This window comes from Antechinus flavipes, chromosome 1 (genome assembly GCF_016432865.1).
Source record: "Antechinus flavipes isolate AdamAnt ecotype Samford, QLD, Australia chromosome 1, AdamAnt_v2, whole genome shotgun sequence".
Classification (NCBI taxonomy): Eukaryota; Metazoa; Chordata; class Mammalia; order Dasyuromorphia; family Dasyuridae; genus Antechinus; species Antechinus flavipes.
This window is the reverse complement of record NC_067398.1, coordinates 55,160,698-55,232,786: the sequence shown is the minus strand read 5'-3', so window position 1 is coordinate 55,232,786 and position 72,089 is coordinate 55,160,698. Positions and strand designations below refer to the sequence as shown.

At 40.8% G+C, this 72,089-nt stretch overlaps 1 protein-coding gene across 1 annotated transcript; it reads right to left on the bottom strand.

Moving 5' to 3' along the window:
* Window positions 1-42,215: 42,215 nt before the first annotated feature.
* KLF15 (KLF transcription factor 15) lies at window positions 42,216-69,093 on the bottom strand. The gene is made up of 3 exons (XM_051983046.1): window positions 68,615-69,093; window positions 59,381-60,471; window positions 42,216-43,603 (listed from the first exon to the last, which is right to left on the bottom strand). The coding sequence occupies exons 2-3, from the start codon at window positions 60,403-60,405 to the stop codon at window positions 43,432-43,434; spliced, it is 1,197 nt and encodes a 398-aa protein (XP_051839006.1). The 5' UTR covers window positions 60,406-60,471; window positions 68,615-69,093; the 3' UTR covers window positions 42,216-43,431.
* Between the last annotated feature and the right edge of the window lie 2,996 nt (window positions 69,094-72,089).

Genomic DNA, 72,089 nt, shown 5'->3' with positions numbered 1-72,089 from the left:
CCTAACAGAACTAGTAGAAGAGATGCTAATGAGCCAACTGGGTATGCCATCTAAATAAATGAGGCAACTAGAGTAATTGTAAGAGTACATTGTCATGCAGGAGTAGGCACAAAAGGCTAGACTGGGAACAAGAAGATCTGAGTTCAAATCTGACCTCAAGAACTTGCTTACTGTGTAACTCTGGGCAAATCACCTAATCTCTGCTTTCCTCATGAGTTTTCCTCATCTATAAAATGAAGATAATAATAGCACCCACATCCCAAGATTATTGGAAGAATCAAATGAGTTAAAAGATGTCAAGAGCAAACATTAAATAGTTGGTGATAGTAGTAGTAGTAATAGCAATAATAATAATAGTACTACTACTACTACCAATAATTATAGCAGTATTAGTATTACTACTAGCTAACTACTATTAGTAGTAGTAAAATAGTAGTAATGATTAGTAGTAATAATAATAGTGATGGTAATAATACTACTAGTAGTAGTAGTAGTAGTACTAGCTAACTGGTAGTGGTAGTAGTAGTAATAGTTATCATAGTAGTAATACTACTACTACTAATAATAATAGTACTACTAATAGCAGTAATTGTAGTAGTATTAGTACTACTACTGGTATCACTATTAGTAGTGATAGTAATAGTAGTAATAATACTAATTGTAGTACCACTAGCAGTAATTATAGTAGTACTACTAGTAGTAGTAATAGTAGTAAACTCAACTAGACCCTCACAGTGGGGAAAAAAGTCTTTTACTCTTTCCTAATTTGGTCTCTATCCTACTCCTTCTATCCAGAGACTGTTCCAAACCTCTTTTCTTCTCAGTCTTCTCATACAATCCCCTTCACTCAATGTGTCCAGTATAGAACTCATCTTTTCCCCCATTTACCCACTCTTCTTTCAAACTTCTCTGTTCTTTTGAGAGTTCCTCACCCCACATATCCAAATCTTGTCAAATCATGTCAAGTCTACTTCCACAACATCTCTTGCACCCATTCTCTTTCACTCCTTATGTGGTGAAGATCCTTGTCAAAGGCTTTAGCACTTCATGTCTGACAACTGGAAATAATGAAAGCATGTACCTTCCAAGGTTGTTGTAAGAATCAAATGAGATTATAGATGTCAAGAGCAAACACTGTTAGCTAATAGTAATAGTGGAAACTATTTCAACAGTCTCCTAGTAGGTCATTCTTTGCCCTACTCTAATGCATCCACCACAAAATTGATAAAGGGGTTCGCCTCAAGAGCAGTTCTAATTATGTCTCTTTCCTTCTCAATAAACTCTAGTTGCCCTCCATTGATTTTGGAATTAAATAAAAACTTTGACTTTTAAAGTACTTCACAACCTGGTCCCAATCTATCTTTCCATATTCATCATACATTGCTCCCCTTCCCACATTGTGTGGTCTAGCCATATTAATCCCCATTCTGTTCATTACACTTGACATGGCTAATCCCAACTCGATGCTTTCATACTGTCTGTCCCTCATGTCTTATGTTAACTTCTCACTTCTACCTTCAAACTAATCAATCCATCAACATTTATTAATTAACCCTCTAAGAATCTTTAGTTAGAATCTTTTGTTCCTTTTAAGATGTAGCTTAGATTCCATTTTCTATACGAATCCTTTTACCCCCACTAGAAGGAATTTAGAGACAACTAGCTGGGTTGTCTCTCAGGAAGCCCTGTGTTCAAATATAATCTCAGGCATTTATTAGCTGTGTGATCCTGGCAAGTCTTGTAATTGCTTTCTGCCTCAGTTTCCTCATTAGTAAAGTGGAGATAATAATAGCATTTAGTTCCTAATGTTGTGAAGAGAAAATGAGTAAATGTAAGTAAAGTGCTTTGCAAACCTTAACATACTATACAAATACTAGCTATTATTTCCATTAGGTTATTATGATGTTTTATCATGAAGGTACTACCAGTAGCTCAGTTTGGATTATATCCTTTCAAGCACCGATATTAAGATGAGCCTAGAAAAGCATTGCATCCATCTCATGCTAGTGGTGAATATAATCACCAGGACCATCCACTTATAGGAGGCCTGGATCTTCATTAAAAAGCTGTTGATTTGGAGAATGTCAATAGACTGTGAGGAGGAGGAGGATACTGAAAGGACTTTATGCCACTATTGATTTATTGCAGCAATGTGAGCAACTGGGAAAAGTATTCAAGAAAGAAGATTGAGAGAGTCTCATTCCATGAATCTTCTCCAGTCTGATGGACAGAACTAGACATGCAGACCAGGGTATTCAAAGCTAAGTCTACAAGCATTTATTAAGGACCCACTATGTGCCAGGCATTGTACTAAGTTCTGGGAATACAAAGAAAGGCAAAAGTTAGTATGCTCTCAAGGAGTTCACAGTCTAATGAAGAAGACCATGGAAGGAAGAAAGGAAGGAAAGAAGGAAGGAAGGAAAAGAAGGAAGGAAGGAAGGAAGGAAGGAAGGAAGGAAGGAAGGAAGGAAGGAAGGAAGGAAGGAAGGAAGGAAGGAAGGAAGAATTTATGTATGTTCCAGGCATTATGATAAGTGCTCTGCAAATGTTATCCTATTTAATTTTCACAACCCTGGGAGGCAGGTGCTATTATGATCTGCATACAGTAGAAGAAACAGCCAGAAAAAGTTTAAGTAACTTATTCAAGATTGTGCAGCTTTAAGTGGCTGAGGTCAGTTTTGAACTCAGGTCTTTCCTGACTGCAGGCCAAGTGATCTATCTGCTTCACCAACTGAAAATAATTTTTATGGAAAAGAGTCCTCTGCTAGACCACCATCCATATCATATCCTCTAATTTAGGTAATCCCTACTCACTTTCTCTCTGTCTGTCTCTCTGTGTGTGTGTCTAGCTCTTTCTCTTGTCTGTCTGTCTCTGTGTTTCTATTTCTGTTTCTCTTTATCTTTCTCTTTGTGTCTCTCTGTCTCTCTCATCTCTGTCTCTGTCTCTTTCTCGCTCTGTCTGTCTTTGTGTCTCTCTCTCTTTTCTCTCCATCTTACTAATTCACTCCAGAGTGATATTTCTAAATGCATAAAATTACCAAGGGAAGTAATTATTTTGAAATAATTTATCAAAATTTATTTTTACATTCACAGCCCCACATTTCAGAGATAAGGAAATGAGACGTAGAGACAAGATCATTGGTCTTCACACCCAGGGACCTTTTTCTTCCACCCTTCAGTGGCGGCCAGGTGAGAGCCATCTGTCCCTGGGCTCTGGACACCTGTCACCTGTGGTCACCTGTTGTCTGGCCCTGGCTGCTCAGCCACCAGGGTTCTGCAGGCACTATTCTGTGCCACTTTCCCAGGCCTCAAAGAGTTAGCCAGAGCTGGGAGGGCAAGGGAGGCCCTGGGAAGCCTAGGCAGTCAGGCCTTTCTCTCCTTCTCTGTGTTTCCCCGTGGGCCTCTCTGAATGTGGCTCTGTTCTCAATTACTTTTATCAATGTCTTCAAAGGCCTGGCGGGCCCCCTTCCCTCCACCCCTGATGATTCCCGGGAGACACACACCAGATTTGAGATGGGGACAGACAGCAGGAGGGAGTGGGGCCCTAGGCTGGCTATAAAGTAGTAGAATAAACAGAAACAAAATGTACCAGAAGATGCTGAATGCCGAGGCCTGAGGCTGAGCTTCAGAGAGGAAACGGAGGAGGCTGCAGTCAGCCAGCCGGAGGATGGATGCCCTGTTTGGGATGAGGATGGGGGCGGGGATGGACGGCAAGAATAAAACCTTGTTAGAAATACTAGTAGCTCTGACTCTCTGCTCCCTCTTCTTCTTCCTCCTGTTTCTGCTTTCTCGTTTTCTCTACTACCCATGAAGGAAGAATTATAAAAGTCCAATTTTATTTATCTATTCATGTTTCACAGGGATGCCAGGTATTATGTTCTCTGTTTCACAAATGAGAAAACTGACACTCTGAGAGGAAAATCCCCTTGCTTCAGTTCATAAAGGTAATAAGCATCAGCTAAGAAAAAAAATCTGAAATCCATGAGAGTCAGAATGAGAAGGACTTTAAAATTAATCAGAGAATCATCTATTTATAACCTTAGAGATCCTTTGGGCCAGCCCAACCTCTTCTTCTCATTTCTATTCTTAAAAATAAGTTTTATTGATGCCTTTGATTTTTTCATGTCACAGTCATTTCCAGATTTCTTCCTTCCCACTCCTAAACCTGACCCTCCTTTATAATGAACAACAACAATTAACAACAACAAAAAATGATGATGGATGAACATCCTGCTCATTAGCCCCCTGCCTTTCTGCCAAGAAAAGTGAGGTCTGTGTCCATATCTATTCTCTAACAATTTCTTAATTGATCAATGAGGATAGTGAAGGACAGAGAAGTTAAGTCCTCAGAGGTCACACAATCAGCAAATAGCCAAGCCGGGATTCCAAGCCAGTACTTGGGACCTCCAAGTCTACTCTCTAACCAAAGTCCCACAGAGATTTTGAACTTCAGTTGCTAGATCCAGAGTCCAAAAGATATAATCAATTAACCATTGAAAGATGACCAGACTCTTCAGACTCAAAGCCTAGGGCTGTTTCAACTGTACTAACCACTATCCGATTCTTACTTCAATTTCCCATTTGAAAGAGGCAATAAAACTCCATGTGATTTTTGTTTCACTGTTGTCTGGTATGAACTTGGACAAGTCCTCCCAAGGACTGTTTCCTCATCTGCTGGGTTCAATTAGATTCAATACAATACAATGTAAAGGCAGTGAGGTATCATGGATTAGACATAGAATCAAGAAGAACCAGAATTCTGCCTCCAGCCGGGAGACCCTGAATGAGGCTCTCTGAGTCTCAGTTTCCTTGTCTTTACAACAAAAAAGTTGGTAATGATATCCTCTCAGGTCATTTCTAGCACTAAATCTATGATCTTAATAATTCAAATCATTTAATAAGCATTTATTAAATGCCAACTGTGTATTAAGTCTATTCCATGTTTTAAAGTTCCTTCTAGCTCTGACTTTCCTTGTCCTAAGGTCCTTTTTATCTCTCTCTTATAGTCTTATGCTTTTCTAGAATTCCATTATATTTAATTTACTCTAGCTTACTAGATTCAATGGCAAAAGAAACCATTCCTGTCCTCAAGAAGATTACTTTCTAGAAAGAGGGCACAAAATGGTAATAGGCAGCTAGGAATACCGCAACTCCATTCAAGAAAGAAAAGAAGGTGAAATGGGAAAATGTAGGATTTCTTCAGGAGTAGAAGTACCAGAAATAAGTTGTGGAAGGAGCCTGAGAGACAGAAATGAGGAGAGAATCCACGCCGATTTGGGAACAGGCTGTATAAATAGGACAGTCTACACAATCCATAGGGTATGAGCGGGGGAAATGTGAAAAGTTTAGGGAGGTCCAGAATTACTGAGGATCTTGGATTGTAGGGGACACAGAGAGGATTGATACTCCAGACTGCAAGAAGTAGGAAGTCACAGAACTGGCAAAAGCATCCCTGCTTGGGCCAAGGAGGCCATTCCCCAGGTCCACTGGTCAGGCTCAGATGAGACAGGGTAGTTACATCTGCTGGCAGGGACAAGAGGCTTGCACAAGTGTGCAAGTTAAAACTATCCTCTCTGGAAAGTTTGTGAAATAGTTAAGTGAGGCTTTTCCTTCCCTGTTTGCACACCCAGCCTATGCCAGAAATGTGGCCCAGGATGGGAAGAGGAGGAGAGTTGGCTCTGAGTTAGCAGTGAAGTCAGCAGAGGTTGTCTGAGGTTTCTTCTCTCCCCTTTCTTTTGCTCCCCCACTTTAAGCTTCTGGAACCCCTCTCCCCAAGAAGGGGCCTTGCTGGCCCAGGCCCTTCTATCAGTCTTGGATCCCCATCTCACATTCCACTCGCAGAGGGAGGTCTTTTTTCTGCTCCCTTTGGGAATGCCCAATCTCAAATAATCACATATATATTTATCTGTTTGTACATATGCATCTGTATATAGAACATAAATGATGTATATCTTCAATAACAGCTAGCATTTATAGATCCTGGTAAGGCTTACAAAGCACTTTGCAAATGGCTCATTTAGTCAGCAACACAAACCGGGGAGGTAGCTGCCATTATTATCCCTACTTTACAGATGAAGAAACAGCATAGAAATGGTGAAGTGACTTGGCTAGATCCAAATTCAGGCCTTCCTGAAGCCAGGTCCAGTCCTCTGTCTGCCCCACAACTATTACTCTATTACTTTGGGGAATGGGTTTGGGGTGATTGTAGATTTATGATATTAAATTCATGAGAAATATACAAATATCTTATTTGTCACCTGCACCTGCTTCTGCTAAACCAGGATAGATTTAAAAAAAAAAAAAACTCACACAACTCGGGCCATCTTTTATTAAGCAGAGAATGGTTCCTTGTAACCTAGCCTAAATGTAATGGAGTTCTAGAGAAGCATAAGACTATAAGACTAGACAAAAAGGGACCTTAGAACAAAGAAAACCAGAGCTAGAAGGAACCTTAGAACAAAAAATGTCAGAGCAGGAAAGGACCTTAGAACACAGAAAGTAAGTGCTGGAAGAAACCTTAGAACATTGAAAGCAAGAGCTAGAAGGGCCAGATGAATTCATAAGTGAATTTTACCAAACATTTAAAGAACAATACTATGTAAACTATTTAGAAAAAATAAGTAAAGAAGGAGTCCTGCTAAATTCTTTCCATAACACAAATATGGTACTGATACCTCAACCAGGAAGAGTCAAAACAGAGAAAGAAAATTACAAACAAGTCTCCCTAATGGATATTGAGGCAAAAATTTTAAATAAAATATTAGCAAAGAGATTAGAGGAATTTATCAAAGGGATAATATTCTATAACCAAATGGGATTTATATCAGGAGTTCAGGGCTGGTTCAATATCAAGAAAACTATTACAATAATCAACCATATCAATTACAAAACCAACAGAAATCATATGATAATAGATGAAGAAAAAACTTTTGGCAAAATACAGCACCCATTCCTATTTAAAAAACACTAGAGAGCATAGGGATAAATGGAGATTTTCTTAAAATAATAAGCAGTGTCTATTTTAAACCAACAGCAAGCATTATTTGTAATGGAGAGAAGCTGGACTCATTCCTAATAAGATCAGGGGTAAAACAAGAAAGCCCATTATCACCACTATTATACAACATTGTACTATAATTGTTGGCTTCTACAATAAGAAAAGAAAAAGAAATTAAAGGAATTAGAATAGGCAACGAGGAAGTAAAATTATCACTCTTTGTAGATGATATGATGATATACTTAGAGAATCCTAGAAAATCATCCAAAAACCTACTAGAAGCAATAGCTTTAGCAAAATTGCAGGATATAAAATAGACCCACACAAATTTCTATATATTTCTATATATTACTGACAAAAGCCACCAGCAAGAGATAGAAAGAGAAATTCCATTTAAAATAACTATAGACAAAATAAAATATTTGAATATCTACCTGCCAAGACAAACCTAAGAACTATATAAACACAATAACAAAACACTTCTTACAAAAATAAAGTTAGATCTAAACAATTGGAAAAATATCAATTTCTCATGGGTAGACCGAGCTAATATAATAAAAATGACAATTCTGCCTAAATTGATCTACTTGTTCAGTGCCATACCAATCAAACTGCCAAAAATTATTTTAGAGAACTAGAAAAAATAATAACAAAATTCATCTGGAAGAACAAAAGGTCAGGAATATCAAGAGAATTAATGAACAAAAATACAAAAGATGGTGGCTTATCAGTACCGAACCTAAAACTATTTTATAAAGCAGCAGGTTCTGATGACTGTGACTCTTTCCAACAATGAGATGACAGAGGCCAGTTCCAATGATCTTGTGATGAAGAGAGCCATCTACACCCAGAGAGAGGACTGTATGTGGATTACAATATAATATTCTCACTCTTCTTGTTGTTCACTCGCATTTTGTTTTCTTATTCATTTACTTTCTTTTTTTTTTGACCTGATTTCCCTTGTGTAGCAAAAAAATTGTATAAATATGTTTATGCATATTGGATTTACCATATATTTTAACATATTTAACACATATTCAATGGCTTGCCATCTAGGGAAGGGAGTGGGAAGAAGTAGGGGAAAATCTGAAACACAAAGCTATGCAAGGATCAATGTTATCAAATTATCTGAGCATATGTTTTGAAAATAAAAAGCTTTAAAAAATTTTTTTTGCACAAACAAACCAACAGAAACAAGATTAAAAGGGAAATACAAAACTGGGGGGAAATCTTTACAGCCAATGTTTCTAATAAAAATCTCATTTCTAAAATATATAAAAAAAATTTATAAGAACACAAATCATTCCCCAATTGATAAATGGTCAAAAGATATGAACAATTTTCAAATGACGAAATTGAAGCCATCTATAGTCATATGAAAAAATGTTCCAAATCACTATTGATTAGAGAGATTAGCAAATTAAAACATCTTATAGGAAATCATAAAAAAAACTGCCCTGATATTTTAGAATCAGAAGGTAAAATAGCCATCGAAAGAATTCACTGATCACCTCCTGAAAAAGACCCCAAAATTAAATCCCCAAGGAATATCATGGCTAAATTTCAGAACTATCGAACCAAGGAAAAGATATTGCAAGCAGCCAGAAAGAAACAATTTAAATACCAAGGAGCCACAATTAGGATTACCCAAGACCTTGCAGCTTCTACCTTAAAAGATCGAAGATATTCCAAAGGGCAAAGGAAATTGAATTACACCTAAGAATAAGCTATCCAGCTAAAATGAGCATTATCTTTCAGGGAAGAAGATAGGCATTCAATGATATAGGTGAATTTCACCTATTTCTAATGAAATGACCAGAACTGAATAAAAAATTTGATCTCTAAACACTGATCTCAAGAAAAGCATAAAAAGGTAAAAAGGAAAGAACTCTTGAGAATTAAATTCTGTTATGGGCATATTTAGAGAATGTAGATATAATCTGATTTTATTATAATAATATGAAAAGGAAACTCGAGGTGGAAAGGGACTGGAAATATTTTGAGATTTTGGGGGAAGGGGGGAGATGTTAATCAGTCTGGCTATTTATTAGGATAATTCAATTTCATCTTACTTGGATCAGATTTCTTTTTGTGACCATAATAGCCATATTGTTTTATTCAAAGTGCATCTAGGAAGGATTTATTGACTTGGCATAGAATTGCAGGTTTGGAACTGTGGTGTTTTTTGGTTTTTTATTGTTTTTATTTATTTTGTAAGGATTGGTGGTGTATTTGATTGAATTACTTAGGAATATACTGATTCTTCCTCCATTTGAGGAAAGAAACTAGAGGTGGAAACTACTGGGAAAAGGAGGCAAAATAAGGGAAATTATATGTCAAAAAGAGGCAAACAAAACCTATTATAATTGAGGGAAAGAAGAGAGGGGTATGAGCTTTGTGTGAATCTTATTCTCATCAGATTTGGCTCTCAAGAGAGAATATCAGACATATTTGGTTGCACAGAGAAACTTGTTTTACTTTATAGGGAAGTGGGAGGGAATGGGGGGAAAGAAAGGGAAAAACGAATAGAAGGGGAAACAGAAGTATTAGGGGAAAGGTATAAAAAAGGGGGAGGCATTCTAAAGGGGGAGGATAGTTTGAGGGAGGTGATCTTCAAAAGCAAAATACTGGGGAGGAGGGAAGGGAGAAAGGAAAAAGAAAAACATAATTTAGGGTAAATAAGATGGCAGAAATACAGATAGTAATTTTAACTGTGAATGTGAATTGGATGAACTTTCCTATAAATGGAAGCGGATAGCAGACTGGATTAAAAGCCAGAATCTTACAATATGCTATTTACAAGAAACACATTTAAGGCATAGTGATAGGTAAAGGGCTAGAGAAGAATCTATTATGCTTCAGGTGAAGTAAAAAAAAAAAAAAAAAAAAAAAGCAGGGGTAGCCATCCTGATCTCAGATCAAGTAAAAGCAAAGATAGATTTAATTAAAATAGATAAGGAAGGAAATGATATTTTACTAAAGGGTACTATAGATCTATAGATAATGAAGCAATATCAATACTAAAGATATATGCTAAAGATATAAGTGGTATAGCATCCAAATTCCTAGAGGAGAAGTTGAGAGATTCAAGAAGAAATAGACAGGAAAACTATACTAATGGGCGATCTCAACCTTGTTCTCTCAGAACTAGAGAAATCCAACCACCAAATAAATAAGAAAGAAGTTACGAAGTTAAACAGAATGTTAGAAAAGTTAGGTATGATAGATCTTTGGAGAAAATTAAATGGAGACAGAAAGGAATTTACTTTTTCCTCAGCAGTTCATGGAGCTTATATAAAAATTGACCATGTGTTAGAGCATAAAAACCTCAAAATCAAATGCAGAAAGGCAGAAATAGTAAATGTATTTTTTTCCCAATCATGATGCAATAAAAATCACATGTAATATAAGGTCAGGAGAAAATAGACCAAAAGGTAATTGGAAATTAAATAATCTAATCCTAAAGAATGAATGGATGAAACAGCAAATCATAGACACAATCAATAATTTCATCCAAGAAAATAACAATAATGAGACAACATACCAAAATTTGTGGGATGCAGCCAAAGCAGTTATAAAGGGAAATATCTCTAAATGCTTACTTGCATAAAATAGAGAAAGAAAAGTCAATGAATTGGACTTACAACTAAAAAAGCCAGAAAAAGAACAAATTAAAACCCCCCATTAAATGCCAAATTTGAAATTCTGAAAATAAAAGGGGACATTACTAAAATTGAAAATAAGAAAACTATTGAATTAATAAATAAAACTAAGAGTTGGTTTTATGAAAAAAATCAACAAAATAGATAAGTTAATTTGATTAAAAAAAGGAAAGAAGAAATCAAATTGTTAGTCTCAAAAATAAAAAGGGAGAACTTTCCACCTGAAGAGGAAATTAGAGCAATAATTAGGAGTTACTTTGCCCAACTATATGCCAAAAATTTTGATAATCTAAATGAAATAGAGGAATATCTACAAAAATATAGATTGCCCAGGTTAACAGAAAAGGAAATAAATTATTTAAATAGTCCCATTTTAGAAAAAGAAATAGAACAAGCTATTAATCAACTCCCTAAGAAAAAATCTCCAGGGCCAGATGGATTTACATGTGAATTCTACCAAACAGTCAAAGAACAATTAATTCCATTACTATATAAATTATTTGAAAAAATAGGGCAAAAAGGGGTCCTACCAAATTCCTTTTATGATACAGATATGCTCCTGATAGCTAAATCAGGTAGGGTGAAAACAGAGAAAGAAAGTTATAGACCAATTTCCCTAATGAATATTGATGCAAAAATCGCAAATAAAATATTATCTCAGGAATGCAGGGCTGGTTCAACATTAGAAAAACTATCAGTAATCAACTATATCAATAACCAAGCTAACAAAAATCGTATGATTATCTCAATAGATGCAGAAAAGGCATTTGATAAAATCCAACACTCATTCCTATTAAAAACACTAGAGAGTACAGGAATAAAAATTTTAGGAATTTGCCTTAAAATGATCAGAAGTATCTATTTAATACCATCAGCAAGCATCAAATGAGAAATTTCGAGGGAAAGTCAAGAACTATATGAGCAAAACTACAAAACACTTTTCACACAAATAAAGTCAGATCTAAACAATTGGAAAAATATCAAGTGCTCTTGGATAGGTCAAGCGAATATAATAAAGATGACAATACTACCTAAACTAATCTATTTATTTAGTGCTATACCAATCAAACTCCCAAGATATTATTTTACTGACCTAGAAAAAATAACAACAAAATTCTCCTGGAAAAACAAAAGGTCAAGAATTTCAAGAGAATTGGAGAAAAAAAGCAAATGAAGGTCGCCTAACTGTGCCAGATCTAAAACTATATTATAAAGCAACGGTCATCAAAAGCATTTGGTACTAGCTAAGAAATAGACTAGTTGCTCAATGGAAAAGGTTAGGCTCATAGGACAAAATATCAAAGATTATAGTAATCTGGTGTTTGACAAACGCAAAGACCCCAACTTTTGGGATAAGAATTCACTATTTGACAAAAACTGCTGGGAAAACTGGAAATTAGTATAGCAGAAATTAGGCATGAACCTACACTTAACACTATCTACCAAAATAAGGTGGAAATGGGTTCATGATCTAGACATAAAAAATGTTGTTATAAACAAATTAGAAGAACATAGCATAGTTTACCTCTCAGATCTATGGAGAAAGAAGGAATTTGTGACCAAAAAAGAACTAGAGATCATTATTGATCACAAAATAGATAATTTTGATTATATTAAGTTAAAAAGTTTTTGTACAAACAAAACAAATGAAGACAAGATTAGAAGGGAAGCAATAAACTGGGAAAACATTTTTACATTCAAAGATTCAGATAAAGGCATCATTTCTAAAATATATAGAGAATTGATTCAAAGTTATAAGAATTCAAACCATTCTCCAATTGATAAATGGTTAAAGGATATGAACGGACAATTTTTCAAATGATGAAATTGAAACTATCATATGAAAAGGTGTTCCAAATCACTATTGATCAAAAAAATGCAAATTAAGACAACTCTGAGATACCACTACATACCGGTCAAACAGGAAAAGATAATGATGACTGTTGGAGGGGATGTGGGAAAACTGGAACACTGATACATTGTTGGTGAAATGGTGTGAACGGATCCAACCATTCTGGAGAGCAATTTGGAACTATGTTCAAAAAGTTATCAAACTGTGCAAACCCTTTGATCCAGCAGTGTCTCTACCGGGCTTATACCCCAAAGAGATCTTAAAGGAGGGAAAGGGACTCACATGTGCAAAAATTTTTGAGGTAGCTCTTTTTGTAGTGGCAAGAAACTGGAAACTGAATAGATGTCCATCAATTGGAGAATGGTTGAGTAAATTGTGGCATATGAATGTTATGGAATATTATTTTTCTGTAATAAACGACCAACAGAGTGATTTCAGAGAGGCCTGAAGAGACTTACATGAACTGATGCTAAGTGAAATGAGCAGGACCAGGAGATCATTATATACAGCAACAACAATAGTATACGATGATTAATTCTGATGGACATGATTCTCTTCAACAATGAGATCATTCAAACCAGTTCCAATTGTTCAATAATGAAGAGAGCCATATACACTCAGAAAGAGAACTGTGGGAATTGAGTGTGAACCACAACATAGCATCTTCATTTTTTCTGTTGATGTTTGCTTGCATTTTGTTTTCTTTCTCAGGTTTTTTTTTTCCCTTCTTTATCCAATTTTCTTGTGCAGCAAGATAATTGTATAAATATGTACATATAGATATTGGGTTTAACGTACATTTAACATATTTAACATGTATTAGACTACCTACTATCGAGGGGAGGGAATGGGGAGAAGGAGGGAAAAATTTGGAACAGAAAGTTTTGCAAGGGTCAGTGCTGAAAAATTACCCATGCATATGTTTTGTAAATAAAAAGCCTTAATAAAATTTAAAACACACACACACACGCAAGAATTTGTGATGATCAGCTATGAAAGACTTGGTTTTTCACAGTGGTTCAGTGATACAAAGCAATCCCAATAGACTTTGGACAGAAAATGCCATCTGAATCCAAAAAAAGAACTATGCAGATTGAATGTAAATCAACACATGCTATGTTCCCTTCTGTTTTCTGTTTTTTTTTTTTTTCTTCTCCTATGGTTTTTCCTTTTTGTTCTGATTTTTCTCTCCCAACATGATTCATAAAGCAATGTATACTGAAATAAATTAATTAATTTTAAAAACAAGAATATAGACTATCAGAGCAGGAAGTAACCTTAGAACATTGAATGGATGTCATGTAGAAAGGGACTTAAAAACAAAGAAAGTCAGAGCAGAAAGTGACTTAGAACATAGAAATGTTCAAAGGGACTCAAAAAGGGATCTTAGAACACAGAAAGTGAGAACTGGAAGGGACCTAAGAATATAAAAAATCAGAATATTACTTGGGGTCTGATTATTTTTGTTTAATCTTCTTTAAAGCTATTATTCCTTCAGGTTTTCTTTCCTGCCTTCCCCTTCCCACCATCCTTCCTATACTCCCAGCCCCAACCGCCTTGTCATCTCTTTTCTTGGTTTTGGATTTTTTTACTTTTTAACTTAATTCATTTCTTTTTCTTTCTTCCTTTAATCTAATTATCATTTTCTTCCTCCCTTTCCCCCTGCCCCCTTTTAGTTAAGTAGTTAAATAAAATCTTTCTTTCTCTCATCTCCCTTCAAATATTTTTTCTTCGAGGTTTTTTTTTTCATTTTGTGCATCTTTTTTCTAAAAAAAGATTTCTTTCTCCTGTTCTCTTCATTAAATTTCTTCCTTTTTCTATATATATTCTAAAGGTTTTTTTGGATTCATTATCTTTATACTAATTGATTCCTTCATTAGTTTCTACATTCCTTATGAAATTAAAGCTTCTAAAATACCATTTTGGGTTCTGTTTTCTAAACAATTTTCATGTTATTGCCTTCTATATTTTCCCTTCTCATCTTTTTTTCCCTATAATCCTTCACTCTTAGAAATATCAATTCCTGCAGTAAACTGGGAAGATAGTCCCATGGTAGAAATTTTCTTATGTTCCTGATTAAGCAATTCATTACATTCTTTTGCCCTCCTCATGAACATTTTTCCCATTTTCTATTAAATCCCCTCCCTGGTCTATGACTTCTCACTCTTTTAGATGTCAGTTGCCCCTAGGAATTCTGTGCTTGTCCACAGAAGCCTAACACTCTTTGAGAGGTCTTTTAAACACCAAATCTATGCAGAATAAAGTCATTGTAAGGTTCCTCTGCTCCATTATGAAATCTATCCCCCAATCCTATGGGAGTATTTTTTGATCATATTCTTCCCATCACAAAATCAAAATTTCTCCCTTCCTTCTCCTCTGTTTCAATTGCTCTCTTTTGCTACTTTACCCATTTATACTCCCTCTTCTTGAGAGACTACATGAGGTATTTTCCCTTTGCCATTGATTTGATTGGGGTTTATCACAAATTCCCTTATATCTTCATATTCCCCTCTCCCATTTTATGTATCTTCCAATTCTTCAGTTTAGTTAACAAAAACCACTGATCCACTTGTAGGTGAGCTTTATCCAGGGTGTTTCGGTCCTGTTTCTCCACAGCCATTTCTAATTGTAATTCTATTTTATCTTAATTAATAAAATTAAATTATAGTTCCATTTTAACCTCTTGCTAGTTTTTGTTAATCTTTCCAGCTGTCTTTTTTTTTTACTCTTTTATTATGGGGAAATTTATTTTGTTACTTGTGCTTTCTTTGGTTATTGATCTGTTTGCTTTTCTTTATTTTTGTTGCATGAGATGTTTGCTAAGCAAATAATCTGCTCATGCCACTTTTTATAAGAATGTTTCTTATGGCTCTATTTTGTTGAATATTTATCTTTTCTTGTTGATGAGTGGGCTAAGGTTTATAGGGTATACCCCCTTTGGATTGTATCTTGAGCTCCTTTACTTTTCGAAACACATTGTTCCACTTCCTGTTCCTGGGAGGTACAGATTAACCTTGTGTTATTAGAATTCCATTTCCTTTATATTTTAAGGTTCCCTTCTCAGGTTACCTAAAGAATTTGCTGTTTGTCATTAGAATTTAAATTTTAGCATTATGTACCTTGAAGTTTGTAGCATAAGTTTTTGTTTTTCTTCTTGTGGCTTTTTATGGATTCTTTTAATTGATACTTTGTTTTCTGAGGTTAAAAGTTCTACACAATACTTGTGTTTTATTTCTTATAGTCAGATTTTTTGACTTGTCATGTTCTCCTTGTCCATGTTCTTGTCTCTATGTATGATCAATCTGTTTTTCTTAAATAGAGATCACATGTTCTTTTCACGTTACTGCTTTTTGCTTCTCTTCTTCAAGACTCTTCTGGTTTTTTTTGAAGGTAAAATTTGCCATAGTAAATTAAAATTTTTTCTATTGTGTGGATTATTTTTGCTGTGAAAATCATAAATTCCACTTTCATTATTTTTATTTCTTTCTTGAACCATTTAGGAATATCATAATGTGGTTTCATGATCTCTTGGGAACACATAGGATCCTCTGCTTAATCAATTGTTGATTTCTTTTCCATTATTTTATAATATTTATTTAGAGCTGTCAAAACTCATTTAGATGTCCTGGAGTCCACCTTCCCTTGTGTTATTAATATCATTCCTATTGATTTAACTGCATGTGTTCAAGTTGCTTTTTAAAAAACTATTTTCTTCCTTCTCATGAGATCTTTAATCCTCTGAGTCTTTTTTCCCTCACATTTCCCTATTGCTCACTCTCTGATCCCTTCCTCTTTGATGTTAGGTCCCCTAAGAAGTGGTCCTAAAAACTGTCTCAATCTCATTCCATATTAGAGAATTCACTTTTATAAGGCTTTGATGCTTACCCTAAGTGAGTTCTAAGAGGATAGGATTAGCTTCAGTTGTATTCCAGTCCCTTTCTCTAGACTTGGTACAACTCCATGAATGCACTGATATCATAAAATCTTAGCCACGGAAGCAATCTTAAAGGTCCTCTAATCTATAATTGAATTTAATAGTGTTGCTGAGGTCCTTTAGCAAGTTACAACGAAAAGAATAAGCTGACCTAGATCCGAATCTTGGCCCTGCCTCTCATTAATAGTGTGACCTTAAGTAGTGTCTTATATCTTTTCTTTTGTTTCCTCACCTTAAAATTAGGAGAGAAGATGTGATGAACTTTTAAGTCCCTGCTAGCTCCAATAGCCTAGACTATAGTGACAGAGCCAGGAATAAGTCCTAGACTTCCTTCTTCTGGTTCCACACTTGGCTCTCACTTAGGAGGTTCTCTTCTGAGAAGAAGAAAATTGCTCGGTGGAGATCAAAGCATCATAGATTTGGGACTGGAAGGGAACTTGGACATCATTTAATACAATTTCCTCTTTTACAGGAGAGGGAACGGAGACCCTTACAAGTTATTTGTACAGTCACACATAGCAAGTGGCAGAACCAAGACTAAAATTGAGGCCATCTGGAAATACTCCCCCTCAATAATAGCAGGTAGCATATTTATACAATACTTAAAGGTTTCCTAAAGCAATTTATAAATATTAACTCTTAATCTCATAGCAACCCAGGGATGTGATTGCTATTATTATCCCTAGTTGACAAATGAAGAAACTGAGGTAGCCAGAGATTAAATGACTTGCTAAGGATCACCCAGTTAAGTTAGATTCAGATTCTTATCTTCCTGACTTCAGAACCAGTAATCTATCCAACTCCAGGGGTCCTCAAACTACAGCCTGTGGGCCAGATGTGGCAGCTAAGGACATTTATCCCCATCACCCAGAGTTATGAAGTTTCTTTATTTAAAGGCCCACAAAACAAAGTTTTTGTTTTTACTATAGTCCGGCCCTCCAACAGTCTGAGGGACAGTGAACTGGCCCCCTATTTAAAAAGTTTGAGGACCCTATATACCTTCTTCTGGAGAAACAATCATTCATAGGAAAGGCTCCTTTTTCTTTCCTTCATTTCTACCAACAATACCCTAGACCAGAATTCAGCTTGAATCTCACTCCTACATTTAAAAACACAGAAACTTTCAATTACTTTGAACTTATATAAAAAAAAAAAAGACTGGCATTGATCAGCAAAGACTTGAACGAATTCCAGGGCATATCTTGTAGTTTGTTTTTGTTTTTGTTTTTTTCTTGTATCTCATTCTTCTTCTTTTTTTTTTTGTTTCTTTTTGTCTTTTCCCCCCAGTTTGTTGTTTTTTTCTGCTGACTGAACATCAAGGTCTTTTAACCTCTCCCCCTTCCCTGTTGCTATAGCTACAGAAAGGTACATGTTAACATTTAAAAGGCCAAAGAGATCAGAGTTGAACTGCCCAAAGGTTAATATTTAACCTTCAATCCGTTATTTGCCTTGAAAGTTCCAGGTGAAGTCCTGCTGGCTACCTATGAGAGGTAGCAAAGGCACCTACAGGAATACTGTGGATGCTAAAGATGACACACTCTGTCTCTGATTACCTCTATGAACTCAGGTGTCAATTCCTTATATTGCAGCCTCTGTTTCCTCACTTGCAAAATGAGCAAATTAGTATGGTGGATTTTAAAGTCCTTGTTAAAGAAGTCCCTTCTCCAAAGGAATGGGAATGGAAAGGTCCACCTTCCTTTGGCTGTCCATCTCCATCAGCTTGTGAAGGAACAGAATAAAATGGAATAGCAGTGTGGGGACAGATGGAAGAAGGCCATAAAACAAAGTCTGCAGTAAATGGAGTATAAGCTGGGTGTTGAAGGAGTAGTAAATACAAAGACTAAAACTGAGGGTGGGAGGGGGCATAAGGTTTTAAATCCAGAACGTAAGTTCTTAATTTGTGATATGGGACCTTTAAAAAAATCTTGATCACTGTGTTTCCTTTGTATTCTTGTATTTTATTTTATATGTTTTAAAAATATTATTCTAAGTAGATCATGGGCTTCCCCAGATTACCAAAGGGGTGCATGACAAACAAAAAAAAGTTAAAACCTCTAATCTACAGCTAGAAAGGATCTTTTGGTCTCTAATCCAAACCTTGCCTTTTTTTCTATGGAAGCTGAGGCCCAGGAGATCACACAAGAAATAAGAAGAGCTGATAGTTGAGTGTGGATCCTAAAATTTCAAATCTTTTCTTTCTACTGCACCATAGAGGAAAAGTCATCCTGCGTGTATCTCCAAAAGAAGGGCAGAAAGGGGGAAGGGCTGGGCTGGGTAGCTGCTGTCAACACCTAAAAAGATGTCTTTTTACCTCTTCTATTATGACTCCAGGACTCGTCGCTTTGTTGGTCCCTCTCCCATAGCTTTCCTTTTCATATAGGCAGATGACTGCAAATGCTCTACCAAGAAAATCATTTAGGGGGCAGCCAGGTGGCACAGTGGATAGAGCATCAGCCCTAGAGTCAGGAGGACCGAGTTCAAACCTGGCCTCAGACACTTAGCACTTCCTAGCTCTGTGACCCTGGGCAAGTCTCTTAACTCCAATTGCCTCAGCAAAAAAACAAAAAACAAACAAACAAAAACAAACCAAAAAAAAAAAAAAACATTTAGTTACTATATATATGCTGGGACCTGATTAACCATAACAACAACATTTGTATAATGTTTTCTATGTACTTCAATTATTATCTCATTTAATTTTATTAATAATAGGTTTAAATAAATAATTTCAATAAATAAATAATAAAATCTAATTTAATAATATTATCTTATATCATTTTCAATTATTATCTCATTTGATCTTCACAATAACTCTGGGAGGGTCATCCCCATTTCACAGATGAGGTAGCTGAAATAAATAGCAGTTAAGTGACCAGCTCAAGATCACACAGCTAGTTGGTGTTTGAACTCAGAACTTCCTAACTCCAGACAGTGGGCTGGGATGAAAATCCTTAAAGTTCCATGCTTCCTCTATTCCATATCTGACTTCATCTCCAGTTTGTGTCCTTCCAAACTCCTCTTCTTCCCAAATTTCCAAATTCTCTCTGCCATCCAGAAACTAGCAACTTCAGCATGACGCAGAACAGAGGGAGAGAAAGTGAGTTCTGTGGTCTAGTGGTTTTTACAGAAGGTTTGAGACCAGAGTTGAGAAACTCTCAAAATTGTGCCAAAATTCTCATTCTCCTTTCTTTCTTTTTGGTTTCTGGGTAATAGGAGGAGGTATGAATTTGAGCAGGAGAAATGCTAGGTAATGGGCGAGGGGCAAGGATTGACTCTTATGAAGGCACAACAGTATATTTTGTCATTTGTAACAGAATGTAAGCTCTCTGAGGAAATGGCACACCTGGAGCAGGATGCACACAAAAAGTGCTTACTAAATGCTAATGAATGAATTCCAATTGAATTGGAAAATATGTGAAGAGCCAGATTGAAAACAGATATTATTTTATTTTTATTTTTATTTCTGAACTGTCTTAAGATAATGTCACCTGGCAGTTAGAAGATGTTTTATAAATACAGATCAATTGATCTTTTGATCAATAACATCTAGTTCATTTTGGGGGAAGATTACTGAGTACATTTCCTCCAGGCTGGTAGCTCCTGGTGAAGAACCCAACTTATCAATTCAGATCTACGCCTTACTCTGCAATTTATAGCCTTGAAGTTGCCTGGAGCCCAGGATCACTCACTCTCTGAATGAGTCAGCAGCTGGAATTGAATCCAGCTCTTCCTGACAATGAGATCTGCTCTTTATCAGAAACAAGAATATTGTAAAATGCTTAGCCCCAGAGCTGGAGTATAGCAGGTGCTACATAAATGCTCCTTCTTTATCGACTGCACCAAGCTGCCTGGCACCCTGTAGGTGTTTAATAATTGCCCATTGATTAATTGATTAATTCAACTCAGGATTGCACAAGGCCTTCTGGGTAAGTGATACTTAATAAATAAATATCTGTTATTATTGGCTCTTGAGAACAAGTGCTGGGGGAGGGGGGAGGGGGTGCTATTTCCCTGACGTATATGCCATATTTGGATCATGACATGGCTCCTAATCCCTGCTCTAAGCTTTATCAGACGTAATAGCTGCCAGGTACCTGTCTGCACAAAGGACATTTCAACTACCTTTGAAAGCCTTTCCCTTCCCCCTCTTCAGGAATCCATTAGACCCAAGCCTGGCAGAGCTGAGAGGTTTCCTGCTGAGAAGGCTGATTTGCAGGGCACTGAATGGAGAAAGTGATTTCCCTTTCCCTCTAATCTCCTATTCTCGCAGGAGCCATAACCCTTTGCCCTCCTTGAAGACACCCAGAATTTTTCCCCTTTTTGGCTGACTCATTCTTTGTGAGCTGCAGGCCCAGGAAAGACAGCTTTCCAAAAACTCCTTCCAGCTTCAACATTCGGTGGATCTAAGAAATCTGTCAATGCTGTTGAACCACAAGGGATGTTAGACATCAAATCACACTTTCAGGGTTGGAAGGGACCTTAAGAGCCATCCAATCCAACCCATCCCTAAGAAATGCCAGCCAGGAGGTTATCCAAGCTCTGTCTGAAGACTGCCCCTGAAGGAGACCTCATCATCCCCCTGAGAGGTGACCCATGGTTCAGATACTTCTTCTATAGCATGGGGGGCTCATCTATATGACCACCAGGTCCCTTCTGGCTCTAGGTAGGAGCCGACTATGAATCTGAGACACTTTGGGATAGCACTAGTCCCTAATCCCTCCTTTCATTTTACAAAGGCCCAAAGCATGGCAGGATCAGACCCAGAACCAGAACCCAAATAACCCAAATCTCCCAGTTTAAGATTCTTTCCATGATTCCCTTCTGCCCGTCCGGCCCAGACATCACAGCTTTCCTAGGTCCCTTCTCCTCTGAACTCAGTTTGGGGGAGGATTTGGGTTAGGTTTCTAAACACCTGAGCTGCTTTTGTCCCCTCACTAATGAACTCTGAGCTTCTGTTTCTCTTCCAAAACCAACATCCTCAGGTCCCAGCACGCCAGGGACTTTGTGTCCATGACAACCCTCACCTTCCATGGAGCACTGAGGGAGGCCCACAGAACTGTTGACTTCACAGGCCAGGCTTCCGGCAGAAAGGGCGATCAAAGTCACTGGTGTACCTTTGATAATCACATGGCAGGCACAAAACCAAGCATATCTCAAAGTCAAACAGGATCTGAAGAACTCCCCAGAACAAATGGCCAGCCAGGTCCTTCCTAAGGGAGGCAGGAGGGAGAGACTATTGCCACTTGAATCACACAATTCAGTTCAATGCAATAAATAGATCTTTGAGATTTAGACCTGTCATACAGACCAAAATCCCTCAGCACTTGGATGAAAAGGGCTTCTCCATACTTTATGACTTCAATTCTTTCCTTTCAGCTAATCTCACTTATTTTTTTTTAATTCTTGTTTTTTTGTAAAAGATTAGATAAAGCTATAAGGGATCAAAGAGGTTACTGCATACAGACTTCTCTTTTTTTCAGCCTTCTCATCATATAGATGAGGGGACCACGGTCTGGAGATGAGAAGTTACTACCCAAGATTATATAGCACGGACATATCCAACATATATAGGACTGCTTGCCATCTAGGGGAGAGGGTGGAGGGAGGGAGGGGAAAAATCGGAACAGAAATGAGTGCAAGGGATAATGTTGTAAAAAAAATTACCCTGACATGGATTCTGTCAATATAAAGTAATTATTAAATAAAAATTAAAAAAAAAGATTATATAGCATGGGATTTTATGCATAAGTAGATGATTAATAAATACATGTAATCAATTGGTTGATTTTGGAAACTTCTGATTCCTAACTATTATAATAATCAGTAAGCTCTATTCTCTCCCCTCAAGACAAGGAAGTTCTCGTTAATGGAGAATGACATGAGTAACTTTATACAATATATGTTTTGAAAAATTATTGAGTATCTTTTTTGGATAAATTCAAATATCTGTTATCTCTGACCTCCTTCTCAGTTCAGAGAGGCTTTGTTTTCACTTCTGACTGACCTAAGGATATAGAATCATTAGAATTGGAAGGAACCCTAATAGTCATCTGGTTCAACTTGTTCATTTTACAGTGAAGGAAACTGAGATTCAAGAATGTTCTGAAACTTTTTACAGGTGGTAGCAGTCCTGGGATTGAAATTTAAACTCTCATTTTGACAGTAAATTCATAGGTCCATTAGGCTACATTAGAGACCATCTGGTCCAATATTCTTTTTTATAAATGAGGAAACCAAACCCCAGAGAAGGTCATAGAGGTGTGTATGTGAACGATTCAGGTCTGATACCTCTGATACATGGTATGCAGAATACATGTAGTATCAGTGGATTTAAGGAGGCTGCTAAGTTAGGAGAGACCTGCATATTGCTCATGTAGTAGAATATGTGCTAGATTTGGGGTCCAAAGACCTGGATTTGAATTCTGTTCTGCCTCTTAAGATTTGTGTTACTTTTAAAAGGTAGGTCATTAAGCATCCCTGAGTTTCCTCTTCTATAAAATGAATAGGTTGGATTATTTAAGCCTATATTAAGCCTAAACTAAAAAGTCCCTTTTTAGTCTAAATTTATCATCCTTTGAACTTGAAGGATTCAAGTAACATTAGTTTGTTTATCCATAAAATGGAAATAATAATACTGTATCCCCTACTCCCACCAGGGTTATTATGAGGAAAGGATACTATAAACCTTCTATGCCTTTTCTATCAAATTAAAATAATCTCAGAAATAAAAATTTGAACAAAGTAAGGGATTTTCTGTGAGGTCTTCTGAGGAATGAAAGAATCCTTTTGTCATGCTAATGAGTATCTTCTGTTCTGCTGATTTTCTTGGCCTGTAAGTTACCTTTCAGAGAGGGAATTTGGGGGCAGTTAGTTGGACCTGAGTTCAAATCAGGCTTCAGACACTTAACACTTCCTAGCTGTGTGACCCTGGGCAAGTTATTTCACCCCAATTGCCTCAAGGGGAAAAAAAAGTTTGAAAGGTTTGGAGTCAGGAGACAACTGGGTTAGAATCTTTGCTCTGATCTTTCATCTGAGCAATGATGAATGATTCCCACTGGACAGAGGACTAAACTGAACTTCAGAGAAGGTAAGGGACCGAGAAAAAAGTACCTCCATATAATAACCCCAAAAAGTATGGGAAAGTTTATGAAGTTCTTGATTTACCTTGAGCATCTCATTTGAGATGCTCACAACAATCTTAGGACATAGTTGTTATTATGATTCCCATTCTACAGATGAGAAAACAGAGGCTTGTGAAGTTAAATGATCTGCCCAGTCATACAAGCAGTAAGTGTCCAAGGCAGGATATGAACTCAAGGCTTCCTGACTCCAGTCCTGTATACTATCCATACCTGCCACATAATAGGTCAAAATATCCCTGAGGGAAAGAATTGTTTAAAATCTATATCCACACTACTGGGCACAGTGCACGGTATGTAGTAAGTGTGTAACAAATGCTCATTAATTGATTTATGTTATTTCAATAAACAATAGTGATTTCCTTAAAAATTGTTTATCAAACAAATTCCTTAAGTTGAATCTTATTGCAAACACTTTTGGAGAGACGATCATTGAAAGGAATCATTGCATAAATCCTTTTGCTCACACACAAAAAGAAAAATCATATTATAAACTGAGGGACTGAAATGTTCTTTTCACATTTAATTGGTATTTTCATAGAAAGGTTATGCTTAAAGTACACCTGTACTATCTTCTGGACATAGAGAAAGGATTAGAAACCTCCTTTGCCTTTTCCAGAGTACTTTGCATTCGAGGAAACTTGCGCCCAATCTCTGAGAAAAGACAACACAATCTCTAAATGCAGAATGCCAGACTTGGAAGAGACCCCAAAGATAATCCAGTTCATTCTCTTATTTTACAAAGGAGACAAGTGAGGCACTTTGACATGTCCTACATCAGACAGCAAGTTAGCAGCAGAACAGAACTTAGACTCGTGGTTCCTTTGCTGGTTAAAGACCCAGCAATTCAAGTTAGACAAAAGAAAGAACTTGAAGCCTGTTTATCACAAAGCCCTCAGTGTGATGAGGGAATATGGCGGCCACTGGTGGATGATTGTGGTGCTTTGTCTTAAGAACTGAAGAATAAAAGTGTCTCACTCTCACTTGATTCCTTGGAAGAAGGACCCAGCTTCCAGAGGAACTATTTTTGCTTTCCAGATCTGAAATAGGTTAATGTCTAGGACTAGAGAGAACATTCTAAGACTTGGAACCACATGGGAACTCAAAGAGCATGGAACTAGCTAATTCAATTTTGGAAAACAGCAAACTGAGAAGAAAGAATGAAAATTATTTGTCCAAAATTATACCCATGATAAATAGCAGAATCAGGATCTGAACTTGGGTCTTCTGATGCCAAATCTAGTCATATGGAAGAAGGAGCAGACTTGTTCTCTCTTACTATGGAGAGAGGAGAAAAGCTACAGGGAGGCAGATTTTGATTTGACACATGAAAGAACTTTCTTTGGTAAAAGGCAAAAGATTACTCAATCTGAAGAGAAGCCAGAGTAGATATGAAAGAACTTTCTAACAATCAGAACTGTCCAATGATGTAACAAGCTACCTCAAGAAATAGTAAGTATTTTAGTGGAGGCAAGTTTTGTCAGGGATGTTGTTAAGGGGGATTGTCAGGGATGTCGTTAAGAGGGATTCCTGTTCTGAACAGGCAGCTACTTAATACAATCTCTAAAAACCCTTCCATTTCTAAGGTTCTGAAATTCTAGTTTTCCTTAATCAAACCCCTGAATGACTTAAATCTTTATCTCTACTGTATACCTTGGACTCATCCTCAGTGAGTTAATCATTGAAGTCTCCGGTGTGTAATTGTTCTGTGGACAGTTTGTCTCATCAGAGATATCATCAATTGTTTGTATTAGGCTTCTGATGACAACTGTCCTCTTACTTGGCTCACCATCAGGTTCTATTCCCTCTGAGACAGCAACTGAAACCTCAAACTCACCAATATCAGACTGCATTTTGCCTTTGTTCCACTATTTCCTTTCTTCCTCCTTCCAAAGTTCTTCCACCAAAGAACTGTCTTGTTTCTAGTCCTTTTCAAGCAAAAACAGCAAACAACAGAAGTTACCATGGATTAGAATTACAGATCGTCAATGATGGAAGGAATGTTAAAACACAGAATGTCAAGGCTGAAAAGAACATTAGAAATCATCTAATCCAAATCCCCCTCATTTGACAAATGAATAAACTGAGTCACAGAAAAGAGATGCAATTATCTAAAGTCATAGAGCTATTGAGATATAGAGCATAGATTAAAGTTGCAGTTTCTTGAGCCTCAGTGCAGAAATCTGTCCATTGTACCACTAAATAAGTCAAAAAGGTTCTATTTTACACATGGTTATTGTAAGGATTAGAAAAGGGAAACAGATGGGGTGCCAAGAAACTTGATAGAAGGAATAGAAGTTGTAAACTTGTCCTGATGAGATAGTATGATACATAGGGGTGGGTGAGGGACTCCAAGTCAAACCGATAATCCTCTTTCTGACATTCATATGAGTTCTGCCTCTCAGCATGGCACATAGTAAGTGCTTTGCATCCCACTTACAGTTGCATGACCACAGGTCATTTCAAGTGTTAGTTTTCCCATCTTTAAAATGATGATATCTTAACTTTACAAGGTTCAACTGGGATAATGCACATCAAAGACTTTGTAAACTTTTTTAAACTATGTAAATGTCAGTTTTTACTATTATTTACCAGACTTGAAGCCACAGAAATTTGCACTGTTTCCAAAAAAATCAAATCCAGCCTCAAAGGACTGGGATTTGTGGCCACTGTGGTGATCCGAAAGCCTTCAACTCAGGCTTTGAAGATAGTTTCCAAGCAAAGTTTCTATAATGCTTAAAATATTCACACAACTTCTCAAGGGGAGCAACTTTGAAGGAAAAGGGGACCGTGTTTATTTGGGTGTATTTTAGGTGTGTTTATTAACCAATCAATCTCACTATTAATGAGAGGAAGCAATAGAAAGTATATTTAACTTACAGTCAGAAGACATGGGTTTGAATTCCGGCCTTGATACTAAGTTAACAAGCTTGGACAAGTCACTTTCCTTCTGAGTTTCTTCATCTGTAAATCATATGGGGTAATCTTAAAAGGGTTCTTCCTGCTCTGATATATATTCATTAATCTTTTCTACCTCTGACATTCTGTGCTCTAAGGTCACTTCTATATGTGACATTAAGCTCCTTCTAGCACTGGATATGTTGTTTTAAGACTCTTTTTTAGGTTTATAGCTTCGTAGTTTAAAAGTATTAAGAAGTATATTCAAAAATATAGTTTAGTAATAATTAATGAAAGGGGCTGAAGACTTTTAGACCACAAAGGGGCCTCTATAACCATAAGTATTTGCTTCTTACAAAGAAAGTACTGATTAGCACTATCAATCAATCAGTCAATAAACATTCATTAAGTAGCTACTACAAGCCAGGCATTGTGCTCAGCACTGGGGATACAAAAGAAGAAAAATGATAGTCCCTGTCCTCAAGAAACTTATAATCTAATAGGGGACATAAAAAGTAAACAAAAATATGTGTAAAGTAAACTATATAGAGGATAAATGGGAAATAATTAATAGAAGGAAAACACTGGAATTAAGGGGGATTGAAGAAAGCTTCCTGTAGGATTTTGTTTGAGACTAAAAAAAAAAAAAGCTAAGAAGGTCAGTAGTTTGAGAAGAGGAGGGAGAGTGTCCATGTATGGAAGAAAGAGAAAATGAATCAGAGCTATTAGACATAGCAAGCATCAAAAGACATTTTAAAATTTAAATTGATTATATATTAATAGACAGAATAAACCTCATCTCTGAGGTAGGAGTCCTTTGTGAATCAACCGTCTATATATAGACATAGTCATGTGACTATTAGATCAAAGAACAGAATTAGTATAAGATAATGAAAAAAAAGATACTGGGTTTAATTGAAATATTTCTATTGAGAGACCTATTCAAGCAAGCTCTTGATAATGAAAAATGAGTAACGAATAGTAGAAAGGACAGTGTCATAATTTAACATGGAAATCTAACTAATATAAATTAAATGTCATAACAGGGAAAACAAAAGATCCTAAAGAGTGCCTTAGTCAGCAGCAGGCACTTGACCTATTTGCCAAAAGAGCAGCCAAAGGAAACACTGGTTTAGAATACAAATCATTTGTAAAATCTTACCATGGAATAAGACAGACGATTACGACCAGTATTGCCTCATAAAGCAGAGAAAAGCAATGGCAGGTTTAAATTGGTTTAAAGAAAACTTGGCAAGAAAACCAACTCAACAGAGTCTTTCCAGGGCATTTAAAGATGAAAACAGAAGGAAGACAACAAGCAATAGAAAAATGGTAAAGATCAGCAAAGATTTTTTTTGCAAGAAACTGTTTTCACTATCAGGGACACAATAGAACCACTGTACAGACTTGGATGCTAACAATAGAGCCCCAAATATGCTGGTTGAAGTATAAAGGAAACCAAAGTGAACAAAGACAGGAAAAGCAGCCACATTAACCCAAGTTTATGTAGAGGAAAGTTGTGCTAGAGGCAACACAATCAAAGGGATGTGGAGATCATAGAATTAAACTAGGTAGGATCACATTTGACCTAGAGTCAGAAAGACCACAGTTCAAATCCAGACTCAGATATTTACTAACTGTGCAACCTTAGACAAATCCTTCAATCGCTGCCTACCTCAGTTTCCCTATTTGTAAAATGGTAGGAATAATAATAGGACCTACCTCTCAGGAGCAGCCGGATGGAGCAATGGATAAAATACCAACCTTGAAGCCAGAAAGACTCATTTTTCAGAGTTCAAATAAATCCTCAGACAACTTGTGTGATCCTAGGTGAGTCATTTCTTCCTGTTTGCCTCAGTTTCCTTATCTAAGGTCACATAACTAGTAAAGTGTCATTGGTAAAGTTTGAACCTAAGGTCTCTGAGCCAATGTGCTTTTCACTATTCATAAGTATCTCAAGTAAGGAAAAAATATCACAATGTCACAGAAAATATTCTAAACCTCAGGAATTCTGAAAAAATTGAGCAAGAAACCAATCATCAACTTACTTTCTTCTCTGTAGAAAATCTTTATGATAATTGATATGATATACACATCAAGAATATGTTTATTGAGAGAACTGGTAGAAAAATGGAAGATATTTGCAAGAGATAGTCTACCATGAGTCATGTCTGTACTCTCACACAATTGACTGAAAGATACAATGTCATTTAGTAGAGCAAAATACCACTTTAAAGTCTCTCTTCTAATAAAGCATTTCCTATCCAAACCATTTAAAATTCTTTAAAAGACAAAACAGCAATTAACCTTGTTCAATGAATCTTTGATCATAAATGTCATGAGAAATATAAAATAGAGGGAAGGATATTTGCCAAAGGTGTTGAAATGGACCTTAATACATAGAATGTTAAAACTGGAAGAAAAATTTAGTTTATAGACTATTAAATGTCTTAAGGACCTTAGCACACAGAATGCCAGGGATAAATGGAACCTTAAACTATAGGATATTGAAATTGGAAGGCAATATAATATTTAGAATATTAGAAGAGAAATGGAATCTAAGAATGTCAAATGTCCAAGCTAGATAAAATACTAGGATATATCACTTCAGAATCACAAGGAATGTTGGAAAAGATTGTTAGAGTAGGAAGGAGAAAAATTACTAGCAATATTGATGTCCAGGGAAGTTACAGGAAATGCCCTTAAATCAGTTTTTTAAATTCAGTCAGGGATGGGGGAGAATCAGGATACAAGGAGGGAGAGAGAGAGAGAGAGAGAGAGAGAGAGAGAGAGAGAGAGAGAGAGAGAGAGAGAGAAAGCTCTGTATCCCCAAAGTTTTCTCTTTCATTCATCTCATCCAGGGATTAACTTTTCTTCATAAACTTTTTTAATGACTTGATAATTGGATTTCAACATAATTGGCTTCTTCATAATTCTATGCATTTTGTTTTTTTGCATTTAAAAACATCATTTTGCAAATAGATCCTTAGACTCACTAGAGTCCCAAAGTCCCTCTATTATACACAAAAGGTTAAGATTCTATTTATTTCCTGTTCCTTTTTCTTATAAATAAGAATCCTGAAGGCCAGAACGCATTAAGAGGTAAAGGGTTCAATACAAACATAAGGCAAAGGAGAATTCCCTTTTCAAAGCTGGCAGCTCCAACCTCCTCTTCTCACAGTGATGGCTCATGCATCATTCTTCAGGAAGAACTAAAAAGAAGTCCATAAATTTGGGCCACCAGGCAGACTAGTCCTGAATTGCCAGAGACCACAAACCTTATGAGAACTTTCCTCAAATAGCATGTTTGTGATGCTCGTCCTCAGCCCCAAGCCAAAGCTAGCAATGATAGCCCCTAGAGCAAGTAGTAAGAACATGACCAGGATGAGCAGCAGAAAACATACCTGGGGCAAGCAACAGAGAATCAACTTTGTAATTCATGAGATTAAAATAATATAACAAGTGACAAAGGAAGCTTCAAGTTGGAGAGTTAGTTACTAATGTTTCTTCTGTGCTGCTGGAGTATGGAAGTTTGGTACAAGATTTTGGTGGGGAGAAGGTGAGGAGGGCCAGAAGCCTGAGGGAAGTTCAAGAAAGTCCACTGAGCCTCAGCTTCCAAGAAGACTAGGGATTTTAAGAGGCCAGTGGGAGAAGGGAATACATTTCAGTCCTTGGAGGTAATCTGTCAAGTGTGAGCAACAACAAGGCCAGTTAGCCCACATTCAAGAATGCACGATGGGGAGTCATTCCTGGAAAAATGTAAACCTAGGCTGAAGCCAAGGTGAAGAGCTTTAAATGCCAGACATTTAATTACATTACATTTGATTCTCGGGGGAGGGAATGGAAAGGCACTGGAGTTTATTGAGCAAGGGGATGACATATTCAGACTATAGGAATATCACTTTGATTCAGATCTATGTATCTATCTATATATGGAGAGAGAGAAAGAGTAAAGATAAAATAAAAGAAAGGTTAGATATGTTCTAGATGTATATCTAGAAATCGACCTAGATAGACAAAATTGGATCTAGATTTATATAGATAATATATGTAAAGTACAAAAAATTATCTACATCTATATCTAGATAGATATAGATAATATACATAAAAAGGAAAAGATATGTAGATCTATATCTAAATAAGATCTAGATATATACATAAAGTAGAAAAAAGTTATATTGATCTATATCTAGAGACTAGATAGATGGATATAGATAATAAACATAAAGAGAAAAAGATATCTAGATCTCTATCTAGATACAGAACTAGATAGATATAGATAATATACATTAAATAGAAAAGTTATCTAGAACTATATTTAGATATTGATCATATAGATAATATATAAAGTAGAAAAGGTTATCTTGATGTGTATCTAAATACCTAGCTAGATACAAATAATATATATAAAGATAAAAAGATATCTAGACCTCTATCTACATACAGAACTAGATAGAGAGATATAGATAATATACATTAAATAGAAAACGGTATGTAAAGCTATATTTAGATACAGATATAGATAATATACATAAAGTGGAAAAGTTTTCTATGTCTATATCTAGCTAGATCTATATAGATAAAAGATATCCAAATCTCTATCAAGATACCGATCTAGATAGATACATATAGATAATATACATAAAATAGAAAAAAGCTATATTGATCTATAGATAGAGATCTAGATAACTAGATATAGATAATATACAGAGGAAAAAAGACATCTAGGTCTCTATTTAGATACAGCACTAGATAGATAGATAGAAATAGATAATATACATAAAGAGGAAAAATATATATAGATCTACATCTGGATGCAGATCTAGATATATAGATATAGATAATATACATAAAGAAGAAAAAGTTTATCTAGACCTTTATCTAGATAGATAATGATACCTGTGAAATAGATGGATCTAGCTCTATAGTTAGATACAGATCCAGATACATAAATATACATATGGCTAACATACACAAAGCAGAAAAAAGCATTTATCTGTATCTAGATACAGATCGTAATAGATAAGTATGCAGGTCCTTTCCAGTGAAGATAAAATGGACAGTAATGGTGTTCCACTCAATAAATGAGATAGATACAAGAAATATTAGTGTATGGGCATCCCAGTGATCACTTGCTCCTGTGGGGAAGCCATAACGTGTCACCAGCAGTTGGAGAAGAAGAGATGGCCATAGCAAACAAGAGTTTTTTCACTTCCTTATTCCCTCTCAAAAGGCCTCATAGTCACCTCATGGATAAGGTCCCCTCCTGGGACCGTCATTCACATTTTGCAGGGAATAGAGCACTGGATCTGGAGTCAGAAAGACTCATCTCATGAGTTTAAATCCAGCCTTACATATTTACTAGCTGTGGGACCCTGGCCAAGTCACCTCACCCTGTTTGTCTCAGTTTCTTCATCTGTAAAATGTGTTGGAGAAGGAAATCACAAACCACTCCAATATTAACATGATATTCTCCAAAATTTTTCAGACTTACTGGATGGCTGTAAAAGACATTAAAAAAATAAACCAAAAAATTACTACCTAATCTGATGTTGATTGACAGATCAGTAGTAACTTCTGCAGTATAAGGAAGAACAAATAGTCTCCCCTTCCACCATTTATTTTTATGTGTCCCATCTACTAATGGGACCACAGCTACTACTACAGAAACAATTAAAAAAAAAATCCTGCATGTTTCGCATTGTCATGACTGAGTCACTTCAAATTTATCACAAGTGAACCTTGATGAGAAAGGCATCAGGACTTTGACAGAGGAGCAATACAGTATGAATACATCTAGGAAACACTGAGTTCATTTTGGCTGCATTGCATGTAGTGAGTAGAAGAGTAATGAGTAAAAAAAAAAAAAATAGAGATGGTTGAAGGGGAGATGGTCCTGGATGATGGATCACAAAATTTAAATTCCATTTTGTAGACAGAGGGGAGATGAGAAAATGTCCAGAGGAAGGGAGAAAAAATAACAGGCGCTAAACCCGAGGAAAAGAACTTTGTCAATGATGTGTAGGGTAGTTTGATGAAGAGAGAGATAAGGATTTCAGCCATGCTGAGTTTGAGTCTAGGAGAAGGTATCCAGTGGGGACTGGAGCTCAGAAAAGGTAGTAAGGCTGTGTGTGTGTGTGTGTGTGTGTGTGTGTGTGTGAGAGAGAGAGAGAGAGAGAGAGAGGGAGAGAGAGAGACAGAGACAGAGACAGACAGACACACACACACACACACACACACACACACACAGAGAGAGAGACAGAGAGAGAGAGAGAGAGAGAGAGAGAGAGAGAGAGAGAGAGAGAGAGAGAGAGAGAGAGATGTAGAGATGATAATATGATAATTGAACTCCGGGAGATAAATGAGATTACTAAGTGAGTTTAGAGAGAGATTAGAGAATCTGTGACTTTCATTGATAAGGGCTTGAGATAGCTTTACTAAGAAGGAATTATCATAGAAGCAGCTTCAAGAAGAGCAAGATTTTGAGAGTTAAAGTCATAAAGAGGCTCTAAGGTTTGGAGGAGGAGAAGAGGAAGATTTATTGATAATCTCAAAAACTGCAGAGAGATCAAAGGAACAAGGTATAAGAATACTCTATAGGATTTATCAGTTATGAGATCATTAGTAATCTGGGAGAAAGTAAAGCAAATGATAGAATGATGTACCTAACTATAAGGGGATTAAGAAGGAGGGAAAGGTGAGGAAATAAAATCAATGAATACAGAAGGAGTTTTTTAGGAAATAAGTTATGAAATATAATAACATCTAAAGAAGATGGGAAGGTCAAGTGTAGGTTTTTTTTTTTTAAGGATTAGAAAGGCTTGAATTTATTTCTAGGGAGACAGTAAACAAGAAGAGATTAAAGGTAAGAGAATTATTAAAGGGATGAGCTTCTGTAGAAGACATAAGGAGATGGAATCAATGGGATAAAGCAATTTGGCTTTGGTAAGAAGTGGACCTGCCTTTTCTTCATGTTTTGGAATAAAAGAGAAAAGAATTGGAAATAATGGAAAGGACTTTTAGGTGGTGAGTTGGAAAAAAGAGAGAGCTCATCCTAAGTAGTCTCAATTTTCCCAATAAATTAAAAGGCAGGGTCCTCTCACAAAAAGGAGAGAGAAATGGTGGAATTGGGAATATAAGGAAAGAAAAAGTGGTTAATAAGAGCTTATTAAGGAAGAATAAAAATATGGTTGAACAATAATGTGAAACTAATTGAGATTCTGCCATGCAAATCGACCCAAGTCACTATGATCATGAGAATTCTTCCAGTAGCATTAAATAACCTTTGGAGGGGAACAGAAAGAGAAGATGGTGGAGATAACTTCAGACTGAGGTCTGGCAAGACAATAATAACAATATTATGACAAAGTGGAAAGAGATTCAAGAGTAGAGTATAGTTGAATTGGTTAAATATGGGCTTAAGTCCAAAGGGAAGAAGCTGCAGCTAAAGCAAGAAGATGGACTGGGAAAAATACAGAGGGCTAGAGTCGCTAGATGATGTTAAGAATACAGAATACTTTTAGGAGTGGGAAAAAAGAAAGAAGAGAGGATAAGAGATTGGAATGCAGGCTCTTTGTATCCCCAGCACAAAGCACAATCCCTGGCACAGGGTGGGTAAATTGAACTAAATGAACAGAAAGAGGAATTCACAGATCTGGATTGAAGAGAGAGCACAATTATAACTATAAAGGTGAGATCAAGGGTATGACATCACTGTGGGCTGCTGGATAAAGTGAAGATGTCAGTCATGGGAGTTAAGGAATTGATGACCTGGGAGGCAGGGCATTTGAGGGAACTCTATAAATGTTCTCTATGTGGATACTCCCTCCAATAATGCAGATCAAAATCATCCATTCCTCTCCATCCTATGGGACTCTCATCTATATTATTCCCTAAATTTGCTACATATTGGTGGGCTACCCCAACATGCTTTGCATTCTTATGGCACTCTGGGGATATCAATGAAACATTAAGGTTCTCCATCAATCATCATTCTTTTCAATATATAACGAATCTACCTTTTCTTATCCTACTCATACATTTATCTGATGATTTCCTTTATACCAATTCTCCTACATAATTCCTAATTTATGAGGGATGTCCTTGGAATGCCCAAGTACAATGGTAGGAGTTAAGTAGAAGGAAATACTGTCAAAGAAAAGAATCAGAATTTGAGAGGTGGAAGGGAACTGGACAGCCACTCATACAGAAAAGGAATTCTTATTTTAGAAATATAACGTGACAAACATGCCCAACAAATTTCTGCATGAAGATCTCTAAGGAGAGTGAGCCCACAACCTCTTGAGGCAACTTATTCCACTCTGGAATACCTCTGAAGCAATTTATTCTATTCTGAAATACCTCTAGTTGTTGTAGAGCTAATAGAGGATCATAATAAGGATCTGGATTCATTAATGGACATGGAGCAACATCAGAGTTGGAGATTTCAGAAATCTGGAAAGCCAGAAATCTGGAGAGTCCAGATTTCAGCTCACAGATACAGCTCAACATTCAAACTTCTTTTAGCTCAAGCAGCTTTTTAACTCTGAAACATTCCCCAGTTCTGCTGATCTCCTTCTTCCACTGCTAAGTTCTTTCTGAGGCTGCCATTTTGAAGAGGTCCAAGCTAAGGAATCTTCATTCCCCTCTTATCTGATTTCTCAGACTTCAACATCATTTCTCCACTATGTGTATCTCCACTCTTAGTGTCCCCATTTTCAGTTGTCCTTCACCTTCATTAGAAGGTAAGCTCCTTGAAAGCAGGGTCTGGCTCCTTTTGCTTATTTTTATTCCCAACACTTAGCACAGTGGCTGACACATACTAAATGCTCAGTGTGTGAAAAAAGAATCACTCAATACAGGAGAGGATAGTCAGAGACACAATGTCCCCTAGAAGGAGCCAGGTTTTCATGAGGGTAAAAAGATTGAAGGAGACAGAGAGAGACAGAGAGAAAGAGAGAGGGGGAGGGGGAGACAGAGAGGGGGAAGGAGGAGACAGAGACAGAGAGAAAGAGAGGGGGAGGAGGAGACAGAGAGAGAGACAGAAACAGAGACAGAGATAAAGGGGGGGAAGGGGGAAAACGGGGGGGGCGGGGTGGAGGAGACAGAGAGAGACAGAGACAGAGAGACAGAAAGATAGGGGGGAAGGGGGAGACAGAGAGAGAGAGAGAGAGAGAGAGAGAGAGAGAGAGAGAGAGAGAGAGAGAGAGAGAGAGAAATCTATAGTGAAAGGAAGTTTGTTAGAGATCCAAGAAAGTTTGAAGGAAGGACTCCCAAAAACACAAAGAAGATGAGAAGGATGGGCATTCAGGAAGGGAAGGGTTGAAGTAGATGAGGTTTAAACAGTAGAAAGGGATAGCATAGAAATGAGGTTTTCAACTCAGTAGCAAATTACTCTGAGTCACAAGGTTCAGACACAGAGAAATTAAATAGCAGAAAACTGGGGCTTCCATCCTTCAGGGTCAAGGGATGACAGAGGGCCATCAGCTTATTCTTTTAAGTATCAGGTAAGGAAGGACTGAGCTAGGTTGAAGATCAGAGATTAGAGCAAGCATCTCAGGAGGCAGAGCCCTGGAGATCTTATCCCTAACCCTAAGGAATTTATTAACTGTGCTCAAACCATTCCTTTGCCTAGAACTAAGATCACAGAACCATAAGTTCCTAAGTGTAGAGCTGAGAGGGATCTCAGAATTCATACAGAAGGACTCTTTCATTTTACATACAAGGCAGCTGAGACTCGGGAGCTTAATGGATGAAGAGCCAGAAGAGACTTTCTTGATGGAATGACTACTTGGCTCTGGCACCCAGGGTGTATCAGAAAGAATTTGGGGGCCCCTTCCCCCCAGTGCGATCCTGAGGAAGTATTTGGACCATTCGGAATCTTGGCTTCCTTTATCTCCAAAGTGGGAGGTTGAACCAGGTAATCTCAAGGCCCCTTCCATGTATAAATCTCTATGCTAGGGCTGTGCATGGTCCTGGCAAAGAGCAGCCTCCTGCAAGTGGCCCTGGCCGTGCTGGCAAGAGACCTGGTCCCCTGGTGCTTCATGGTTTACAGAGGGCGGAAGCAATTGTGCTTTTCACAGACGGCTTGGAAAAGTAGGGCCAAACAAATAATACCTCCTCACATGGCTGCAGGTTCTGGAGGAAACGAGTAAGGAAGGGTGATGGTATTGTCAAAGTGTCACCCAGGGCAGAATCCGTGCACAGCAGGGCAGAGGAAGGAGGAGCGAGCTCCCCCCGGAGCAGGGATGGAGAAAGGAGGAGAAGGCTCTGGCCTGGGAATCTTGGTGAGAAGGAGGGCCCGCTGGCTGGGGGGGTCCGGGCACAGCAAACCATTGGTTTTCTCCCTGTTTCCCCATCAAAAAAATAAGAGGCTTGGACTAAATGATCTCAAGTCCCTCATGAAGGTGGAAGGAAATAACGGATACAGTGGGCAGAGCTGGGAGTTAAGAAGATTTGAGTTTAAATCTAGCCTCAGACATTTAATAGCTACACAACCTTGAGCAAGTCCTTTTGCCTCAATTTCCTTAACTGTAAAATGGGGATAATAATGGTATCTATCTTCCAGAATTATGACAAATGACATAATGATTATAAAGAGTGCTTAGCCCAGTGTCTGGCCCACAGTAAGTGCTGTGTAAAAGCTTATTACCTTTTTTCTCTCCCTCACAATCTGATCCTAAGATCCTGTGGCTCTTTCCTTTCCCATCATATATTGGTGAAGTCTTCCCTAATATAAGGCTGTAAACCATAATGCTTCCCGAGCAAGTAGGAAGAGCCAATTGAAATGTGGGAAGTGGATGCAGCTCTCCCCAATCTGTTGATGGCCCAAATGTGGAAGACTTTTGGCTCCAGGAAGCAATAACAAGGGAATTTGTCAGGAGGAGCCAACTCTGAAACAAGGAAGGACCTGAATGGAGATTTGGACAAGACGAAGCATACTATGAGTCTTCTCCTGAGCCAGTGTGGTGGGGCTAAGTTCAGGGTCCCTAGATATAGAAAGGACTATTTAGTGCATGAATAAATCTACCACTGCTGGGCCCATATGTGGTGGTGTCCCATGTGGGAAACCGAAGTGATGATTAAGACTGGACCCCTTAATTCTTGTAAGCCTCGTGTATTTGGGTACATCCTTCTGCCATGTAAGGAGAAAGTGTAGTTTAGGGAGAGAGTTTATCCCCCAGAGCTGGGATGTCGAATATTGAAAACATGGGGGGGGAGGAGATTGTAATATTGTAATCATTAACCTTGGGCAGCTGCCAGTTCCTTCTGTTCTAGAGTCACCTGCTTGTTGAGATCAACATACACACACCCCTTCCCCCAGAGCCAGCCCAGCTATACAAAGGGTAGGAAGCCCTCAATGGCATTCCAGCTGTGGGAGAACTCCTGGAGGGCAAAGGAGACATGGAGAGATCCACCTCCATAGACCTGGGGAAATGATGGAATGTCGGAGCTGAAAGGGACCTTCGAATATAGGACAGAATGTTAAAGATGAAAGGGACCCTGGACAAGGAATGTTGGGCTGTGGAACTTCTAAACTACGTAACTAGACAGATCTTAAAACATAGAGTGTTAGAACAGAATATTAGGGCTGGAACGGAACTCAACGGCTTTATTTTTTCCCAAGAGGAAACTGAGAGAGACATAAAGACCAGCTCAAGGAAACATGACTAGTTAGTAGTAGAACCAGGACCCAAACTCCAGGTTCCCAATTCCTAATTTTTGCTCTTTTCACCAGGCAGTTTCTCCCTTGAGCAGTGATCATCTCCACAACTATGTGACGTCTCTGCTGTCCTTTCTAAATCAGAATTTTATCCTGATCCTGCATTTGTTTGACGATAAAGAACAAAAGCATTGAGAAATGGATGGCATATGCATGCTGGGAGTTAGGAATTGATTCGGTGGCTATACCATTGAGACCCATGTTTGAGTGCCTTGGAAAGGGCAGGACCATAAACATGATGAGCCCCTCTAGTTCTAGGTCACAAAAGGAGTGTTGAAGGCAGCAGAATGAGATTGAGATCGTAGATTTCTCTTACTCAGTTTTTTCTGGATGGTCACGTTAGGACCAATGTGGGACACAACAAAACCCCCAAATTAAGGCAGCTATGGGTTGAATATATTTAATAGTAATGAAAAGGACCATAGTGGATTTTCATAGGTCTTCATCATACCTCCCCTAATTGATGGCAAACCTCAGAGCAAATGAGCTTTGGGGAGGTTAATACCTTCCCAGATACTCACAGGCAGTAACTGGTAAAGTCAGATTGAATTCAAGTCCTCTGAGTTTTTTTCTTTCATGAAGTCCAAATTGTACTTGGAAAAGAGCTAGTACCAAGACTATCTCTCAACTAGTATTACTGATTTCTCCAAACTGATCCTCTCTGGGCACCCCCATTTCTGGTAAATACACAAGCCTTTTAATGCATGATTCAATGGGTTCCAGCACTTTGCACAGTTCCTGGCACTTCATAAATGCTTTTTCATTCATTCATTCTCCCTTGAGTCATTGACCTATCCAAAAATCTGGTTTGCCTAAGGAAGAGCAGAAAGAACTACATACAGCTCACTTGGGGACAATAATACTAGCTGAGAGATATTCTTGGAAACTGGAAAGAAAAGATTCTTTGCTCTATTCTTAGGGAAAAGCTTTTTTATAAAACAAAAAATTAAATTTTAATTTTTAATAAATTCAAAAATTATTATTATTACTTGATGGGTTGTAACATGGAAGAACAATTTCCCTTGTTGTACTGGTTCCAGAAGCCAGTTCTATAAACAAAGGAGGAAGTACAAAGAGGCAATTTTAGGCTTCTGTTCCATAGGCACTATAATCCAAAGACAAAAGAGAAACAAGCCTTAATATCAATGAGCCAAAATGGCCGAGGTCACTTCCAGTTCCTAGTTCCTAGAATTTAGGATCATTTCATGAACATACAATTTTATTGTTTCAAAGGACTTTACAATCCATTTTTTTTCATCATCTCTCTCCATTAAAGTTCTCATGCAACATCTTGTCATGGAGGGAACCCTGGCTTTATGTGAAGGCATATTCTGGAAGGGTCTGAGATTGGAAAGACTTAGAATTAGTGATGGAACTCTGGGTTAAGTCAATTGTTCCATCACTAATTCATTGATACAGTAGGAGTATGGCATAGTGAATAAAGAGATTTCTGACTTAAAGTCAGAAAAATCACTGTTTAAGTCCTTCCTTTGACTTATCTGGTTGTATAACCCCCATAGCACAATCCTTACTCCCTAAAGTAGTCAGGAGAAGAATCATGGTCAACATTTTGAAGATGAGAAAAATAGAGACTCTGTTGAAATAAAGTGATTCACACAAAGTCATAGGGATAGTTAGTAGAGTAAGGGTTCAAATCCTGGTGTTCAGTGACATCTCACCTACAAAATGAGAAGATTGAACTCTTATCATTCCTTTCCAGTTCTGTGATCTTCCACAGGAAGGTTGTACTAGAACTCTTTCCATAACACCAGGTTATACCTGTCTGAGGCCATTTCCACATTCCTTCCCAGAAAGTTCATTAATGGGTGTTCAGTCATACCCCAACTTGCAATAAGGGAAGAAGTTGTCAAAGCCAAAGCTTCCATGTCAAGGGTTTTGAATGGCACCATCTCTAGCATAGGTCAAATGAGATTGGGCTTCCTGGCAAGCTGTCGATGCTCTAATTTTGACAGATTTACTCAGCAATTGCCATTAAAAATCCACAAATATCTACTGTACAGTATTCATATAGCCCCTGGTGTTTGTCAGGCATTGAGGAATACAGAAAAATAATAGATCTGGGAAAATTAGGGAGATCAGTCATGTCCTGGAATTAAGACCCCAGTCTAATCTCAGCTACTGAGTTTGTGACCCTATGAAAATCATTTCAGTTTCTTCTATAAAATGGAGAGGTTGGTGGGAGGAAGGAAGCCACCTGGTATAATGGAGAGGGAACCAAACACAGAATCAGGAAGATACAGGATAGGTTGGTTCTTGCAACATTTATTATCTGTGTGGCCACTGCACAAGTTGTATTATATTTCTGTGCCTCAGTTTCCTTATCTGTAGAGTGAGGTAATTGTACTTGGTAATCTTCAAACATGCTTCTAGCTTCAAATCTGTGATAATATGGTTCCTTGAAGATCACGATATTTCTCTCCAGCACTAACATGTTATGGTTCTTTGAATATACTTAAGTGCAGAAAAGGTACTGGAGCAATCAAAGAAGTCTTCTTGGAGATATTGGGACTTGTAGAATATTAACTCACATTTCTACAATCTCTTAATTTTTATAAAATGCTTATTCTTGCAAAAAAAATCCTATGTAACAAGTCCTTTGGGTATTTCTCTCCCCATTTTAGAGGTGAGGAAATCCAGCCTCAGAGTTCAAGTACCCTTAAGTTTACCTAGGCTTACATAAGCAGTGCCGGGGCCAACATTCAAACCATAGTTTGCCAAAAGGCAAAAGTCTATTGCTTTTTCTACCACAAAGTGTTGTTTCTCATCCCTCTGAAAGATGGGTAAGGTTGGAGCGGGCAGAAAAAGTAGAAAAAGTGTCCAGAGCTGTCAAACTCACGGTCAATGGATTGCTTGCAGCTGTGACACTCTCAATTTTGGCCCTAGTCAAATTCAAATGTATTAGGAAAGTGTTTAACAAAATAAATAAAAAACACAACATAGATAATGTCCATCTGTGATCTTCTATGGCAACAGTCCTCTGAGATTTATTTCTATTTGATTTTGATACCACTGATGTCGACAAAGGTGTGACAATGAAACCAGACAAGGCCCTTGTGGGAAATGGGAAAGATTCCAGTCTGGATTGCCTCCATGGGAGCAAGAGCTGATCAGGCTGGAGAGGCAGGTTGGGCCCAGATGGCAGAGGGCTTCAAATGTCAGGGTGAGGAGTTTCCATTTTATGGGGTAGCTTCAGGATCCCTTTATCTCCAACAGAGTCTGGCATCCCACAGTATAGAGAAAAAGTTGTCTTGGACTCTTTCATCTACCACTCACTCAAATCTAAACTTCCAACACAGGGATCTGTTTCCAATTTCACAGCTGAACAAATAAAAAAGGAAATACACAAGCACCAAAAGTATTTAAAATTTCCTTTTTTCTTTTTATTGGCAAAGTAAATATATTTTATGAAGGACAAAAGAAAATATACAGAATTGTAACTTATATACACTGGCTTCATAGATTTTTTTTATTTCAAATTTACACAAATTTTGATATGTTATTAAAAGATATTTTATATAGATGCATCTATGTACAGTTTATTTACATACATTCATAGGATGTGAGATAAACCAGTCAATACAAGCTAGTTCATTGTATATTAATTTCTAGAGAACAGAAGGAATGCATCACTAGCGTAAGGTAGTATCTGGCGCTCTTACGTACAGCGTGCTCTTCGTTTCTACAATGCTCTAATGCTAGAATCGCAGTGTTTTATTTGGGATTTGTCCGGGACACAGAGAGATGAAAGAAAGCCAACTGATAGTTATCTCTGAACAGCAGCGTCTTAGTAAAGATAGCCCCCATCCCATTTTTCTCTGACTACTGAGTTCTATTGGAATCTACTGTTTCTTACATTAAGACAAACATAAATCTCTCTCTCTCTCTCTCTCTCTCTCTCTCTCTCTCTCTCTCTCTCTCTCTCTCTCTTGCTCATACACAAACATACACATACACACAGGCTTGCATGATAAGCACCCACCAACAGGAATCTACAATGATTTGTTTTATTTATTTATTCATTTCTTCTTACCCATCGAGGCTCAGGGGGCTGCTGGAACTATAACAGAGCATCATAAAAGCCAGGTTCTGCTGTACCCAACATGGGGCTGACCTCTTCAGGATGGAGGTGGGCCCACGAGCACCCATGCCATCTTCTCCCAGAGACATTCTCCAGGAATCTCCCACACTATATTCTCTACTGGGCTGCAGACCAGGTTAGGGGACTGGCCCCCTTCACAAACAAAATCCATGGAAAACAGGACAGATAGTCTCTGCGGGGATAGAGGCAAAAATGGGGGCGGGGGCAGGTGCTGGACTGCAATAGGAACTCTGTTCAAATCCTGTCTTAGACATTTATTCCTAGAGTGACCATGGAGGAACTGCTTCATCTTTGTTTTTTTACTTCCTCATCTGTATAATGGGAATAGGGGTGACCTAGAAAGGTCCCTTCCTGCCCATGATCCATGACCACCAATGAGACTCGAAAGAAATGACCTTTAACCCACTTTCACTGATTCCTTCCTGAATTCTTGGCTTTTATGGGTTTCATCCTTTGGAAATATCTGTCAGTTCCAGATGGGGGGAAACAGCTGAAATCTCAACTTAAAAAAAACAAAACAAAACAAAACTTCCTGAATCAGGACGGATCAAGTAGGAGGTACAGACCCATCAAAAGAAACAGGGGTTTCTGAAACCCTCCTTCCCCTCCCCCACCAGAGCCCTTGGCAGTGACCATAGGGACACAAAGGACTTGTTTTCGTTTTCCAAAAGGAATTTGCTATATCCAAACTGGACAAATAGGCCCAGCTTAATAAAAACTCACAATGAATAGCCCTGTTTATGAGCAAAGCCCACAGGAATGCCAGAACTGTAATTAACTAGCTACAAGGAGCCCATAAATTTTCCTTGTGCCGAAGAAAACAGCTTAAAATAAAACACTGTAATTTCCGAGGGAAGAAGCGGCAGCAAAGACATGAAAGGGGGAGGGGGGTGGGGGGGAGAAGAGCAGGCATAAAAATAATAACCGCAGAAAAGCTTCATTCTCAAATTCCATTTGGAGGACACAAACATTCATGTGTGGTGGTGTCAGATAACAGCGTTCCCTGTTATGGAGACAAATAAATTATCGCTATAAAAAACGGTGAACAAAGTGCTGGAGTCAGCTGTTCTCGGCCCAAGAGGTGGGAGGCGCGGGCGGGGGAGCAGGTCAATTCACGGAGGAGCGCACCGAGCGGTTGCTCCGGGGGAAGCGATGCACCTTGATATGCTTGGACAAGTGGTCACTCCGGGCAAACTTCTTCTCGCACACCGGACACTGATACGGCTTCACGCCCGAGTGGGAGCGTCGGTGTCGGGAGAGCTCGTCCGACCGGGAGAATCTGCCCAGGTGTGGGAAAAGAAGCCAGTGGTTAGGACGGGGACCTCGACGCGGGGCCGGGAGGGGCCTCGGGGCTGGCCCAGCCCCCCTTCCCCCCTTTCTTTGCGTCCCGGAGGAGGAAACTGAGTCTGGGCCACCCAGGCCCGCGGCCCTCCCCAAGTTAGCGCCCGTCGTCTTCGGGCGCGGGCGCTTCCCGCTCCTGCTCCCCCTATATTTCACTGTCTAATTAAACTAATGCTCTCCACTCTCCTGGCACAGGAGGTGGGCTGGCTGCAGGTCCGGCCTCCCTCTTCCCCTTCCCACTGGTAGGAGGCAGCTCGGACGGGAAACAGCGCTATCCCCCAGCGGATGGGCCAGGGGCTCCCAGCTGCCCTGCGCCCCTCCGTCTCCCGGAGGCGGCGAAGCCGGTCCCGTTCCCATTTTTGGGAAGAGGAAACTGAGAAGTGCAGGCCTCTGCCCTGACTGTGGAAAATGATTAGATATGGCTAAGGATACCAACTTGACATTTCGCAGCATGTGTCCTGGACCTCTCCCTTTCTCGGAAAAACCTTGTTGGGTCTTTACTGGCTGCAAGTCAAATCTAAATTCCTGAGCTTGGCATTCAAGGCCCTCGGGGATCTGGCCCAATTTGACATTATTCCTCTTTGTGCGCCCCCATATCCCAGTCAAATAAGGCAGCGCAATATTTCTCATATACCCACTATACCTTCCCGACTCCCCGCCTTCAGCTCACACCATTCCTTAGGCTTTTCCCCCAAAATTGCTGCCTCTTAAAATTTTACCCATCCTCCAAGGCCCAGCACAAATCCTCCCCATCTCCCTCGTCTTTCTCTTCCCTCAGGCTTGTCACAGAGGTGTCTCGGGCCTCACTTAGGGCAGAGTATTTATTCACATTGAACAAACCCAAGAAGTGGCCAGCTGATATATTTTACTTAAGCCTGAAGCTAAAAAGTTTATTCTGATTTTAAAAGAACTGGGTGTCTATGTACAGAAAAGTGAATCAAATATCCAAAATCCTTTCCCTTCTCTCTCCTCTCTCTGTCTCTGTCTCTCTGTCTCTCTGTCTCTGTCTCTCTTTCTTTCTATCTTGTCTCTCTCCTCTCTGTCTCTCTATCTCTGTCTCTGTGTGTGTGTCTCTTCTTTCTCTCTTCTCTCTCTCTCTCTCTCTCTCTCTTTCTTTCTCTCTCGCTCTCTCCCTCTCCGTGTCTGTCTCTCCCTTTCTCTCTTTCTGTTTCTCTCTCTCTTTCTGTCTCTGTCTCTCTCTCTCTCTCTCTGTCTCTGTGTGTGTGTCTATCTTTGTCTTTGTCTCTGTCTCTCTGTGCGTGTCTCTTTCTGTCTCTGTCTCTATGTGTGTGTGTCTATCTTTGTCTTTGTCTCTGTCTCTGTGTGTGTGTCTCTCTCTGTCTCTGTCTCTCTTTCTATCTTGTCTCCTTTCTCTCTCTCTGTCTCTCTCCTGTCTCTGTCTCTGTCCCTGTCTCTCTGTGTGTGGCTCTCTCTCTGTCTGTCTCTGTCTCTGTTTCTCTCTCTCTCTCCCTCTCTCTCACTCCCTCCCTCCCTCTGTCTGTCTGTCTATCTGTCTCTCTCTCTCTTTTTTCTCTCTCTGTCTCTCTCCTGTCTCTGTCTCTGTCTGTCTCTCTGTCTCTGTCTCTATGTGTGTGTGTGTGTCTCTCTCTGTGTCTGTCTCTGTCTCTGTTTCTCTCTCCCACCCCTCTCTGTCTCCCTCCCTCTGTCTCTCCCTCTCTCTCTCTCTCTTTCTCTCTCTCTCTCTCTCTCTCTCTCTCTCTCTCTCTCTCTCTCTCTCTCTCTCTCTTTCTATCTCTGTCTCTCTCCTCTCTCTGTCTCTCTCTGCTGGCTGTCTCTCTTACATCTATTTACCCAAAGCAGCCTAGTAAACAAAGTGGGGAGACTTTTTTTCAAAATTTGGGCACAAAATAGGCAGAAACATGGATTTGGCGAACAAAACCACTTCTTACAAGTTGAACAATGGACTTAATTCACACCTCAAACATTTGAGGATAACTTTTCAGAGAGATTTCCCCCCTGAGTGGACTCATTCCATTTGGGAAGGACATACTGTTTACTAAGAAGAGTAAACAGACATCAACTTCAGAAGCCAGCTTGGAAAGAAAGATACCAGAGATTGTGTGACCAAGCACAGAACAAACAGAGAAAACAATGCCAAAAACAGTATTTCCAGCAAGAGGAAAGTAACAGGCTCTGATCCCCAGGCAGTACCTAAGAAGTCTTTGTTAACACAACCTTTCTGAGCCTAGAAAGTCCCTCCCAGTCATTACTGCCCAATCTCCTCCTTATCCCCAATGCCAGGCTTCCAAGGTGGCCAATGGGTCCTTAAGCTTCCTACAATTATTTCAGATGGGTCCTTGTCATCCCTCCTCATGGCCCCTTCTTCATTATCATCTGAAGGTACTTCGGATGTATTTGGAAATAGATCAGCTATCAACAGGAAAGAAAAGGGCAGAAATGATTAAGTCCACAGAGAGCAAACCCCTATTCTAGACTGGAGATCTAGATAATGTACTTAGAACAGGATGTGGAAGCACATGGGGACCCAAGAAGCTCTCCTGGACTACTCTAGCTTAAAGTGTCAAGTTAGAATGTCAATTTAGAAGGCAACTTGGACATAGACTTGGACATGCATGAAAAAAGCATTTGTGGAAACACTGCTTTAGGATAAATTACTGAGAACAAGAACATTATGGAAAGAAGAACTCTTAGAAGACAGAATATTGGAAACAGACTAAAAGGACCAAAGAACAATAAAGGCTGGGGCTGGATCAGAGCCTAGAACATGGCATGTTAGTGCTGAAAGGGATTTCAGAAAGCTGAACATCAAAGTTGAAAGGGTCTTTAGAACAAAGGAGATCGTGGAGTCTTAGAGCCTTGAAAGAGCACTTGAAAGAACAGAATGTGGAAGCTGGAAGAGCTCTAAGAACAGAGCATGTTAGTGCTGTAAGGGACTTGCAAACATGGACTCCAAAGTGGAAGGGCCCTCAGAACATGGAATGGCAGAACTGGAAAAAACCTAGAGTCTAAACTTCTTTGTTAATATGAGGAAACTGAGGACTCCCTGCATACATTAGAATTAATATGGTAGCAGAATTGGAATTAGGATTTGGATCTCCTATCTCCCCAAACTTTGTCTTGAATGGGAGAAGTGAAATTGAGTTTGGAAAGGTCTGATTCTGGCTGGCCAGGACTGCAATAAGCAGGCCAGGCTCCAACTTGATTCCCAAACTGTTCTCTGGGTCTCACACCACGCTAGCCCCTACCCAAAGAAGCTCTAAATAGGCCCCTTAGGATACAAACGGGGGTTGGAGACAAGGCCAAACAAATGCTGTTCATCTCTTTAGAAAGGATCCCTGTTGGGGCCGGAGGGGTGTCACATGGCTGAAATGTGTGTGTTACTTGAGCCATGGAAGAAGTGTGAGTTAATATGTTAAAAATACACTGGGTCTCATAACCAAGGTCTTAGTGGAGAGGCAAGAATTTTGCAACACTGTTCCCCAGAGCCCCTGGGGCAGATCGGCTTACTGAGGCCACGGAAATAAAACCCTAAGCATGTTGCTTGTGGACAAAAGGACAGTTCCTTAAAGCCAACATGTGGGACTGGGAGAAAGCTGGGCATTCCTGAATCAAGGGACAAAACAAGGTACAGTGGAAAGAATGTTAGACCGGGATTTAAAGCCCATCCCTTCCCACTAACCATGACCTTAATCAAGGGACTTCAATGGCTAGTTTCTCTTCTTCAGAATGAGATGATCCCTGCCCTGCCTTTCCAAAAGAAGGTTGTGAAGATCAAATGAGATTACAGGCTGTGGAAACACTTTGAGACCGGTCAAGTGCTTTAAGAGAGAGAGAGAGAGAGAGAGAGAGAGAGAGAGAAAGAGAGAGAGAGAGAGAGAACGGTTGTTTTTATGATCAAGTATTTTGTCTGGGGTCGCACAGCTAGTAAGAGGTAGATCCAGATCCCACTATTCTGACTCCGGACCAGGAAAGTTATTTGTAGGATTTTTTGTTGTCAAAGAGGCTAGAAAAGACAAGCCATCATAATTAGTGAATTCCCCAAATCATGCTACTACAGGCTGAATTCCAAACAGTAGAGACAGTAAGTGTTGAAGAGGCACATAAAATGGAGAGATTATGGAACATGGAGATGGTCAGAGAAAACTTCTGGGAGGAAGTGAAATGCAAGCTAGGTCTTTAGGGATAGACAGAGTTCAAATAAATAAAAGAGTAAATGGGAATGAATACAGCATAACATTTGGATACTGGGGAAATGAGTCTGCCTGGAGCCAAGGGTGTTTGTGGGGGAGCAATGGGAAAGAAGACTGGGGAGAGGTTTGCTTATGGAAGGATGTGAATGCAAAGCTAGAGAATTAAAATTTGATTTCAAAAGAAATAGGTGATTATCAAACATTGTGGAGTGAGTGAAGGTGGAGAACAGGATGATTCTGAGAGTGGTATGCTTGATGAATTAGAGAGGATAGAAGACCTCCTTTTTATTCCCGATCTACCAACACAGAAGCCTTAAGTCTTTCTCAAATTAACCACTTAATATGGTGATAGGTCTACTTGCAAATAATAAAGAAATAACCCAATCCTACTGAGAACAGAGAGGTCAATTCCAAAGTCACATAGCTATAATAAGGGCCAGATCTAAGATGAGATCAATTTTCTTTCCACTTACACAACAGGTTTCTTGTAAACCTAGCTAGAAAATGAAAAATTTAGCTAATGAGGGTACAAATGTGTGGTAATCCCAGAGAAAGTAGGCTAATAAGATGATTCTGATGACTGGGAAGTTAAAGTCTTGCCGTTTCAAAATAAGTGAATGTACCCAAGACCAGAAGAGATTGCTGAGATGGGAAGCCATGTGATTATATGTTCAGGTTACAGGGGACACTTGGTTTCAATAAAAGTAGAGGAGAAAATTTAACTGCTGTCTTCAAACACCTAAAGGACTATCATCGTATCATGGGGACCAGCTCCTGCTTCTTAGTTCCCAGGGGCAGAATTCAATTCAGTGGAATGACCCGGCAGTGAGGCTCATTTTCACTTAGTTTAAGGAAGAAGCTTTCCAGCAAAAGAATGGGTCTCCTTGGGAGGCAGTGAGCCACCTTTGTTGAGCAAAAGTGGAATTGACATCTGTCAGGAATGTCTTGTATATATGCGTGAAGGGCTGGGAAGGACATTCCTGCATTCAGGGAGAATACAAGAGTCTGTAGCTTTCCAGTATTTTGCATTTCTCAAAAAACATTACCAACATATTGCTCACCAAATGGAACAAGATATGAGGATTCATCCTTGAAAGAGAAAGAATAAGTAGGCTGTCTTTCCAGATGCTGATAGAGTATTATGCCTCTGGGATGATGATCCCTTATGACTACTAAGTGCTTTTATATGGTTCAATCATTTATCATCTTATCATCGTAATACCAATTATCAAAAGATAATGATCAATAATTAATAAAATCAAATAACAATCAATAATAATCAATAGTGATGGAAGACACCACTGTGTTTTCCAGAAAAGCCAGTAGGATTTTCCAAGGTCAAAGGACATGTTCATGGCTGGATTGGAATCTGAATTCAATTATACATTAAGCTTTCCCCCTACATCACTCCCCCTAACTGCCAACTCTCCCTAATAATGTCATCTGAGGTCTCGGTCACTTGTTAAGGGGAGGCCATAATCACTGTCCTCTCAGCCTTGTGGATGAAGGAGGCCACTGAAGGCCCTCGAGAAAGGGAGTGACACAAGGAAAGAGGTGTTTGAAGAACATTAACCTTGTATGCGAAGCTTTATGAGCAAACCCAGGGGACCTGTTCACGAGAGGGGGTAGCAGGTTAGCGCACACCTGCCCCCAAGGCCAGGATGGGGACAGAAAGCAGAAAGCCATTTCTTGGGGCCAGCCCACAGATGCCCAGCATGGCAGCAGGAAGCCTAAACTGACCAACTGCTGCTCACCCACACCAGCCAAATCCTGTCTCTTTAAACCAGTTCATGTGCTGGGGAAAGGCAGACCTGATCCGGGACACAGATCTAATCTTTTCCTTCTTAATCTTGGTAAGCTCATTTTATCTCAGTAAACCCCTTTACCTGACAGGTATCCTGGGGTATCAATTTCTAGAATTAATATTGCATTAATATATCCAGATGTTTATTTTGCTGATTCATATGACCTTAGATTAGAGGACAGACTCTTGGAGGTCAGCTAATCCCAGCCCTGTCCAGCGAAGGAGCCCTTTCTAACCTGTTCCTGGTAGGTGGCCATCCGGCTTCTGCTTTAATGCGGCTCAGTGGAAAGAGCAATGATCCAGGAGTCAGAACCCTGTATTCGAATCCTGCTTCTGACAGTTGCTACCTGTGTGACCTTGAGTTCTAAATTTCCTTATCTGTATAATGATGGGGCAGAATTGAGTGACCTATAAGGTCTCTTCTAGATCTATGACTGATATTTTAGATCGATCAAAAGGGATTTAGACTTAAGTCCTGGCTCTGTCACTAATTGCATAACCTTGGATAAATCAATGGATCTCAAATTCCTATAAAATGAAGTGATTGGACTTGAGGACCCCTAAGGTCACTTCTAGTTCCAAATCTATGTCTCTTTTGTTCCTATGAGTCAATCCATATGACTGCTGACCAGCTCTTCTTTATATCTAACCTGAAGTCCACCTCCCTGTAACTCTCACCACTTTTCCCATCAGCCTTATGGAGACAAAAAGAACATGACTGGATTGAACCCTCTTCCACTCAGTGACCCTTTGGGTACCAGCTGACAGCCATCATACCTTTGCCCAACTCACCCCCAAACACACACGAACATCCCGCTTCTCTTCTGCAGGCTAAGACCCCTCTCATCCTCATGGCCACTCTCCCCTCTTGGTTAATCGTATACCTGGAGCTGATTGCCTCCTTTTTGCTCATTAGAAGTAAAAATATGCCCACCTCTAGCATGCTTGCATTTTCTGAAGCAAACTTAGAAGCAAAGCCTGGAATTCATCTGGAAAGCTTTCAATTAGCTTGCTCTCACACCAGGGACCCAATCTTCCTGACTAGCTGGGGCATGTAGCTTTGGTTTCTCTCTTCATTGACTTGAAAGGTCTTTGTCTATTGGAGGTCTAGCGAGCACCCCTAGACTAGTGATTCTCAAAGCATGCTCCAGAGAATCCTGGGGAGCTCTAAAACTTTCAGAGGCTCTACAAATTGAAAATTAGTTTCTATCTCTAGAATGGTAAATATCTAAAAATGGTAAGATAAATATTTATAAATAGAACTCACATAAACCAAAACTATTTGGACAGATCGTCAATAATTTTTAGTGTTATAAAGATACTGAGAACAGAAGTTTGAGAACTGCTACCCTAGGCAAGAGAGAATGACAGACTAAAACAGGCTTGTTCCCCTGTTCAGGAGAGATCTGAGAATATGGTCCCATTGCTTGGGACAGTCATTAATATACATTCTCCTCACAGATTCAGGAACACAATAATAGTAATCGTAATAATAATAATAAAGATAGCTAATATTTATATAATATTTTAAGATTTACAAAGCACTTTACATATATCATATTATTGAATCCTTATACAAAGTGTATGGAGTGGATGCTATGGTTATATCCATTTTACAGATGAGGAAACTGAGGCAGAAAAAAAGTTAATGGTTTTCTCAGGGTTCTATAGTTAATAAGTACCTAAAGAAAGCTCTGAATTCTCATCTTTCTACCAAATCCATCATTTCAACTACTATGTCACCTAGCTATATTATTTTTATATATCAAATGGCAAAAGATACAATGTATTTTATACACCTTAAATCACACACATATGTATATATATAGTCACTATTATAAAGAGCTACATAAATATGAGTTGCTAGTATTATTCAACATTAGCACTGGCTATAATTAGAGAGGAAGTGGGCAATCATCTATGATTTAAAGGACTGCAAAAGGGCCCCCAGATCTCTAGTCTACTGGTTTAATAATCCCAGCATTTAAGTTCCTTTGTTTATTATGGCATAGTGTCTCTAGAAGACTCCTTTAAATATACATATATATATATATATATATATATATATATATATATATATATATATGCTCAGTTGAAGGATCTGGGAAGGGGGAAAAATGTGATTGGGTGAGGTAGGGTGGAAGGTGCAGAAGCAAATCTCCAAATTACTACAGGCTTGTCAAATGGAAGAAGGGATTAAGTTAATGTATGTGGTTACAGAGAGCAAAAACGACCATAAATGGGGAAGAAGGAAGAAGGCAGATTTCATCTCAAGAGAAAGGAGAGGTTTGCAACTATTCTTTGTTCATCAATAGACCCCCACTCATGACAACTCACCATCACTCAAGCTGCTTGAGCAGAGATCAGATGACCTTCTACTATCCTATTGAGCAGGAGTCCTCAAACTTTTTAAATAGGGGCCAGTTCACTGTCCCTCAGACTGTTGGAGGGCCGGACTATAGTAAAAACAGAAACTTTGTTTTGTGGGCCTTTAAATAAAAAAGCTTCATAGCCCTGGGTGAGGGGGATAATCATCCTCAGCTGCTTCATCTGGCCCACGGGGCCGCAGTTTGAGGACCCCTACTATTGAGGCTTTCCTCAGAGCTGGAGGGGGAGGTCAGAGAAGCTTGATATTCTGTATCATAGAAGAATCTGGCATATGACCTTTTAGTGGCCACCTCAGCTTCCTTGGGCCTATCGCTGGAATATAAACTGCATGGTCTGCAGAAATCCCACTTCTCACACCTCCAGAGGCTTGATAAGGGTTCTTCTATTGCTAAATGATACTATTTAATCTTTGCTGCATGGTGTAGTGCCTGGAGGCAAGTTGGGTTCCTCTAGTCCCAGCATTGTTACTCACTTGCTGCAGAACCTCATCAGAGCTATTTCCTGTTTCTTGGATCTCAGGCTCTTCCTCTGTCCAATTGGGAGAATAACCTCTTCTTTCTTATGGGGATGTTGTGGGGATCCAGTGAGAACCCAGGTCTGAAAGAGCTTTGGAAATTTCAGGAATTCTTTTGGGCCAGTCACCTAGGAGACCCTTCAGTGAGTCACTGCCATGACAGAATTATGTAATCAACAAAGGTCCAGGGCACTGACACCTCCTCATGTCTCATTACCTACTCTCCCTCCCCCTGTTCAAATGTTCTTCCAGGAGAAAATGCCACACATGTCTTCATAACAAGGAAGGGATCAAGGAAGAGAAATTCCGGTGGAAAGACTGATGGATCTGGAATTAAAGAACCTTGGGTCTGAGTCACTCAGCAGCCACTTAGTACCTGAGTAACCTTGTAGGTTCCATTTCCTTTCTCTTGAACTATTTCCTCATCAGTAAACTCAAAGAGCTGTAGATCAGGGGTTCTTAACCTTTGTGTTTCAGGATCCCCTTTGGCAATCTGGCAAAACTTTTAACCATCTTCTCAGAATAATGTTATTAAGTGAATAAAATAAAATATATAGGATTATAAAGTAAACTAATTACACTGAAATAGTTATTAACATATTTTTTAAATATTCATGGGCCTTACCGTTAATATCTTTGGTTAGAGGGTAACTGGTGATCCTTTTAGATCTAAGGAAACGCATTATGAGTAGAGACTTTCGTTCTTTTCACTTGTATCCTAAGCCCCTAGCCCAGTGCTTGGCACATAGCATGTGATTAATAAATGCTTATTGATTGACCGATTGTCCCTATGATGCTCCCCCCATCCCAGGAGGATTTGCATTTTGCTAGGGAACAAAGCCACAGGCAAAGAAATGGCAGAAATTCTCACCCTAGTGAGAGAGGGAGTAGAAACTAAAAGTTGAGAAAGAAAGGGGATTTTTCTCTACAATGCTTCATCTACTAAGACCATCCCTAATCTTTATGATTTTCTGACTCTAGCTGGGCTGAATAATAAAACAAAAGTGTCCTATAATGTTAGAGCTTAAAGAAAGTACTTTAAAACACAAAATGTTCACACAGAAGGACCATTAGAATCATTGATAGAACACAAAATGTCCCAACTAGATGAGACTTTAGAGCACTGAATTATGGAGGTGGAAAAGACTTTAAAGGTCATCTTGCAAATGAGTAAATCAAGGCCTGATATGGGCAAAGTGACGCTCAATGTCACATGACCATTAAGTGACATAATTGAGATTCAAAGCCAGGTACCCAGAGTCCAAATTTGGTGCTTTTGCCACATCATCTTGTCACTTTAGGATGGAAAAATGTCATTCTTTCGTAAATGTAGCATATAAAGAAAGAACCATGATTCATGGCTGAGAGAAACCTTTTAAGCTCCATTATCCTGCCTCTGTTTTCATAGATAACTTTATTCTGAGTCATGAATACTTCAGGAATTTTACAGCCGATTCTATCCTTCCTCCCCCACCAAAAAAATACCAAAAACCTATTATGGGCTGGAAATATCATTAAGGAGTGGTCTAGGAAAGAAGTGAAACTAGATCAGAAACCCCAGGAGTTCTATTTTTGCAATTGACCTTGATGTGACACTTCCTTTTTTAAGCCTCAGTTTCCTCATTTGGAAACAAAGAGACTGGATTAGATGATCTTTTAAAGTCTCTTCCAACTCTCATGGAATTTTATGATCACATGAAACAAATATTCCAGCATTCTCTTGGCCAGTACCAGTCTCCATTAGACCAAAGTGTGGGTGGGGTGGGCTTTGGTTGTTTTAATAAAGTGTTCTATGTCATGGGGTAGGAAAGGGAGAAAAGAAGCATATAAGGAATGCTCATGAAGGAAGATAACTATCTCCCAGACTGATTAGATATCCATGGTCTTGACCATTCACAAAGAAGGAAAACTACCTCTTACTATGAAGAGACATCAATGGTCCAGATCATTCATAAAGAAGGATAACTACTTCCCAGGTTAAGGAGAAATCAGTGGTCCTGACCATTCATAAAGAAGGATAACTACTTCTCAGTTTGAAGAGATATCAGGGGTCCTGATCATTCATAAAGAAGGATAGCTACCTCTCAGTTTGAAAAAACATCAGCCTCTATTATAGGAATCTATATAATATAGCACCCCCAACATGACACCATCTGGCTCTGCCTGAACAATTCCAATGAAGGGAAATGTGCTACCTCACAATGAGCTCTGTTCTATTCTGGTCAGCTCTAGCTCTAAGGGTTTTCTTAATCTGTCCCCTTTAATTTACAGACTACCACAATAGAGCCAGAAAGGGTCATAGAGAATGGCTAAATTCTTCTTTGTATAGATGAAGAAACTGAGCTCTCAAGGTGAAGTGGTGGCTTCACCTTCGTGTTGATTGCCCAGATCCCAATGATCAAGTAGTTTAGGCTGAAAACAATTCTTTCTAAAGTAACACTCTTAAAAATAATCTAGGCAAGTGACCTCAATCCTCCACTTCACATTGGCAGCTGAAACTTTATTACCAGCAATCCTCAAGAAGGAGAAGCTGTAGGATCCAACCACACTGGGCTTATGTCCATGCTCCCTCAGGCAGAAGTCTTGTAGTGGACAGAGTCTTAGATCTGAAGATCTAGGATTAAGTCTTGGTTCTACTACCAATTAGCTGGGCCATCTAGAAGAAGCCATTTCACATGTCTAAAACTCAGTTTCCTTATCTATAAAATGGAGCTAATGTCTATGTCCCTCCAAAAACTGATGGAAGGGAAAAACCACGAAAAGCGTTTCCTAAAGTATTATAAAAACATTAGATATTATTAGTGTTGGATGTCACCAATGGAGGATGATTTCCTTAGAGGGATTGGGTTAAATCTTGCATCTATACACTCCACTTTTCCGCTTGATCTCAGGTATTTCAGGTAAAGTAGTTCCTTTTCACACAAAGCTTGAGAATCTCTGATTTTATAATCATACCTCAAACTTAAATAAAAGACTAATCTATATCTCCAAGTTATCCAGCCTATGAGAAGCAATTGGGTATCTTGGATCATGAGGTCATGACCAAGGCACCACCTGGTGGCAGTGTACCCTAAACACAGGTCAAACTCCTATAAGCACTGAGCACCTTTTCAAATGAATACTAATTCAAACGAGCAAGCAATAACATGTGATATTAGAGTCATTTTACTGTAGGGACAAAGCTGGTTCTGCCAATTCCCAAACCCTCACTGTCAGATCTGAAGCCAAAGTAAAAGGGGGATTCAAAAGGAGACATTTGAACCCAAATAACTTGTAGGGGAGGATACTAAAGAAAGTAGTGCAGCAGAGTGCTGGATTAAGAGTCAGGACCTGGGTTCAAATCTTAGCTCTACCCCTTACTCTCTGTACAAGTCACACAAACTTTTTAGGTCTATTTCCTCATCAATATAATAAAAAGTTTGAACTAGATGGCCTCTGATATCTCCAATATCTGCAATCTAGATGCTGTTCCCTCAAAAGGTCAAGGTAGGAACAGGGCACAACACTTACCCTTACTGGGTTCACTGCTCTTTGGCGCCCTGCTACAGGAGGAAAGCTTGGTGTAAGCACACCAAAGAGCCTAACTTGGGGTTGCAAGGAGGTGATATAACAGTAAGTAGTTCTAGACTTCAGCTGCATCTCTGCTATTGACAAACTGTATGACTTTGAACAGGTCCTTTCCTCTCTCTATACTTGTATGCCTGAACAGGTCCTTTCTTCTCTCTACACCTGTATGACTTTGAACAGGTCCTTTCCTCTCTCCACAGGTGTTTTCCCACTTAGGCACACCACTACCTTCACTGGGTTCACTGCTCTTTGGCGCCCTGCTGCAGGAGGGAAACTTGGTGTATGCACACCAAAGAGCCTAACTTGGGGTTGCAAGGAGGTGATATAACAGTAAGGAGGACTGGGCTTCAGCTGAAACTCTGCCACTGACAAACTAGGTGACTTTGAACAGGTCCTTTCCTCTCTCTCTACACCTGTTTTCCTACCTAGTAAATGATGTGCCAGCACTAGAAGATCTCAAAGTTCTCTTGTAGCTCTGCCCATTCCAAGATTAGACTGGCAGTATGAGATTTATATGCCTGGAATATACTCACCCCCATACTGAGGAAAGCGTAGGGGGAGGGGAGGCAGCAGGGTGTGCCAGATCACTAGAGATTTTTCTCCAACTCTCTTGCATTCTGTCCCCAGGGAATTTGGAAAATGGCCATTCCTGATCTCTGCTAAACCAGTAGCTTACAGGGAAGTGGCAGAAGGTCATGGGTAAGTGTAATCATTCAGAAAGGGCCTTTATAATCAAAGACATTGTTTTTTAAAAGTTCCACCTCTCTGGGCCAACTGTGTGCCCTAAATGGAAAGGGACTGAGTTTTCATTTCAACATAAGTGTTCTCCCTGAGGGCAGGATCTAGAAGTTTATTACCCATCAGGGAGTGGATACTTTTGACTTTTCACAATTTAGCAGACACAAGTACACACACACACACACACACACACACACACACACACAGACCCCTCTCCACCCGAGAGTTCAACACTATCACAAATTCCATTGAAGACCCTAGAGGGTTACTATTTCCAAGAACTTGAAGGACAAGTATGTTCTTTAACAAAGAGAAAATGATTTAACACTCCCCCCATCCCAAATAAACACACACACATAAAAATGTGCGCGCACACACCACACACACACACACACACACACACACACACACACACACACCAAAGCAAGAGCCTGGAAAACCAACAACTCTTCCAGGCTAGAAATTCCTGTGGCATGAGCTACATGGGGAAAGAACATGGGCTTTGGAATTACATGATGCCTATGAAGTCCTGGAGAGGATGATGAACTTCTGGAAAAGGTAAAGAGGCTTTTTTTTTGCAAAATGATTTGGGAGCTGTTCAGAGCTTGCTCTGCCTGAGGCTACTAGTGGACTGAGAACCCTAGAATGCTAGTATCTGGAGGTGGGAAAATTACTTGTCTCTCCTCAGCACACAATCACCAAGTTCTTCCAAGCCCAACCACCAAGACAGGCCCACAATATTTCATCCAAGTCGGAAAACCTGGCTGCTACTGGGTGAGGCTGGGCCGGGCACAGTATACAGCCCCAGCTGGCATGATAAATGCTGATGACTGAAATAGGCCTGATGATAGTTTAGCTCTAGACCTGATGATGCTACTGGGAAGTTCACTTTTCTTCCCGAGACCTCAGTTTCCTTTTCTGTAAAATGAAGGGAGGTTTGACTACATGGTCCTAAGCCTTCAGGTATGCTTGGAATTTCTGGGTATCTCTCCCTGCAAAAAGTTCGGTCCCCTCCCAGCAATGGCCCTGCTCCTGCACGCTGACTGATTCCAGCACACGAGGAACGGCCTGTGCTGTTACCTGCGGACACGGGCTGTTCAGTTATCCTAGACAGAGCACAGGCATTTCATGTAAAAGGTTTAGAACTAGAAGGAACATTGGAGGCCATCTAGTATAACTCTCTTGACCTCTGAGACCCCTTCTCTCTGGGATGGGACTACCCCGAGGCTTGACCAACTACTCAACCACCTCTTCCATGAAGCCTGCCTTGGTTAGTCCAGTTCATAGTGATTTAGAGGCAGCAAGCCCGATGTGAAGAACATTGACTCTAGGTTCAAATACTGCCTCTGATTTTTGCTAAAATAACCTCTCTGGGGACTGGTTTCCTAGCCTCCCTAAAAATGAGGGGTTAGATCAACGTAACATCCTCTTCCCACTCTCTCTAGAGGAACCACTGACTTTTCTGTCCTCTGAATTCCTCATGTACACAACATCTATACCAGTCATTCAACATATGGCATGTAGTCCCAGCCAGGCTTAATTTTCAGGATGACTTTCTCCTTTCCCTAATTAGGATTTATTTCATCTTCTATAAAATGGTGGAGTTAAGACTCTCGTCAAAAGAGTATCATCAGACTTGGAATCAATAGCCTGAAGTTCAAGCCTTGGCTCTGCTACTTAGTTGTGTGACTATGGCCAAATCATAGCCCTTTGAGCCTCAAGTTTCCTCATCTATAAAATGGGAGAATTAGATGAAAAGCACGAAGTCACTTCCAGGTCTAACAGTTGATCAATCTGAGGTATTGGTTCAACAACTGAGTCTTTATACTACCTTATATTCTTGATCATCTTGTGATCTCTTCTCTATTATTATTATTATTATTATTAACTCCTGCAGGGAAGAAGCTATGACTGACTGATCTCTCCACCCCACCTCTGTTGCTGATCCTCTCCCCACCACATCCCTCCCCCAGAATACAGGCCAGGGCCTTGCACACAGTAGGCACTCAGTAAATATTTGTTTGGTCGACTGACTGATGAACTTTGCCCCCTTTCCAACAATGGCTGGAAATCTCAGACAAATTCTGGTTACAACTTGGACGACTCCATATCTACTGCCCAGTTTACTCCTAGGGTGTCCACCTCAGCTCTCTACCCAGCAAACACTCCTGCTGCAATGAGACTAAAGTGAGAACCGACACACGGCAAGCTCCGGCAAGCCTCCCGTCGGTGTTAGGAAACCGGAAAGCAGTTGGTTTCTTGCTTTGGAAAGCGGTGTGGCTCAGGCACACGTACAAGGAGCTCTAGCTGTGGGGGCCTTGCGCCAGCTGCTGGAGAGTGGTCCCACTTGGCTTTGAGATGCCACCCTGTTCTTCTGGAGAAGGGGACTTGGTTAGAAACCAACGGGGAGCCTTATCTACAGAGTTGTTGTGGGGGAAAGCACAGCCCTATCTGCTGGGCCCTAACTGGTTGGGAAGGACAGGCCCGCCACACCATAGGCAGTGGTCCACATGCCCACCCCCAGATACTGACCTCCAGCCACACCCAGGCCACGTGCACGCAAAAGGCTTCTCGCCCGTGTGCCTCCGCAGATGGGCCTTTAGGTGGCTGCTCTTGGTATACATCTTGGTACAGCCAGGGAAAGTACATTTGTGCATTTTAATGAGTTCCGCTGCCGGGTTCTTTGGAAACTTCTGGCCTACCAGGATCCCTGCGGGTCCTGGCACCATGCCCCCTGGACCAATGGGCTTGGCTGCAATGGGCACCGGGGCAATACGCACAAACTTGGAAGGCAAGTTCAAGTTGGAGGACTGGACAATCTGTGGCACCAGCGCAAAGGTTTGCCCCTGGATGTTGACGAGGAGTTGGGCGATTTTAATGTTGTCTGGGGTCTGGCTTGGTGAACTGGGCCCCGTGCTGGACTCCTGTTTGATCTGCATGGGTTGGATTTGGAGGATGACGGGGATCCCACCCTCGGTGGCCGCTGTGCCATTGGAGCTGTGGGCACCTTCTGCGGAGCTGCCAGACTGGGGGGTTTTGCTTTCTTTCAAGCTTCCCCCAGGCAGGATGTGGTCTTTATGCTGCCCAGAAGAGAGCTGGTTGCAAACCCGAAGGTCCTTGGTCCCGTTTTCAGATCCTTCCTTGAGTTCCAGCTCCATATTTTCCTCCAGGAACTCCTCAATCTCTTCCAAGGTGGGCTGAAAGAGCCCCATGTCTTCTGGGTCTGGGAAGCGGAAATGCTCCTCTTTCACCATGGGCTGGCACCTTCGCCAGTCCCACCAGGCCACAGGGCTGCCCCCCAGGGTCGCCTGGGACAGCAGGTAGTCTAAGATGCTGTCCTGGCCCTCAAGGCTTGAGGTGCTCCCGTAGCTGGAGCCTAGCACCTGCGAGTCGGGGCTGGAACAAGAGCAGAAGCTGGAGGAGTCGCTGTCGTCCTCTGACAGCGGAGAGGGCAGCATGTGGTAAGCCCGCCCGCCAGCCGGCATGTCCCCCAGGTAGCCAATGGGGAACTTGGTGGTTGAGAAGGACTCCCCCACCGGGAGCAAGTGATCCACCATTCCTAGAACAGTGCTTCCGGGATGGCCACCAGCATAGACTAAGAGGTCCCAAGGTCAGACGAAAACCTGCAGAGAAGGGACAAAGAGGCAGAGAAGTCAGCCCGCGGCTCCCAGTGCCCACCGGCAAGCCCAGTCAGAGGAGGCAGGCTGGGAGTTCAAACATTGCCCCAGCTAGGGCTCTATCGCTGGCGAATTGTGTCTGCCTAAGCATTTTCCAAGATTGCACCACCTGTTTGCAAAAGAACCCTTTCCAAAAGCATTTCACAACTCTGGGCCCGTTGGGCTACAGACAAGGGCTCCTTCCCAGCATCCTCCGGGAAAGGCAGAGTGAATATGCAGAATACAGTCATTCAAAATGGCTGCCAGAAAGGGACATCCTGGTTGACCAGGTAGTCTGTCTGACTGAGGAGCATGGAGTCATCTATGGGCCTAAAGCATGGGTTTCGTGGCTGCAAGGGCAGCCCTAGGGGGTGCAGGAAGCTTCACGGTATCCTCAGCATGGAAGCAAAAAGGATGGATTTTCACGAATGAAGTACCTTCCCAATGGAAATTAGTGTAATAAAGAAGAAGTGTTCCTGCTCTAATCCCAGGAAGGTCACTAATCTAAAGCAAAACTCTTTCTCTGGACCCCAAATACCTCTTCTGAAAAATCAGAGAGCTGGACTAGAATTCAGGGGCTCTTAACCTGGCATTGGGAAACTCGGGTTCTTACGCATTTCGGTAATTATATTTCTATAAAATTGATTTCCTTTGCAATTCCATGTGTTTTATTTTATGCACTTAAAAACATCATTCTGAGAAGAGGTCCACAGGCTTATTCAGGCTACCAATGGGGTCCACAATATAGAAAAGGCGGTACTGGATGATCTCTAAGCTCCCTTTCCGTTCCAAGCTGCTATGATCGTTCTAGAGTCCTATAATGACCCATTATGGATCAGGGCCACACTCCCTCCCATTGGACTGCCATTTTGCTGGTGGCCTGACACTGACTTTTCTTCCCTCTGTATAGAGTCAACAATAACCAGCTTGGTCAGAAGTGCTGCTCCTCAGAGGAACTTTGCCCCTTCAAAAGCATTGCAGCTGTCTTGTTTATCAAGGCTGGAAGGGGGAGGGGAAAGGGGGGAAGGGGAATGCATTTAATCTGTGTCCAAAGCTTCTAAGGTTACCCGACTTTGGCTACACATATGTGAAGTTTGTGCCGTACAATGGAAATGGTAAAGCCCCCTTTATGAATCGCAACAAACATCCTAATGAGCTATTTCCAAAGGAGAGGGATGGAAGATCTAGGCCCACCCAGAGTGGGAAAAACCCCTGGGCTAGGAATGAAGGGACTTAGAATTGATTTCCACTACTACACTTGGGTAAGTCTTCCCATCTCGTTCTCTCCTCCTTAAGAGGAGGGTGATGATACTTGCACAATCTAATAGGGCCACTGTAAGGAAAGTGATTTCTGCAACCTAAAGAGCTATCAAAGAATCAGAATTACGATAATGTCCCACCAGTTCTCTAGAACTTTGGGCAAGATAGAAACAAGTCATCATCCCCGCTCCCGCCCAAGACAACTCAAAAACTTGGCTTAGTGGAAACCCTCATGAACAGTAGGAAAGAGATGTAGAGTGTATCCCACGAATAGGAATCCAAACAGGCCTTGATGTCATTTTGTTCCTCCTCAAAGCAAATGTTCTCCAATTTACAAAGAAAGTCCCCAAATCACGGATTGTCAGAACCAGGAAGAACCTTAGAACATAAACTATTAAGCGCCAGAAGAACAAGGTTAGAAAATAGAATGTTGGGCTGGAAGGGATCGTGGAACATAATATGTCAGAGCTGGACAGGGCTTTAGAACAACGAGTGCTAGAGTGAGAAGGGACCAGCGGCATCTCTCATTTTATATATGTGGAAAGAGATTAACCAGACATGGTGAAAGTTACCCAAATCATATCCGGGATGAGCTTCAAATCTGCTTTCCAATATGTCCCCATCACAACCCTCGTGGACATAGAGCATGAAGTCTGTAAAGTCCTCTTCTCATGATGGCCCCATGGAATGGGCAGTGCAAGGATTATCACCTTTACAGATACAAGTCTTTCTCAGAGGTCACACAACTAGAAAGTGGGATTCAGACACAAGACAGGACATTCTTCCAAGTTGCCACACCATCAGCTATACTACACTGTTCTTTCCTATTCCTTTTGCCTATCTAGTCTATCCTTCAAGGCTTAGAAATTGGGTTTCCAGCACTGGTGTTGCATGACTATAGAAAATTCACTTGATCTCCTAGGCTTAGTTTACCTATCTGAACAACAGCTAGATGCCTCTGAACTTCCCTCTAGCTCTAGAATTCTTGATTTGAGATTCCTACCTCTATCATTATATAATTATCATCGACATGGGCAAGGCACTTAAACTCCCTGCAATTTGCTCATATGAACCATGGGTTGATTGCTATTAACCTCCACGTGTTCCACCGCAACCCAATAGCAATTGAAAAAGGGAAGTGATGTACATTTCTACATGACTACTTGCCATCTAGGAGAAGGGTTGGGGGAAAGGGGGGAGGAATTGGAACACAAAGTTTTGCAAAGGTTAGTGCTGAAGAATTATCCATGCTTATGTTTTGAAAAATAAAAAGCTTTAATTAAAAAAGTGAAATGATAAGAATCTGATGCACAGGGAGGACTGTGTCTTGTATCTCCAATATATCTAGAAAAAAGAAAAACTAAACACAAGGGATGTCTAAGAGGATTAGAAAGAGATGGACCCAAAGAGATCACTTATTCAGACAAAATAGAACCCATAAGTGGAAATCTGGATCTTAAAAGTCATCTAGTCCAATCTTCTCTGAATATGAGAAGAGGAAACTGAGGCCCATGGAATATGCCCATATGGTAAGGGGGAGGGCCAGAATTGCCTCAGGCTTCAAAGGCAGCATTTTTGCCTTTGGTCTGTGGTATGCTAAGTGATGGGATTTGAACCCAGGTACTGGATCACAGGGCCTAAAAGAGTTTCTGCTATTGAGGAGAGATCCACATTCATTCAAATGAATTACTAGAATGATTCTGCCTCTTCACAAAATGCTGCCTGATGTTGGCTTTAATGAGATGTCAGGGCTCAAGAACAATTTAATCAGTTGGCAAATGGAAACAATATACAGCTTTCAAAAAAAAAAAAAAAAAAGGAAAGGAAAGAGTTGTTTTGTTTTATTTTCAGGTCTGTGACACTCGCGGAAATGGGAATTGGAAAGCAACAAGTCCTTCGGAGAACTTTCTTGTTCCGCTGTTCTTGGGCTCCATCACCATCTCTAGGTAATGTCACCACACTGGACAGCTGTTGCATTTTAAGGTCCCGACCTCATAAAATACTCTGTGTGGCCCAGTAGGCACAGCTATCTCTGGACTGAAAATGATATATTCTTTTAAACAATCTTTTAAAAAGAGATGGAACCTTTGCAAATAAAGATTGGTATAAAAACAAAAGCTAACAATAAACATTGAAAAATAAATAAATAGCCTTCTTCTTGGCCCCTGGACCAGTAGAATGGAATGGGCTCAAATTCAAAGGCCTACAGTCAAATCCCAAGCCAGTTACTTTAGCTTCCTTGAGCCTCACACTTCCTTCTCTGCAAATTAATGAGATGGGACTAGATGATCTCTATAATATTATCTATTTCTTAATCCTGAACATGAGCCTCTGATCTCTGAAGAGCAGGTCAGTCATGACACCAGACCACTCTCCTGTACCTGGGAAGCCCATTGCTTCAATGAGTACTAGGAATCCCTATGCATATGGGGAAAATGAAACGAGTACTTACTACATTTTTCTTGGAATTCCCCTAGCAGTTACCTATTTTGTGCTTGGCTGGGCCTGAGCATCAGATGGTATGAGAGAGAAGAGAGGAGATTGTGATCTTCATAGTTCAGTTGAAGGGTGCTGCTTCTGAAGGCTTGTGTTCAAATCCTCCCTCAAATGCTTACTTACCTGTGTGACCTTGAGCAGTCTATCAATAAGTATCAATTAGAAAGAAAGATAAGAAGAGTCCCCATTCCTACAGACCAGTATTGTAATGATTGGGCATATAAAAGTTATATACAGAGTACATAGAAGGTGAGTAGTTAGGTGGCCCAGTGAATAGAATGCTGGGTCTGGAGTCAGGAAGCCCTGAGTTCAAATTTACTCTCAGTCACTTACTGACTCTGTGACTCTGGGCAAGCTACTTCACCCTATTTGCCTCAGTTTCTTACTCTGTAAAATGAACTGGAGAAGGAAATGGCAAACCACTGGTATATTTGCCAAGAAAACCCCAAATTGGGGGGGGAGGGGTTCTTGAAAAAGAGTCAGATAGGACTGAAGAGTCAGATAGGATTGAAAACAACTGAACAGATAGAACATCAAATGGAAAGGGCAAACTAGTAGCTGAAGGAATAGAAAAGGGTATTTTGCTGAGTCTTGAAGAAAGCCAGGGAAGTTAAGAAAGGGAGATGATGTGTCTGTGCATTCCCAAACAAAGAAACTCTCTGGACCTCAGTTTCCTGATCTGTAAAATGAAAAGATACCTGTGAGGTACCTTCCTGCTCTTCATCCGTGACTTAACATATATAAATAACACAATAAATAATAGATGATAGAACATGATCCAATGTCAAATATTTTGTAAAAACCAACTGGATGAATCAGAAGGAAAATCATTTACTCTTCACTAGAAGAGAAGCTCTATGGTTAAAGAGTTATTGAATGGGAGATGAAAGAACTAAGTTTTAGTCCTCATACAGGTCATGAACTTTCTGTGTGACCTTGTGCAAGTCACTTAATTTAGAATCACTGAGCACAAAAGGAATTTATAAAAATGAATCTGTTTAAACCCCCTGCCCTTATTTCTCTGAAAAGTCTCCTGTTCCTTTGCAGAGTGAGAAAATTTGGCTAAAATGACTTCTAAGGTCTCTTCCAGTTATGACTTCCTACATGCTGAATCCCTAGGCAGGATCCTCGTAGTTCTAACATTCCATAATTTGATACAAGAAAGTGTTCCCTAAACAAGTGGGATTTGAACTGGACCCTCTAGGACTCAAGACAGAAGGAAGAAGGGGGGAAAATATTGCTGGAGGAAGGCAACAAGAATGAGCAAAGGTAACGATTGCATATTCATTTCTGGATTTGCTGGGGAAGAAAGAGAATGAAATTTGGAGAGGCAGATCAGACCTTGGATACCAGCCTAAAGGGTTTTAGGTTTGAAGTAGTGGGGACAATAGTCAGTTTGTGAACAAGCTTAAAAGGGAAATTGCAGATCACTGTAGTGTCACAGACTAATGTATTAAGGGGGAAGAGAGACTACAGGAAAGGAAAATCAATTAGGAGGTGAGAGACTTTTCTCCATTTAAAAGAAAATACAAATTACATACTTAGATTCAACTATTATAATCTGGAGTTTGTGCCGGGAGGCAGGTAGAGGAGTTGCTACACATTCCTTTAGGTAAGAAATCCCAGAGATTTTCTAGTCCAGTCTCCTCATTTTACTGAGGGGAAAATAGGTTCAGAGGGGTTAGTTGCCCACAGCAAAGCCTAGACTTGCAAACCTAGGTCTCCTGGCATTCAGACTTTCTCTCCCAGCTACAGCTCCTTTCCCATCCAAGACATAATCCCCAAACTTTCCCTAATGGTTCCCTCAGGCAAGACAAGATTTCGGGGTGGGGAGGAGGAGAGGCAGTAGACGAGGAGATAAAGAGGGACAAAACTAATCTGGAAGCAGGAATCTCTTCTCAAAGTAGCTCAAGCCAAAAGCTTACCATTAGGTTCATAGGAAAATTCAGGGGGGAGGAAGAAGTCTGATTTCCTTACAGAATAAGAGTCTCTAATCAACTTGGTTCCAGATGCCAAAAAAGCACAGTAGGGTCCCACAGCATTAGCACCTACATTTCAGCAACATCTCACCCTTCAGAAAACTGGCCTGCTGCCTGGCTTCTTGAGTAATCAGAAGCACTCCACAACTGTAAATAAGCCTCCCCCTTTTTTTCTTCTTTTTTTTTTTTGGGGGGGGGGGTGTTGTGTGCGTCAGAATTTCATTAATGCTCTCAGACCAGTCTTCCCAAAACACTGGCGGCGCTTCCTTCCTGGGGTCTTCACCAAACCGTTTGCCCATCTCAGGGGCAAGAAGAAATCCATCTCAGCCTTCTTGGATGAGGGCTGGAAGGGAAGGCCCAGTCAGGCGAGCGCTGGGTTCCTAATCCCCGGTGGGGATTGGGGGGGGGGGGTGTGTTCAGGTTTCTTCCAGGGCTTCGCTGGGCCCCGGGATGCCCATTTGCTAGGGGCTGGGAAAGAGAGGAAGATTTGGAGGCAGCGAAGGGAGGGGCTCGAACAGCCCAGGGCTCTCTTTGAACTTCGCCACCTCTTGTTTGTCAGTAGGGTTGGAAACACTCTGGGACGGATCCTGCTCCGGCGTCATTATGCAAGATGAATGCCCGTTCCCTTTGCCCCCAGCATTCGCTGGGGCCCCCAGGCATTCAGCCATCGAGCACAAGGCGACTCCAGGCATTTCTATGCTAATGTCCCGGGCCTGAATGGGTCTCGCACAGAATGTGCCCCGCGATTCAAGGCATGGGAGAGAGGAGGAGGGGGAGGGGAGGGGGGACTGCGTTTCTCAGCCACTGAGACACGAGTTATTTTTAAAGGTTGCTACAGAGCACCTGAGCGCTGCCCGTGTGGGTGCGTGTGTGTGTGAGTGTGTTTTTCCCTTTCCCACTCCCTGAATAAACATCTCGAAATGCCTCCGGTATGTGTCAATTACACCTTGTTCAGCGCTGGGCCCGAAGCTCTGAATGGTTCCGATAGAGATGGCGCATAACCAAATGTTGGCTGTTGCTGTGTCCAAGCTCCCCCCCCCCTTCCTTCCACCCCCTTCTTTTTTTCCTTGATCCCAAAGAGCTGGGGATGACCGACAGTAACCCTGCCTCTCTCCGTTTCTCCTGTCAACAGGACCAAAACAGCTAGCGGCCAAGCACACGCGAGACGATCTGCACCCCCTGACTCGTCCGCCTCCGGTCCCCAGTTTCCCGACCCCTTCTCTCCAAAACAACCCAGCTGCGGCGTTCCCGCAACCCCGCGATTGCAATCCGCGGGCAGCCTGCCAGCCTGCCATCTGGAGAAGTTTAAGTGGGAAGGGTTCCCCTCCCTCCCCCCCAAAAAAGCGGATTCTTCTAGTTGCTCTCCCCTCCTCTCGGCCAGCGCCCCGAACACCGACCCTGGGAGTTGGGCGCTTGGATCCTTCGAGTTGCTGCCATCTGGCCCCCAGCGCGCCCATCCCCATCCCCGCAACCTGGACACACAAACAGCTCAGGGCCGCATTCCTGCGCAGCGCCCCCTTCCTAGCCCAGGCTGCGGGCACCCCAGCTCCCAGCCCCGACCGACCAGAGGGCTCGATCTGCCCGGGAAGCCGGGCACCTGGCCCCAGTCCGGACCCCAAACCCCAGCTGGGCCAGGTCAGTGGCCGGGAGTCCCGGTAGAAGGGAGCTTGGCCTGGCCTGGCTTGTTTACGCCAAAAACCCACCTCCCAGAGGGCCGACCGGCCGGAGCTCAAAGGCCATCTTCCATCCCCGCCCCGGGCCCATATGGCTGTAAACACGTCGGCCGCTTCCCAGGGAAAGCGTCCTTAGCTCGGCTCCGCTGGTCCAGGGAAATAGCTCGACCTCCAGGGCTGAGCCCCCTTCGGGTGGACCGTATCCCCACCTACCTAGCCACCGCAAGCGAGACCCAGCACCGTACCAGCACCCCGGGGACACACAGACCCGGAGCCCCGCTCCAACACGTCACCCAGAGATACAAGCTCCCGGAGAGACACATTGGCACACATACACGTAAGACAGACACGCAGACACACACGGACACACAAACACGTAACGGAGACACACTCCGAGGTAGACACACATAACAGACACACAGACACACAAACATGTAGGGACACTCAGACACATACGTAGAGGCAGACACACAAGGACACAACAACACGTAGACCCAGAAGCTAATGTAGACATGTAGACATAAACAGATTCACACGGACACTCGGTTTCTAGGGTCACACGTCCCAGCAGCTTCCCGCACTCATTTCCCCTCCAAATAAGCAGGTCCCCATTAAGATTCCTCTCACTTCTTCCCCCTCCACCCGCTATCCGTCTCCCCAGTTTGATCCTAGGCTCTCCCCTCCCCCCCACCAGTTTCCTACCTGAACTTTGCGCACCGTGAGAATTTGAAGGGATTGGAGAGGAATCAAAATGGGGGTTAGTGCAGGGGGATGCACCCCAAAAAGAGAGGGGTTCGCCAATCCAATTCCGAATCCGCAAGAGGTCCTATTTGGATGGGGGGAAAACACACCACCACCCCAAAAGGGGGGAAAAATTAAAAAAAAAAAAAAAAAAAAAAAAAAAACAATCCCGCCTGAAGGCTATGAAATGAGCAACTTTGCGGGCAAGCCAAACAGAGGCGGGCCCCGTGCCCTTGAACTAGAGCGAGCTGGCTCGCTCGGGCGGGGCGGAGGGAGGCAGGCGGGCGGGCGGCCCGAGGGGGCAGGCGGGCGGCCGAGGAGGCGGGCGGCCGTGCAGGGGCAGCAGCCGGCGCTGCTGATGTGTCCTTTAGCCGAGCGAGAGTAGTACTATATGGCCGTCACATGACCGCAGGGAGGCTAGCCCTGGGAACGCAGGGGAAGGCTTGGAGGAGGCTCGGCCCCAGCGAGCCGGCCTATTGGCCGCCGCTGCTGCGAGGGGGCCGGCCCGCGAGCCGGGCGTCAGTGCCCGAGAGGGGCGGCCCCGCGCGCTCGCGCTCTCCCCGCGCCCGGCCCCTCCGGACCCTCCTCGCCTCCGCGTCTCTGCGCCTCCAGCAGTCCGGAGTGGTGAAGAAGCGAGGAGCAAGGATCGCAGCGATGTCACGCACCCTCCTGGCCCGTCGTCCTTTGCCGGAGCTGAGCGAGCCAAGTGGGCGCGTGGAGTCGGACTCTGCTCACAAGCGTGAATGAGTCTGAAGGAAAGCGAAGGATGCAGGAGGCGCGTGCGCGTGAGTCCGGGGGTGCGCGCCGAGGTGCGCGTGCGTGAGTCTGATGGCTCCCGGTCCAGTCCAGGCCACCGGCGGCGCTAAGCGTTAGGCAGGCGCTTGTGGTCCATCCCGTTCCCCGCTCCAATCCTTACCTGCATCCCCGACCCTCGGGTGGGGTGGGGGAACTCCAGTGAATCTACTGGCCGAGGCACAACTTGTATCTTGATGGAAGGTAATCAATCAATAAAGATCTGTTAAGCGCTTACTTACTATGTGCTAGGCTGTGCGCTTTACAATTATTGTCCCATTTGATCCTCTCCACAGCCTGAGAGAGAGGTGCTATTACCCATTATATAGTATGTAATCTATTACATTATTTGCATTATTACATTAAAATGAATTACTAAATTCATTTTATAGATAAGGAAACCGAGGCAAACACATGAAATGACTAATCCATGGTCACTATTTAATCAGTCAATAGACATTTATTAGACTCCTATGTGCCAAGCACTGTGCAAAGAGTTTAAGATACAAAAAGAGGCAAAAGACAGCCGCTGTCCTCAATCAGCTTACAGTCTAACGGGGAGAATAGGCAAACAAATATATTCCAAGTCGATTGGTTGGCTGTTGTACTTCGTTCTCCAAAAGGACCAAAGTGACATCTCTATTTTAGAGTCGAGTTACGTGATTCCGACGGTCGTTGATCAGCCTCAGGTGAGCTCAGAACGCTCTGCCACAGGTCAGGCACAAATAGTCCCTGCGAACATCTGGGATGGGGTCTCCAAATTTGCCCATCTCGGATTTCTTTTGAGCGACTTCAGTTCTGTGTAGCTTACAGAGCATAGCACCTTGTATGATGAAACACGTCTTGCTGGGTGGTCTGTGCCAGTGTCCCCCATGTCACATAAAGAACAAAGTTATAAGCACAAATTAATTGGAACTAACAGAGGGGAGGTGCTAGAATTAAGAGGTTTTTAGGGAAGGCTTCCAGTTAAAGATGGGATTTTAGCTGGGAATTTAAAAGGAAGCTGGAGAGGTTAATAGTCATGGAGAAGAAAGAATATTCCAGGCATCCAGAACAGACCAAGCAGATAAAGCTATGAAGTGCCATTTCATGGTGGGGTGGGGGTGGGGTGACACAGTGTGTGACTTATTTCTATTTTCCTCAGACATTTTTTAGGCCTTCTGGTAGTGAATTCTAGAAAGGACCAGATGTTCTGAATTCAATTCAACTCCACAAATATTTACTGAGAAAAGCAAAGGTGTGTGTCTGGCTACCTCTTCAGGGGAAAAAATGGTTAATAATGACATAGTGCTCTCTCTTGGGGAGTTTAGTAGGAAAATTAAGAACTGTGAACAAATAATTTGTAGAATCATAAATGAGAGCTAGAAAGGGCCTGCAAAATAATCTTTTCTAACCTCTTCTCTCTACAGAGGATGAAACTAAGGTTATGTAACTTGTCTGAGTTATATGAAAGTATGATTATTTGAACCTGGGTCCTCTGACTCTGGATCTAGGTTTCTTTTTGCTGCCAGACACTCTCATTTTATGGTGAAAAAAAAAACCCTAATGCAAGAGATTAGAGTAAGAAGAAGAGGGTAGAATAAGATAAGTGGAAAGAAAGTGTTGCAAGGCTCACAGTAGGAAGGAATGGCATTAGATCTAGTTGGGGGACTCAGGAAAAAGATAGAGAAGGAAACACTCCCCTAGAAGTTCTAATATTAAGCATTTTATCTGTTCTATGAGTTCACAAAAGAGACAATATTGCACAAGAGAAGAAAAACTTTACTTTGGAAGATCTGGATTGCCTCTGTGCTGACTCTGTTATATACTAGAGGGGAGGGAGAGACACAGAGAAAAAGAAGAGAAGAAAAGGGAAAGGAAGAAAAGAAGGAAGAGTAGAAGAGAGAAGACAAGACAAGGCAAGGCAAGGCAAGGAAGAGAAGGAAAGTAAAGGAAGGGAAGGGAAGGAAAGGAAAGGAAAAGGAAGGCAAGGGAAGGGAGGGAAGGAAGAAAGGGAAGTAAAGGAAGGGAAAGGAAGAGAAGAGGAAAGAAGGGAAAGGAAGGCAAGGAAAGAGAAAATGAGACAGACAGACAGAGAGAAATAGAGAGCAGAGAGACAGAGACAGAGAGAGGGGAGGGGAAACCTCATAACCACATAAGTAGCTCTTCAAACCTTGTGCTGTGTCTAGGAGTCAGGAGAACAAGATTCTAGTTCTGACTCTGCTAATAGAACCAGGTTCTGTATACTTAGGCAAGTCAGGACACATTTCTAGATTTCAGGTTCCCCCTATACAAGATGGGGATGATGAAATAATATGATATTATCTGATTTAATAATAATATGACTTAAATTGAAACCATACAACAACTAAAACCCTGATCCCTGGTCTCTTAGGCTAGTGCCCTTTCCACTAGAATGCACTGTTCTCTCCTTGCTAGGTAGTAAAGAATTGTGCCAGTGGGAAGGGATTTCCCATTTCTGGAAGAGCTCTCTCCCTTGTCCTGATTTTATGGCTCTTAATAATCCTGTATATACTTATTCTTATTGTTATTATACTTACCTGCATATTGTCTTATCTTCCCTTTCTAGACTATAAACAGCTTGAAATTAGGAAAGCTTTAGTCATCTCCCAGGACCAAGAATTTTTTTTTGCATATATGCAAA

Excerpts from the sequence above, each read along its gene's own strand:
- KLF15 (XM_051983046.1), bottom strand. The coding sequence starts at position 60,405 with ATGGTGGATCACTTGCTCCCGGTGGGGGAGTCCTTCTCAACCACCAAG. Across the intron at positions 43,604-59,380 it reads TGGCCTGGGTGTGGCTGGAG|ATTCTCCCGGTCGGACGAGC; the intron begins GTCAGTATCTGG and ends ACACCTGGGCAG.